This window comes from Scyliorhinus canicula, chromosome 26 (assembly GCF_902713615.1).
Source record: "Scyliorhinus canicula chromosome 26, sScyCan1.1, whole genome shotgun sequence".
Lineage (NCBI taxonomy): Eukaryota > Metazoa > Chordata > Chondrichthyes > Carcharhiniformes > Scyliorhinidae > Scyliorhinus > Scyliorhinus canicula.
In genome coordinates, this window is record NC_052171.1 from 21,453,934 (window position 1) to 21,526,022 (window position 72,089).

Below are 72,089 nucleotides of genomic sequence, written 5' to 3' on the forward strand. Positions count from 1 at the left end.
CCACCATCGGGAACATTCTTTCTGAATCTACCCTGTCTAATTCTTTTTTTTAAAATTTTTTTTCCAATTAAGGGGCAAATTAATGTGGCCAATTCACCGACCCTGCACATCTTTGGGTTATGGGGGTGAAACCCACGCAGACACGGGGAAGATATGCAAACTCCACGCGGACACTGACCTGGGGCTGGGTTCGAACCCTGGTCCTTGGCCCTGTGAGGTAGCAGTGCTAACCACTGCATCACCTTGCCGCCTGTTACAATATATCAGCTTCTCTGAGATCCCCTCTCACTCTTCAAAACTCCAATGAACATAATCCTAACAAATTTAGTCTCTCCTCATATGACAGTCCCAGGAATCAGTCTGGTAAACCTTCGCTGCTCTCCCTCCATAACAAGAACATCCTTCCTCAGATAGAGACACCCAAACTGCTCACAATACTCCAGGTGTGGCCTCACCAATACCCTATACAATTGCAGTAACACATCCCCATTCCTGTACTCAAATCCTCTCGCTGTGAAGGCCAACATACCATTTGCCTTCTTTACCACTTGCTGCACTTACTTTCAGTGACTGATGCACGAGGACACCAAGGTCTCGCTGAGTATCCACCTCTCTCAATTCACCCATTCAAATAATAATCTGCCTTCCTGTCTTTGCTAATGAAGCGGATTAGCTCACATTTATCCACATTATACTGCGTCTGCCATGCGTGTGCCCACTCACTCAGCCCTGTCCAAATCCCACTGAAGCATCTCTGCATCCTCCTCACAGCTCACCCTCCCACCCAACTATGTATCATCTGCAAATCTGGAGATAATACATTTAATTACCTCGTCCAAATCATTAATATATAATGTGAACAGTTGGGTCCTCGCACAGATCCATGTGGTACCCCACAAGTCACTGCCTGCCAATTGGGAAAAGACCCATTTATTCTAACCTTTTGCTTCCTGTCTGCTGACCAGTTTTCTGTTCATCTCAAGACACTATCGCAATCTCAATGCGCTTCAGCTTTACGTAGTAATCTGCTATGTGAGACCTTGTCGAAAGCCTTCTGAAAGTCTAAATAAACCACATCCACCGGTTCTCCCTGGTCAACACCACGAGTTGCATCTTCAAAGAATTCCAGTTGATTTGTCAAACATGATTTCCCAGTCGCAAATCCATGCTGGATTTGTCTGAATATACCACTGCTTTCCAAATGCTGTGCTATGAAATCCTTTATCATGGACTCTGGCAACTTCCCTACTACCTACGTTAGGCTCACTGGTCCATAGCTCCCCGTGTTCTGTCTACCTCCCTTTTTGAATGGCGGGGTTACATTCGCTACCCTCCAAACTGTGGGAACCATTCCAGAGTCTAAAGAATTTTGAAAATTGACCACGGTTAACTGTGTCCTGCCCCATTGGGAATAGAGTGAAGACTGACAACTTTGCTTTCTTTTAAAGGTTTTACAACCTCCTTTGCTGTATCTATTAGATTCTCAGCAGTTACAGTTTGAGAGAAAGACCATCCACGTTTTCAGAATGTTGCTCAGGGTAAATATTGGCCGGGACACAGGGGAGAGGTCAGTCATTCTTCATCTGTAGCTTCACACAGAGGAACAGCCAGTCGGACAGAGCGGCACTCCCTCCCCACTTCACCAGGAGTGTCACTCTGGATTCGGAAATGGGACTCGGACACACAACCTCCTGACCCAGAGGTGGGAGTTCCACCCACAGCTGGCTCCATGGGCTTCCGCTGGTCAGGGTTCACCGTGTGGGATGCAAAGGACTTCCAGGCCTGCTCTGCATGACATTCCTCATCTGCTGAACACACATAGACTCACAGAGTCTCACGGGAGGGAGAGTCACTGTCTTCACACACACACACACACGCACACGCACACGCACACGCGCAGATACAGAGACTGACACCCATAAACTGTCTGCTTCACACATCTGTGCACTGTGAAGTGGCATGCAAGGTCAAACTCCAGCTGTGGACTGACCTGTCTGAGAGACAGATGTGCAAACAGGAGTCTCTTTTTGGGAGGTGAGCATTTGTGGCAGCTATTGCACCCCCCCCCCCACCCCATTCACTCCCCCACCCCCCAGAGAAGGGGGCGGTTGTGGTGAACCACCCCCCCCTTCGACTAATGGTGGCAGTTTGCCTACACCGACAGACGGGCACCTTTCACGGGGCAGTTAAGAGTGACCCACACTGGCGTGGTCCTGAAGTCAAACACAGACCGAGGCGATTTATGGGCAGCAGATTCTCCTCCTGAATAGATTTGATAACCATCTGACTGCTTTACAATCACTTTTAATGGGTTTACCTGTTTGAAATTCTCAAACCACCCATTGTGACTTGACCTCACCTCCTCTGAATCATTGGTGGAGCAGAATGTACACGATGTTATTGAACAGTGTTCCGACTGGCCCCTGGAGGAGGTTAACTTCTTAACTCCTGCCACCCTCCCGAGCGGAGAAATTAACTTGCTCCCCTTATTAATTCAACGCCCCCCCCCCCCAATAAAAGCAAAAACATAACACACATCAGAATCGGAAGGTCAAGGGTCTAGATTGTCGGACAGACATATGAATCAGTCTTTGGCCTGTCTGTGAGCGTAGATGGTGGCATGTTGCGGCTGTAAAGTTAGGTGATTCTGGGAGAGCTGATCCTGGCAGTTAGTTTGCAGACACTGGGTTCTGCAGGTAGCTGAACAGACTGCCCAATCTCCTCTCGATGGAGGTGTCTGCCGAACTCTCTTCCAGCAATAGAGGGACACTGACTTTCATCTGTAACTTGCAGGAATGCCTGACTGCTAATTCTGGGTGGTTCTGTGCCACTCACACACCAGCACACACAGATCAGGTCTGCAGCTAGCCATTTCTCCCTGTGTTTCTGAAAGGGACGTCTTGTGCCCAAATCCATATCTTTCTTTGTCAGACCACCGACACACTCTGGGATCTGAATCGGGGTTTGGGTGCCTGCTGAGATATGACAATCTCTATAGTCAACCACAACCACAGGGCATGAACATTCAGTCTTTTCCTTCTTTCCCATCCTCACTTTCCAATCTCGGTTTGAAGAGGTCCCAGACATCCTTGCGATTAGGCTGTCCATGTTCACTTGGGACTCGTCAGCCAAGCATAATCCACACCAGAACCTTCCAGAAAGTCTATTCTTAGCCATCTTTGGCTCAATGTCTTTGTCTATATTTCTCTCAAGGAAGCATCCGCACATACGAACATATTAATTAGGATCGGGAGGAGGTCACTCAGCCCCTCGAGCCTGCTTCACCATTCATGTTTGATTGGAACCTACATTTGCATTTGGCTTTATTGTCATGTGTGCCTCGGTATAGTGAAAAGTATTGTTCTGCCTGCACCCCAGGCAGATCATTCCCGACATGAAAAACATAGGTGGTACGATAGATACACAATATAAATACACAGACATTGGGTGAAGGATAGGGAGTGTCAGTACAGAGGATGTGTGAAGATCAGTCCATGAGAGGGTCATTCAGGAGCCTGGTAACAGCGGAGAAGAAGCTGTTTTTGAATCTTTTAGAACATAGAACATAGAACAGTACAGCACAGAACAGGCCCTTCGGCCCTCAATATTGTGCCGAGCCATGATCACCCTACTCAAACCCACGTATCCACCCTATACCCATAACCCAACAACCCCCCCCCCCTCTAACCTTACTTTTATTAGGACACTACGGGCAATTTAGCATGGCCAATCCACCTAACCCGCACATCTTTGGACTGTGGGAGGAAACCGGAGCACCCGGAGGAAACCCACGCACACAGGGGGAGGACGTGCAGACTCCACACAGACAGTGACCCAGCCGGGAATCGAACCTGGGATCCTGGAGCTGTGAAGCATTTATGCTAACCACCATGCTACCATGCTGCCCCTTTTGGCGCGTGTTCTCAGACTTTTAACCTTAAATCCATATTCCTGCCGCCCCAAATAACTTTTCATCCCTCTTGTTGATCAAGAATCTCTCCAGCTCTGCCTTAAAACTATTCCCAGACTCTGCTTCCCTTTGAGGAAGAGAGTTCCCGAGACCCTCCACCCTCTGAGAGAAAGATTCTCCTCATCTCCGTCTGAAATGGGCCACCCCTTATTTTTAATCAGTGACCCTGGTTCTAGATTCTCCCACAAGAGGAAACATCCTCTCCACACCCACCCTGTCAACACCCCTCAGGATCTTAAAGGGTTTGATTAAGTTGCCTTTACTCTTCTAAACTTCAGTGGACACAAACCCAACCTGTCCAACCTTTCCTCATCAGGCAACCTGCCCATTCCAGGTGTTCGTCTGATAAACCTTCTCTGAACTGTTTCCAACACATTTACATTTGTTTGGATTTGTCTCTTGTCACGCGTACCGAGGTACAGTGAAAAGTATTTTTCTGCGAGCAGCTCAACAGATCATTAACACATGGGAAGAAAAGGGAATAAAAGAAAATACATAATAGGGCAACACAATATATACAATGTAACTACATAAGCATTGGCATTGGTTAAAGCATATAGGGGTGTAGTGTTAATGAGGTCAGTCCATAAGAGGGTCATTTAGGAGTCTGGTGACAGTGGGGAAGAAGCTGTTTTTGAGTCTGTTCGTGCGTGTTCTCAGACTTCTGTATCGCCTGCCCGATGGAAGAAGTTGGAAGAGTGAGTAAGCCGGGTGGGAGGGATCCTTGATTATGCTGCCCGCTTTCCCCCCCGGCAGCGGGAGGAGTAGATGGAATCAATGGATGGGAGGCAGGTTCGTGTGATGGACTGGGCGGTATTCACGACTCTCTGAAGTTCCTTGCGGTCCTGGGCAGAGCAGTTGCCATACCAGGCTGTGATGCAGCCCGATAGGATGCTCTCTATAGTGCATCTGTAAAAGTTGGCAAGGGTTAATGTGGACATGCCGAATTTCCTTAGTTTCCTGAGGAAGTATAGGCGCTGTTGTGCTTTCTTGATGATAGCGTCGACGTGAGTGGACCAGGACAGATTTTTGGAGATGTGCACCCCTAGGAATTTGAAACTGCTCACAATCTCCACCTCGGCCCCGTTGATGCTGACAGGGGTGTGTACAGTACTTTGCTTCCTGAAGTCAATGACCAGCTCTTTAGTTTTGCTGGCATTGAGGGAGAGATTGTTGTCGTTACACCACTCCGCTAGGTTCTCTATCTCCCTCCTGTATTCGGACTCGTCGTTATTCGAGATCCGGCCCACTATGGTTGTATCGTCAGCAAACTTGTAGATGGAGTTGGAACCAAGTTTTGCCACGCAGTCATGTGTGTACAGGGAGTAGAGTAGGGGGCTAAGTACACAGCCTTGCGGGGCCCCGGTATTGAGGACTATTGTGGAGGAGGTGTTGGTGTTCATTCTTACTGACTGTGGTCTATGGGTCAGAAAATCGAGGGTCCAGTTGCAGAGTGGGGAGCCAAGTCCTAGGTTTTGGAGCTTTGATATGAGCTTGGCTGGGATTATGGTGTTGAAGGCAGAGCTGTAGTCAATAAATAGGAGTCTGATGTAGGAGTCCTTGTTTTCAGGATGCTCCAGGGATGAGTGTAGGGCCAGGGAAATGGTGTCTGTGCCAGTCAGTAGTTTGGGGAAGTAAGCCACTCTTGGGACAAGAGGAAGGAGAGATTTAAACATTGAGCACAAACTATTGTATCAGCCCCGTGTCACACCTCCAGTCTGGGTGGAACATGAACAAGGGGACAGTGACATTGGACAGGACATCTTGTTAATGAGACACTGCACCTGACGTGTTTCTATTCAAATGAGGGAGGGCATCTGTACACACAGTTCATGTGATGTCTGTGCGTCTGTACCCATTACATACGCCGCAGGAAGACTTTTACACAGTACGCAACGGGTTTGGGAGCTAGCTTCCCAACTCCTGGGAAATGACTGCAGGCAAGAACCACTTTTATTTAACGACCAGCCCCTTGGAATGCAAAGACTGGGGCGCCAAGTCTTTCCACAGAGCACCAAGCTTTTATCACAGGCTGGTAATTACTTTCAAAATATGCACGATCATTTAGCAGCCTTCCGTTCCATCGACAAGATTGTTCTCGGTGATAAGGCCCCATTTTCACTTCCTCGCAGCAGCAAATGCCGACGGTGTTTCGTTTCGGGCCCAGCGCTCCCACACTTGACAGCTTTCTGTTCCGCACATGCTGGCTGGGTGACTATTCCGAGCGCACACGGTCAGCGAGTTGGTCATTTCACTCGGGACTGTGTCTGTCGAGCTGGATGCTGAATACTCAGAGAGAGGCAAGCGCCTGGAGCTCAACCACCTGACAAAATGAATGCCTCTACCCCGAGGGATCAAAATGCTTCACTGGACTGCCAACAGGTCCAATTGCTCGGTGATAACTAGCTCAAACACCCGGGGGGAGGGGGGGGCGATCTAGATCTATTAACTAGGGGGATAACTAGCTCTAACACTGAGGATAACTAACTCTAACAACCGGGGATAACTAGTTTGATGGCAGCATGAAGTGAAGCCAATATGTGCACAGAAAGATCCCACAAACAGCGATGTGATACTGACGGATTATTTGGATGACGTGTTGGATAATTATTGGCCAAGGGGGCACTGCTGCCACGTGATCCTGGAACCCTCCCATTGGGTGACGGATGCCGTTCTCATTTCACGTTCATTTTAATTGCAAACCCAGCGATTTGGCTTAATCCGCGCAGTTTAGCACGCGGGTAAGTAACTCCTCAGGCACTCTAACAGGCGCCAGATGTTGGCCTGTTTGCTATTTGCAGCTGCAAGATTCAAACTATTGGAAGGAAAAGTGTGAATGTCTGAAAAAGCAAGGTAATTGGCAGAGATTGGCAGTGAGACAGACCTGGTGCGATAATGGGAGAACAATTATTTCTTGAAAGGATGATGTCAGCTTGCCACTCTCAAAGGAAGATCACGCCCATATGTGCCAATCAGAATCCATGTTTAACGTTGGCATGGTGTGCTCGGAGTTTAACAGCAGCGTTTGGCGACATACACTCTCTCGGTGTGATTGTAGTCACCAGGCACATCACTGCGTCTGTTCTTGTGTCGCACATGGTTAGATTGGGCTTCAGATAGGGGGTCAAACCCCTCGGGCCATCACCCAGTTGAATGTCGGGACAGGCTGGAGGGGCTGAATGGCCTCCTACTGCCTTTTGGATGAGGGGCCTTGCCTGTCCCTTCAGATGCAGGAGGAAAAACAGGGAGCAGGGGCCTGGGCCCGGAGATGAAGTAATCGTTCATCTCCCTGCATCTGATCACCATCAGCTTGCTACTTGTGGGATCTTTCTCTGCACTAAGTTTCCTGCATGCCAAGAGCGACAGAACTGGCAGAGGACTCGACTGTGGGATGTCCTGAGGTTGTGTGAGAGACGTCTTTCTTTCTCGTAACCGACTAGCGGGACAGTCCCCGAGCGGCTGTGTGGCCCCCTTCTGTCTCGGTGACCTCTGCATTGGAGTGAGGTGGAGTGGGTACAGAATATCCCTCTGCATGGAGCAGGGCTTTCCCAAACTGTGAACCCGTACTGATGGATACAAAGACTCCCTCCGCCAGCGAACAGCCGGAGAGTTACAGCCCCTGTACAGAGGCACGGTGGAGGTCTGAGCTCGGAGCTGTCTCCGTGCTTGCTTCCACACACATCTCAGTCCGACACCGCACTGACCCCGAGGTGCGGGTCATGTATTCTCTTGCATCACTGCGTGGGCGTGTCCGGTCACTCAGTCCCACATTAACCCTCTCTGTGCCAGGGAACCTCATACCACACAGTTCAGCCCCTCTTGAATGTGCTGCTCGGTGAATCTGTGATTGATTCAGTCTCTCCCCCCCCCCCCCCCCCCCCCCCACCCCACCCAGTGCCATCATTTCACAGCTTCCCCTCGATCTGACCGAGGGCCACGTGAGCAGACCAGCGCCATCACCGGTTGGACCATCTCCTGGCCCCCAAACCCACCCTCTCGCCGCTCACCTTCCGACTTGCCCATTCTGTCCGATCAAAGGTTTATGCGAGACTGAGAGATTTAAACACTGACTATCCCGAAAAGCTGTAAGTTCCACCCCACATCAGGGGTACAATAGTTTGGGGCTTTGTGAACGAATAAAACTAATTCATTAACCCTACAAAATAAGATTTGAACGCATTCATAAAGTATAAGGTTACTGAATTAAACTATGCTAGCTTTAACTACAGAACTCTCAAATACACAACTCTTATGCCGAAACACCATCTGCCCCGAATCCCAGAAGTCACAAGATATATACACGACTGTTCTGTGGTTCCCTCTAGTGGTAGGAAGCATTATCATTAACTTGTTAACTCTTTCCACCCCAGTCAATATACATATCTTGCCTCCGGCTCGACAAATGGGCCTGTCCATTCGTCCGTTCCGCAGTTGGTCTTCAGCTACCCGGGCCCCAAGCGTCTGGAATCTTCCCTCTCATCCTCTCCTCCTCTCTCACTGCTCCTTTCAGTTTCTCCTTCAGACCTACCTCTTCGCCAAAGCCCCTGGTCACACGAATCCTTGCATCTTTTTCGTTGGCGTGTTGCTGGTTCCAACCTGACGTTGTCCCTGGGAGGTGGTTACCACATTATCAGTGCAAGTTGGATGTTTAGGATGATCCCTCGGTCTGTGAACTCGAGCCATGGCTCTTGGGACTAGTTAGTGAGCCTCTTCAATACCGGCCCAGTCCGGAACTGGGAGTCACTGTCCGTGTCTCTTTAATTCGCCGTGGGTGTGGCTCTGCTTCTGAGTCGAAACAAATCTGGTTTAACCTTTATCTGCGTGCCTCCTGGATTACAACAACAACAACACAAGACCCACAGAATTCACACATCCTTCTGGGGGAAGTGGAAGAGTAATTTTTTTTTAAATTTAGAGTACCAATTCACTTTTTCCAATTGAGGGGCAATTTAGCATTGGCCAATCCACCTACCCTGCACATCTTTGGGTTGTGGGGGCGAAACCCACGCAGACACGGGGAGAATGTGCAAACTCCACACGGACAGTGACCCAGAGCCGGGATCGAACCTGGGACCTCGGTGCCGTGCGGCAGCAATGCTAACCCACTGAGCCACCGTGCTACCCCCGAAGATGAAGAAGAATAAGAATCATGAAGCTGCTTGGGTTTTGAGGGTTAGGTTTCTGAGGTTGTCTGCGGATCCCATTGTTGCGGGCTAACATTCAGGACTTTTCCTGCTGCCTTTGTCTCTCTCCCACAGCAGGAAGTGAATGGACCCATCTTCTTTCAATCTAACACTGGACTGCATCCAACGTGAGACAATATCGTATCCAATAAGTTCTGTTGGACGAGGCAAACTTGGACAAGACGCACATTTCTCCCTTGTCCAATGGAAGGTATATTTACCCTATTTTCCAGGTGAGTAAAGGTACAAATGACTTCACAAACACACTCACAGCGTGTTCACACCAAGTAGGTTTTTAAAGTTACCAGAAGCTGAAACATCGCCTAGTGCATCGGCAAGACATGAGCCATCAGTCCTGACACCCTTCCCATCATGGCCAACTGACATCAACAGAATAGCTGCCGAGACTTAATACCCTCAGTTTCCCTTGTGTGTTTATTCATTTTGAACAGTACTCCACACCTTTTTAATCTCTCTTTAATATTATTTATTTTGTTCCAGTATTTAAGGGACCACACAATTTATTTATCCTCGACATTAACGCCACAGACACTTGCTTCACCGTTCACACTTTTTAATGCCCTATCTTTGATCATTGCCAAGTGTTGAGTGTGGTTATTCGCTGACGTGTCTGCTGTTTGTTTAAAGTGATGGTTTCACTGCAACGACCGACATTGAGGAGTCGCAGAAGCTGGGCACGTCAGGAAGAGTAAGAAATCATTGTTTCGCCTCCAGTTAAGTGAATGGAAAGAGTGGGTCTTACAGTTGCAATGCCCACTCTGTCACTAATGCACATTGCGAGCGCCTCTCCATATTAATTTGATAATGGTTCATGTGGAACATTGGCTGTAATTAAATTAATTGTCTGAGCTAACAGCATGGAATGAAGAATTTGGCCTTTAACTCTCCTCCCAGTATTGGAGGAACAATTACCCAAGGGGTGACGGTGAAGTGCGAGATAATTGGTCAAAATTGAACTTGTTCTGAAGGAGTGCTCACTCTTCGCCTGCTCTGTGACTCAAGCTGTGGCCTTCCTGTCTCTACGTTGTGCTGACTCAGAGCCTCAGCTTCTGTATACACACTGAACTGCAAATAGACTCAACTGATAGTTTTAACCTGTGAATGTCTGACAGCTTAATCATCTCCACCTATTGGAGGAGAAAAACAGAATGGGCAACATTCAGCTGAAACTGAGTCTTCTGGTCAGAGCTGAAGGCAAACGAGATTAGTTTATTGTTAAAAGGAGTGTGGTGATTCGTTCCTTAGATGAACCCACCATCATTTCTCTGGTAGCACAGGCAGAGAGCTTGTGAACGCAACCACAAATAGACTGTGACAAAACAGTGTTTTAGAGGGGAATATAGTCGAGAAGTTGTGCTGCAGTAGCACCATGGTTAGCACTGTTGCTTCACAGCGCCAGGATCCCAAGTTCGATTCCCGGCTTGGGTCGCCGTCTGTGCAGAGTCTGCACGTTCTCCCCGTGTCGGCGTGGGTTTCCTCCGGGTGCTCCGGTTTCCTCCCACAAGTCCTAAAAGATGTGCTGTTAGGTGAATTGGACATTCTGAATTCTCCCTCTGTGTACCCGAACAGGCGCCAGAATGTGGCGACTAGGGGCGTTTCACAGTAACTTCATTGCAGTGTTAATGTAAGCCTACTTGTGACACTAATAAAGATTATTATATTGGAAATATCTTTTAAATCCATCATCTTTTTATGGGCACCAGCCACAGATTTGGGTGGGTCATCTTGGCCCAGCATTCCTTGGATCATAAGGGTTCAAGCCTTGGCAGCGACTTGAATTAACTTCACTCCATTGTTGTTTCAGGTGCTGTCCTGAGGTTATAAACTTTGTCTGTCTGTTCTGGTGGATGTGAAAGACCTTTTGGAGTTTTCCCAGAGTAAAGGTCCTTCTTGCTTATTCCCTATCTATCCCCCTTTCTTTTATTTTTCAGTTACATTTTTGATCCATGGATGATTAATGGACATGTGTCTTTAAGGTCGCGTGTATCTTTAATTAAAGCAGAAGGAAGCAGTGGCCTGTGCCTGGAATTTAAACAGAAGGATCCAGAAGGCTGTGGTGATTGAGACGGGTGATTACAGACTGGCCGGCATCAGTAATGACTCGGTTTGATTGATTTGGCCGGTGACGAATGAATTGACCCAAAAGGGTTAGGCTCTGCCTAGCCATGGGTGGTAATTGGATCTTACCCCACTGAAAAGATTCAGAGACCTAAGGAGGCTTCGGTTTTGTTTTGACAACATGGAGGTAAGGTTCACTCGGTTAATCCCAGAGCTGAAGGGGTTGGATTATGAGGAGAGGTTGAGTAGACTGGGACTGTACTCGTTGGAATTTAGAAGGATGAGGGGGGATCTTACAGAAACATATAAAATTATGAAGGGAATAGATAGGATAGATGCGGGCAGGTTGTTTCCACTGGCGGGTGACAGCAGAACTAGGGGGCATAGCCTCAAAATAAGGGGAAGTAGATTTAGGACTGAGTTTAGGAGGAACTTCTTCACCCAAAGGGTTGTGAATCTATGGAATTCCTTGCCCAGTGAAGCAGTAGAGGCTCCTTCATTACATGTTTTTAAGGTAAAGATAGATAGTTTTTTGAAGAATAAAGGGATTAAGGGTTATGGTGTTCGGGCCTGAAAGTGGAGCTGAGTCCACAAAAGATCAGCCATGATCTCATTGAATGGCGGAGCAGGCTCGAGGGGCCAGATGGCCTACTCCTGCTCCTAGTTCTTATGTTCTTATGTAAGTGTTCCAGCTAAATCCTCCCCCAGAAAGATTCAGCTGAACCCTCTTCAGAAGGTCACTGTGAGGGCCCTCCCCTCGGCAAGTCTGAGTGTCATTCTCTGCAGGCCTGGAGTCAAACAGCGAGCTGGAAGGAAGGTGAAATACAGCGTCTCTCCAGGAAACCGCCTACTGCCATTGAGTACTGCACTCTCTTTCCAAGCTACAAGGGCCCTGAATGAATGACTCAACAAGGAAGACTGGCTGCAAACCAGAAACTTTCATCTGCAAGTGTGCCGTGAAGAGAGTGTACTAAAGATCCACCATTTGAAGTAAAGACTCTTTTATCTTTTGACCTTCATTCTTATTTCTTTACCCCTTTGCACCCCTCTGTGTTTGTCTGTCTTGTGTGGGGGTGGGGGGTGGGGATAGAGGGTAGGACAATAAAAGTGGGGGGTAGGTATTAACTTGTCGTGATCCGGTTGTATTTCCTGCAGATTTCATGATAGTTCTTGGTGTGAATAAACAGTAATTGTGTTTAAACTTACAAACGTGGTGATGGTGATTATTGGGCAGCCAACTTTATAAGAATTGTTGGTTAATTCACTTGTGTTGTGACTCAGGGATGAGTGGGACTGGAACTGACGGTGCGGATGAACGGCTTCCTCCTGCCCTGATGTCCACTCGAAGCTCAGCTCCCGTTGGGAGCTCAGAATCGTCGGATGTGAACTCTGAGCAAGGGCATGGAGTTGGCTGGCGAAGAAGAAAGTGTGTATAGGGTGGAGGCGTGGGCTGAAGCAGGGTGCTCTTTTCAAGGGCCAGTGCAGACTCGATGGGCCGAATGACCTCCTTCTGTACTGTTAATTCTAAGATTCCACCATCTGTTCCCATTGTGACTGAGTAACAAGGGCTCATTTCCATGACTGGATAGCTCCTCAATTGACAAGTATTAGAGCAACCTTACCTTTAACAGGCTTTCCGCGCTAACTGCATTTTCCCAAAATAAAACTGACTTTCAAAGATAAGTGCGTCCCTCTCACACAAGGAGCCTGCTCTCATCAGCTGTACAGTCTCTGAGCTCAAATATAAACACAGCACAAACAGCAGCAACATAATAGATGCACCGATAATTGAGCAAAAAAACAGACCGTGTGGAGGAGGAGATCAAGACTTGAAAGTTTCCAAAGGTCAAGTGCTTGTTGTTGGAGCTGACAGCTGGGGAGAGTGGCAAGTGATAGGCCCCAAGTGCCTGCTGGAGTTTTAGTGCAGCAGCTTCATACGGATTCAACGTGCGACTACCTCTGCCTTCCATACCACTTCAAGACAGAACCTTAATCTGGCATTGCCGCCAGACCTGGACACCCTTCGCTTTGACATATTAGATGCAAACAGACAAATAAGAAGTCGGATGAGGCCACTCAGTCCCTCCAACCTGCTCCACCTTTCAGCAAGGTCATTACTTGCTGTGCCTGTACAATTAGCCTTTTGTGATTCATGCACTCAGACACCCAGATCCCCCTACACCTCAGAGCTCAGCAATCTCTCACTGTTTAGATAATGAGTTTCTATTTTATTCTTCCTGACAAAATGGCCATTATCCTCCATTTGCCACATTTTTACCCACTCACTTAACCTGCCTGAATCCTCTTGCCTTTACGTCCTCTTCACAATTTACTTTCCTATCTTTGTATCGTCGGCAAATTCAGCAACCGTACGTTCAGTCTTCATCCAAATAATTTCTATAAATTGTAAAGAGTTGAGGCCCCAGCTCTGATTCCTGTGACACACCAATTAGTACATCCTCGCCAACGAGAAAAACACCTAATTACGCGAAATCTCTGTTTTCTGTTAACTAACCAATCTTCAATCCATGGCAGTATGTTACCTCCGACATCAGGAGCGACTATTTTCCACAGGAACCTTTGATGTGACACCTTATCAAATGCTTTCTTGGAAATGCCTCGGAGGGAGCGCTGTGGGCTTTTAAAAATGTATTTATTCTTTCCTTTCTTGCCCATCCCTAATTGCCCCTCGAGAAGGTGGTGGGTGAGCTGCCTACTTGACCCGCTGCAGTCCCCGAGGTGTAGGTACACCCACATTGCTATTAGGGAGGGAGTTCCTGGATGTTGCCCCAGCGACAGTGAAGGAACGGCCGATATATTTCCCAGTCAGGGTGGTGAGTGACTTGGAGAGCAATGGGTACCACAGTGCTGTGGGAAAGGAAAGTGTTCTCCCCACGCAGGGGCAGCAGGGTAGCATGGTGGTTAGCATAAATGCTTCACAGCTCCAGGGTCCCAGGTTCGATTCCCGGCTGGGTCACTGTCTGTGTGGAGTCTGCACGTCCTCCCCGTGTGTGCGTGGGTTTCCTCCGGGTGCTCTGGTTTCCTCCCACAGTCCAAAGATGTGCAGGTTAGGTGGATTGGCCATGCTAAATTGCCCGTAGTGTCCTAATAAAAGTAAGGTTAAGGGGGGTTTGTTCGGTTACGGGTATAGGGTGGATACGTGGGTTTGGGTAGGGTGATCATGGCTCGGCACAACATTTAGGGCCGAAGGGCCTGTTCTGTGCTGTACTGGTCTATGTTCTATGTTCAAACGCAGTTGATGCGGAGTCAGTTGTTCATTTAAAAGTTGAGGTTGATAGAATTTTGTTGCCAAGGGTGTTAAAAGTGTCTGGAATCAAGTGACGGGTCGGCCATGATCATCCTGAATGAATGGTAGTCCAGTCTTGAGGGGCTGAATGGCTTGTTTCTGTTCCGTTGTACCGATCTGAACCCTTCCCCAAGCTGGAAATCTTGCTCTATGTACACAGCAAGCTTTCACGAAGGGCTGGAGCTGATTTTCTTTTATTTAAATCACGCCTTCCACAGCGGGATGTGAAAATAGGAATGGCACTTGCATCAGGTTACAGATGGTGAAATACGTCGCAGCATGTTGTGATGTTTATTCCAGCAACTCTGGAGAAAACGGCCTGAGTAAGATTGAGAGCAGTTCTAACTATGTTGCCCTGTCTTGCCAAATTTGAAAAGAGAGATTTATACGTCTGAACAACAGGACGTCCCCTCAATACGTGACGGGGCGTCACTGTGAGTAACGCAAGGTGGTCAATCAAAAATGATAGAGAGCAGAGGGGGTGTGTGGGCATGGGGGGGGGTTAAGGTTCAATTTATTTGATTGATTACGCCACGTGTCAAATCTATTTTAGTGAAGTTTACGGTGTGTTTGGATCAGTTTATCGGTTGACGCAGTTGTGCAGACAGCGTTGCTTAAACAGAGTGGGTAGTTCCAAAAAGAGAGCACAACGAGACGTCCAAGGGGGCCATTACCCCTCCACGTCAAACCCCTCTGCTCGGGGTCCAGCAGCAGCGAGGAAGCGAAAACAAACAGCAGTTTGAGAACATTTGATTCGCTCCTCTGTCAACAGAAGGAATTTGATCCAACCTTGCACTTTTCTTCAATTACCCAGGAGTCAACAGTTCCCCATGCTTTTCCCACGGCAACGCCTCGGCCAATCAGAGCCAACTTGCCAACCAATCAGCAGCACCCATTTCTCCTGCGGTACAAATTGTTGTGGGAGTTTGAATTCTGGCGTTCTTCAATTTGTCCTGATCAGTCCCAGGTGGAAAACTTCGGCAGCAGGTCTCTCTTCTCAATATTTAATTTCCATTCCATTAAAACAAGCTCAAAATGCCATCCATCGGGATGCTGAAAAGACAGACCATTTATCTGTTTAAAATCTCTGTATAATAATAGCTGCAGAGGAGGGAGAGGGAGAGAGAGGGGAGAAGGAGAGAGAGAGAGAGAGAGAGAGAGAGGGGAGAGAGAGGGAGAGGGAGAGAGAGAGAGATGGAGAGAGTGAGAGGGATGAGAGGGAGAGAGGAGAGAGAGGGAGGGGAGAGGGGGGAAGAGAGGGCGAAGCGAGGGAGAGGAAGCTATGAGAGAGGAGGGGAGGAGGGAGCGAGAGAGGAGGAGGGGATAAGGAGAGAGAGAGAGAGGGGAGAAGAGGAGAGGAGAGAGGGAAAAATGAGGAGAGAGAGGAGAGACGAGGGATAGAGGGGGAGGGAGGGAGGAGGGAGAGAGAGAGAGAGAGAGATGGAGATGAGTGGGCGATGGAGAGGGAGAGAGCGGAGATGCGGGAGACGGAGAGAGGGCGGAGAGGGGAGAGAGGAGAGAGGGTAGAAGATCGAGGGAGAGACGAGAGAGAGAGGGAGAGAGGAGGAGAGGGGAGGGAGAGGAGAGAGAGAGGGAGAGGGGAGGGAGAGGGGAGAGAGAGGGGGGAGAGGGTGAGAGAGAGGAAGAGGAGGAAAGAGAGAGGGAGACGGAGAGAGAGGGAGAGAGAGAGATGAGAGGAGCAGATTGTAGGGATAGAGAGAGAGAGACAGGGAGAGAGAGGGAGAGAGAGAGAGGGAGACGGAGAGAGAGGGAGGAGAGAGAGAGAGAGACAGGGAGAGAGAGAGAGGGAGAGAGAGAGAGAGGGAGACGGGAGAGGAGGGGAGAGGGAGAGAGAGAGAGGAGAGAGAGGGAGGGAGAGACAGAGAGAGAGAGGGAAGAGGGAAAGAGAGAGGGAGTGAGGGGAAGGAGGGAGAGAAAGAGGGAGTGAGACAGAGAGAAAGAGAGAACGACAGAGGGAAAGGGAGAGAGAAAGGGAGAGAGAAAGGGAGAGCGAGGGGGGGAGGGAGAGGAGAGAGGGAGAGAGAAGAGAGGGGGAGAGGGAGAGAGAGAGGAAGAGGGAAATAGAGAGGGAGACGGAGAGAGAGGGAGAGGGAGAGAGAGACAGACAAGGAGAGAGAGAGGGGAGAGAGAGAGAGGGAGACGGATAGAGAGGGAGAGGGAGAGAGAGAAAGAGACAGGGAGAGAGAGAGAGAGAGAGAGGAAGAGGGAAAGAGAGAGGGAGAGAGAGGGAAAGAGGGAGAGAAAGAGGGAGTGAGACAGAGAGAAAGAGAGAACGACAGAGGGAAAGGGAGAGAGAAAGGGAGAGCGAGGGGGGGAGGGAGAGAGGAGAGAGGGAGAGAGAAGAGAGGGAGAGAGAGGGAAAGAGGGGAGAGAGGGGGAGAGAGAGGGACGGAAATGGAGAGAAGAGAGGGAGAGAGGGAGAGAGAAAGAGAGAGAGACAGAGAAGGAGAGGGGGAGAGAGAGAGAAAGAGAGAGAGGGAGTGGGGTGTGAGAGGAGGAGAGAGGGGGCGGGAGAGAGAGTGGGAGGGACAGAGAAAGAGAGAGGGAGAGGGAAAGAGAGAGGGAGCGAGACAGAGGGAAAGAGAGAGAGAGAGGGAAAGAGAGAGAAGGAGAGAAAGAGAGCGAGTAGGGAGAAATGTTTTCACCGGAGGCAGTATTTTCCCTTGAAAAGATAAGATGGAGGTGGCATGATGGGATCTTCAGATTAATAAAAGCTTTTACAGGGCAGACGTAGGGTAAATGTTTCCCCGTTGTGACGTACACCAGCAATGGTGCTCATTAATTAAAGATGGCCACTAACACATCCAACAGGGAATTGAGGAATACCCAGAGAGAGTGGTGAGAATGTGGAACATCACTCCCACAGCGAGAGGTTGAAGTGAACAGGGGAGATACATTTAAGGGGAAACTTGATACCGACACGAGGGAGAAAGAAACAGAAAGAGATGGAGATAGAGGGCGAGTTGAAGAAGGGGTGGGAGAAGGTTAGTGTGCGGGAGGATTAGTGTGCCAGCATCCAGCAGTTGGGCCAAAGGGCCTCTTTCTGGACCGTGAATGTGGTCTTCTCTCTCCTCTCTGACAAAGGTGCAAGGTTCTGAGTACAGTCTTGGGTTCCTGACGGCTGGAAGCTTCATTTGAGAAGAGCAAAGTGAATTGTCAGTGGAGCTCGCTCCTGCGATTTGGTTTTGATAAAGATGATTTGAGCGCAGCAGGGAACGTGTCCACCCAGGCCAGGAAAGCCTGCAGTAAACAACCAAACTGCTGCCATCCAATCAGGAGCTCTTATTACTCTTGGCTCTGTGTTCACTTCAGGAAGCCCCAGAGGTATTTGTTGGGACTGGTGCCTGGGAGGGAGGGATGGGTAGATGGATGGGTGGGTGGTAGGTGCCTAATTGCTACTGGTCCTGTCTTTGTAAACAGTCCCAATTGCTGTCGGAAATAGTGGAAAGCAGGGAGAGCAGGGAGCTTTTATCTGGGAGACTTTACAAACAGGCTTGCTGCACGGTCATTTACAAAGGGGAGTGTGAGTTCTACCACATTGCCGATCACAGTGTCTGATGGGGACTGAAATACTTTCTTCCCCCCACCAAGCCCCATTATTTAAAGTGGGCTGCACAGTGGTTAGCACTGCTGCCTCACAGCACCCAGGTCCCAGGTTCAATTCCAGCCTGGGGTCACTGTCTGCACAGAGTCTGCACATTCTCCCCGTGTCTGCGTGGGTTTCCTCCGGGTGCTCCGGTTTCCTCCCACAGTCCAAAGACGTGCAGGATAGGTGGATTGGCCATGCTAAATTGCCCTCAGTGTCCAAGAGGTTAGGAAGGGTTCCAGGGTTCCGGGGATAGGGTTGGGGCGTGGGCCTAGTTAGGGTGCTCTTTCAGAGGGTCAGTGCAGACCCGATGGGCCAAATAGCCTCCTTGTGCATTGAAGGGATTCTACGATTCTGTGATAACAAGATAACGTGCACAGAGAGAAGACTGTCATTCTGAATCCTGCTTCCATCCCCGCCCTCCTTAAATCCAGCACTTCAATCACTCCCTGTGGGAGCGAGTTCCACATTCTCCCCACACTTTGGATCCAGTGGCTGTCTGACCAGCATGCCCCCTCCCCAAGTGGCAGCACCTTCTCTGTGTCTGCCCTGCCGACTCGCTGTGTGATTTTGAAGAGCTCCTTCAAACGGCCTGGATCAAAGAGCGTCCCGCCCTGCCGAGCCCTCCCTTTGCGTGTGGGCAGGGGTCAGTTTGCGTGAGAAGGGGCATGGGGTGAGTGCCTAGAGCTTGCCGTGACAAGGTCTTTGTGCTGTGTGTGCGGGGTCGAGGAAGGAGTTGTGTTTCATCTCTTCCTCTTATCGCCACTTGTGCTAATCAGCCCGCTGATTACCCAGTCCTTGGAAAGAAAACAGGAAAGTAACATCTCCGAGAGAGCTTTACTTCCTGCCCGGAATTAATCATCAGGGGAGCCCTGAATGGGAAAAACTGTCAGGAATGTAGGTCAGGAATTTGATGAGCTTGCGTTTGGTATTACATTTCCAGTTGGCCATTCAGTGAACCGTGAACTCCCACTGCAGACCAATGATCTTCAATGTACCCTCCCTGGCCCACGTAACTTCCCACATCATCATCCCAACTAAGGGACAGTAATATCCCCACACACCTTTACACACACACATACACACAATTCCACTCTCTGCCTTTCGAACAGGGGTTTTAACCCTTTCAAACGAGTTGCCTCCATAGAACGAGAGAAACTTCAGTTCGGGAAGTTTTCCTGGAATGGGATATGTGCTATTCGTTCCACCTGCTACCCCAGACTTCTGCTCAAACATTTCTCCGGCGCTCACGTGGGGCTGGTTTAGCACAGTGGGCTAAACAGCTGGCTTGTCATGAAGAACAAGGCCAGCAGCGCGGGTTCAATTCCCGTACCGGCCTGCCCGAACAGGCGCCGGAATGTGGCGACTAGGGGCTTATCACAGTAACTTAATTGAAGACTTGTGACAATAAGCCATTATTATTATCATTACTGATAACCGCTCAGCCAACTGGACATTGAGCGATGACAGGGCCAACAGTTTAGGCTCCTTAACCAACCAGATTTAGGGATTGAGATCCTGTTAGACATTGGTGTATTATCTGTAGATATCTGTAAAGAGCGAGGAACTATCTGGGATCTTATCTGTGATTATCTGGGAACCAATGTGTGTTAAGGTGTTCCGGGGCCACGGCTACACACGAGAGTCATGTGAAGTCTAATGGAACCAGCTCGATCCTGTGGTTCTCTATAAAGCAGACAGCACGGCAGAATTAAACATCAAGACTTTCCGATCTGCCCAAGCTGATAGTGTGATAGCAAGCACACATTGCAAGAGTGAAACAACATGGACTCAAACAACATTGAGTCAAAGCAGCTTTAGCAAGAAAGCAGGGACCGAGGGCAAAAGGGTGTGGGAGAAGAAATCAGAAGGATTTGACTAAAATTTAAGAATGGCATTTTAAAAAGCTCTCCAAACGATTGACCATCTGCAATCAGACTGCCCCATGTTTCCCTCCTGGGAGAGAGAGGTTATGCGACTATAGAAATACAAATGTTTCTTACGTCAGGCACTGCCAGCTCTAACTCTTGTCAACGGGCAATGAATCCTCAAACGGGGGAATGTTCTCGATGTTCGAATCCACTTCTGCACAATTGTGCCATTTTCACCCACCTTTCCCTCACCCGCACTAAACTCACCGATGTCTCGTCTCACATAAAACAAAGGTGATTCGTCTTTCCCTTCTTCTCGATTTCCCCACCAGAGGAGATGGGTTCTCTCTCCATGGGCTCGATCGAATAACTTTGTCATTTGGAAACATCTCAGCTTCCCCCCCCCCCCCCCCAACGTTCAGGAGAATCCCAGTCATGTTGATACAACCTGTCGTCATACCTTTTAGTGACAGGATCATTCTCTATTCCCTCCGGGATTGGCTGGCCAAAGCTGAATTCAGTTACCCCAGAAAAGAATTGAATGCTCTCAACGTTCCCCAAACCATTCCAGTGTCAAATATCTTTCCACCAGTCACCTTGACGGGTAACTCTTCCTTTAATCAGATTTTTCTTGGAGGAGATCATCCCATTGAAATGAGGTCCCCAGAGTAAAATAATTAACCCCCGCCTCAAATTCCACCATCGACACGGCACAAGTCAGGAGTGTGATGGAATATTCTCCACTTGCCTGGATGAGCGCAGCTCCAACTACACTCAAGAAGCTCAACACCATCCAGGACAAAGCAGCCCCGCTTGATTGCTCCCCCTTCCACAAACATTCACTCCCTCCACCACCGACGCACAGTGGCAGCCGTGTGTACCATCCACAAGATGCACTGCAGCAACTCACCAAGGCTCCTTCAGCAGCACCTTCCAAACCCACGGCCTCTACCATCTAGAAGGACAAGGGCAGCAGATACCTGGGAACCCCACCACCTGGAGGTTCCCCTCCAAGTCACTCACCACCCCGACTGGGAAATATATCGGCCGTTCCTTCACTGTCGTAGGGAAACATCCTGGAGCTCCCTCCCTAACAGCACAGTGGGTGTACCTACACCATATGGACTGCAGCGGGTCAAGAAGGCAGCTCACCCACCACCTTCTCGAGGGGCAATTAGAGATGGGCAACAAATGCTGGTCTAACCAGCGACGCCCACATCCCGTGAGGAATGATTAAAATCTAAACTCCATTTCCACATGTTGAACAATTTCTCTTCCATTGTGTGTGCCATTTCCATCACTGAATTATTGAATTCTGATCATTCAACTAGATTAGAAAAAGCAAAGACATAAAGTATCTTCCTCAGAATGTCGGACAGGATTTCTCACAGGGAACTCAGTACTTTTGGGAGGTGGTCAGTGTTGAAGGATGGACAGCAGCCAATCGGTGCACGGCAATGCGGCCAGGATTAGACCATCAGCTTCATTGGTGCAGGTTGAGGGGTGATATTGGCAGGAGGCCGGTGGGGAGCTCTGCTGCCCTTCCCAATGCCATGGGAGGGTTTCCACCCACGTGAGAGGGCAGACGGGGCCATGTCTGAGCATTGGCACCTTCGACAGTGCGGCACTCCCTCTGTCCAGCACTGGGGACTGTCGACCTGGGTATTCGGTCGTGGACTGACATTTTTTTTTGTGTTTTTTTTAAATTTAGAGTACACTTTCCAATTCTTTCCAATTAAGGGGCAATTTAGAGTGGCCAATCCACCTTCCCTGCACATCTTTGGGTTGTGGGGGCAAAACCCACGCAGACACGGGGAGAATGTGCAAACTCCACCCGGACAGTGACCCAGGGCCGGGATCGAACCTGGGACCTCGGCGCCGTGAGGCAGCAGTGCTAACCACTGCGCCACCGTGCTGCCCTGTGGACTGACTTCTTGCCCTGACTTGGAATTCAGGGGGACGGGTGGGGGGGCTCCTCGATCACCCTGGATTCAACCGTTCCGACATCCCCGCCCCTACTTACAACCCCAGGCTCTTGGTCGCTTTTTATGAAGCATGTCCAAAGTGTTAATTAATTAATAATAATCTTTATTAGTGTCACAAGTAGGCTTACATTAACACTGCAATGAAGTTACTGTGAAAATCCCCTAGTCGCCACATTCCGGCGCCTGTTCGGGTACACAGAGGGAGAATTCAGAATGTCCAATTCACCTAACATCACGTCTTTTGGGACTTGTGGGAGGAAACCGGAGCACCCGGAGGAAACCCACGCAGACACGGGGAGAACAGACTCCGCACAGACACTGACCCAAGCCGGGATTCGAACCTGGGACCCTGGAGCTATGAAGCACCTTGTGCCGTGGAAGCCCCACGACAGCCTTGGGGCATTTCAAGGAAGGAGACAGGCCACAGATCCAAACAGGTGACTTTGTGCATCATCGGGGGCAGCATGTGCCAAGTGGCATTATCAGAGCCAAAAATAGATCAGCCGCCGGGGAACTCTGTCCGCACATAGATTTGCTGCTAAGGACGCTGCAGTCACCTCTCCACCCACCAGTTTCCACTCACTTGCACAGAAGTGTGGCAGTGTTCCCCTTAAACTGATTTACAGTTGTTTGTTTTACAGGTCACATGCACAGCCAGACTAGGGACTGGGCCATGTATACAGAACTCAAAACCAAATATATTAAGATTAGTGCGCTCTGTCTCACATCAAGTCTTACGCTAAATGCAATATTAACGCTGACTGGTAAATAATGGGAGGAGGTTAATGAGGCGTTAAACAGACCTGTTTCAGTCAACAATGAACCAGTTCAATGCTTGGTAACTGGCGATTCGGCAAACACAGCAGTCAAACATTTCCCAGTTTTGTTTCGGAATGACAATTCACACCACCGTGTCGGATATTGGAGCTGGGTTGGACTGACAGCAAGGGTTAGGCAAAAAAAAAGTCTGCTCACTCAGCAAACAGAGTCTACTTCGACGGCCGCCTGCAGAGCCCAGTTACAAAGAGCGTCTCGGCAAACAACAGCAGACGGACCTCCCGATAAAAGCAAAATACAGTCAGTGGAGGATAGTCATCGAAGACCAATTCTGCGTGTCAAATCGATCTGATTTAACACCAGCACTGGTTGATGGAGGAATTATCCAATCATCTTCATTATTGGCTGGAGATTCTGATGTCACCATGCATGGCCGTGGTATCATCGAAGGAGGCCATTCAGCCTGCTGTAACTGTGCTGCCCCCCTCATCCCGCAAGAAAAACTCACCCAATCCCACTCCTCTGCCTCTTCCCTGTAGCTCTGCGTTTTTAATTTTTCTCTTTGGCTGATGATCCAATTGCCTTTTCGATGCCTCAGTGGAAATTGCCTCCACCGCACTCTCAGGCAGAGAGTTCCACACCCAAACCACTCACTGCAGCAAAGCCATTTCAACTCAGGTTGACAATGCTCCATCTTCCGATCACCTGAAATCAGCGCACCCTTGTTGTCAATTTTTCAGCCGATGGCAATAGCATCTCCCTCTGCATACACGGTGTCCCTCTGGAGCCCAGGACTTTAGGGAACAGGAGGAGGCCATTCATCCCCTCAAGCCTCGCTCCGCCTGGCAATCATTCAAAGTTGGTCTGTCCCCCAAGTCCATTTTTCCACTTCCTGTCTCTGAAGACTGTTACATTCCATATGACAGGAAAGGAAGTACACAACTTTATTCTGCTGCCATTTCCGAAAATTGAATTTCTGCTGAGCCAGCCAAAGTAAAAAGGATGGCTGCTACAAGTCACATGACAGGGCTGGCCCATCGTCCCGGCAGGAGTTAAAAGAATAAAATAACGTGTTTCTCAGCCTGTGAAATCGCTCACCTCTCTGTGCACACTCCTTGCAGTCATGAAAACCAGGAGACTCACTCGTCAAAACTAGTTGTGCCTGCAGAGCCAGTAACAGACTCACCTCACGCCCAGGGCTGCCCAGGTCCATTATAAAATGGGAGCAAGGGCAGCATGTGGCACAGTGGTTAGCACTGGGACTGCGGCGCTGAGGACCCGGGTTCGAATCACTATGCGTGTACAGTTTGCACATTCTCTCCGTGTCTGCGTGGGTTTCACCCCCACAACCCAAAGATGTGCAGGGTAGTTGGATTGGCCACGCTAAATTGCCCCTTCATTGGAAAGAAAAATAATTGGGTACTCTAAAATTTATTTAAAATAAATAAGTAAAAGGGGAGCAAGGGCCGCCATTTGCATCTGGTTTGCGGAGTTAGTGGGTCTGCCCGGACAACGGCTTCCCAACACCAGACCCTCAATATGGATGGTAACTCTTTCAACAACTAATGACTGGGACATTATCAGTCCTGAAATCAAAGGCAGTTCCACGCACTGGATAAACATCCCTATTGGAAGGCATTTCGGAGGAAGAGGGTCACATGAATCGAGTGATTATTTTGAGAACTCTACATACCTGTGAGAACTGGGAATTCCCTCAGTTACATGTTTTAAAACGGGTAAGGACACCAGCCACCCCCCCACCACCACCACCCTCCCTCCCACCCCCCACCTCGGCTGAGTGAGTAGTTGTTTGCACCTCAGCTCCCCCAAGCCTCTCTCTGCTGGAAGATTTCCTACCATCACCTGAGGAACCACCGCAATCCCGTGTTCCTAATCCAGCAGCAATATCCACACCGAGTACAATAACTCCTGTCTTCAGACACTACGTTTGTTTGTTTGTGCGTGTGTGTGTGCATGTGTTTGTGTAAGAGTGCATGTGCCTGTTTGTGTGTGCATGTTTGCGTGTGCGTGTTTGTGTGTGTGTTTGAGTGTTCGCGTGTGTCTGTGTGAGTGTGTGTGTATGAGTGTGTGTTTGTGTGTGCGTGTTTGTGTGTGTGTTTGAGTGTTTGCCTGGGTGAGTGGATGAGTCTGTGTGCCTGTTTGTGTGTGTACGCGTTGTCAAGATATGCAGATATGCAGATACGATATACAGACAGGCACAGATAGGCAGCTAATGAACACAGAGAACAGGACATGACCAATGAGCAGGCAGGGCACTCAGGGGTGGTATCTCACTATAAAAGGCACGAGGCACTCACACTCCGTCTCTTTCCACTGATGAACATCGACAGAGTGAGTCAGGGTGTATGTACAGTATCACACCTCCAGCACGTGGCTAAGAGCTAGTCTGGTTCAGTCAGACAGAGTAACCACACTTGGGTTAGCAGAGAGTCGAACTCATAGAGAACTGTGCTAACTGTGCTACAGGTTCAATAAATCAGATTGAACTAACTTCAAGGTCTGAGATATCTTTTGGTCAAAGCTGCATCCAGTTGCAGCCTGTGTTATCCCAGAGTACATAACATGACATGCGTGTGTTTGAGTGTTCATGTGTGCCTGAATGAGTGTATTCCTATGTGTCTGTGTGAGTGTGCGCACATGTGCTTGGGGGTATGTGCGTGTAGGGCAGTGGGAGAGTGTGAACACTTGTCTTTCGCGTTTGCTGTGAGAACCCAACTCCTCTGCACTGTAAATTCTCTGTGATGCAGCATACTGAGTTATTGGTAAATTGGGTCACACAGAGCAAGGGTTTGGGGAAATGCACCACTGCCAGGTTTGAAAAGAATTTAACCCAGCGTGTGCTTGTGGACATTTGGAAGAAGATCAGTTTCCATGTCTCTCTCTCTCCTGTCTCTTTCCCAACAGAATCAATCCATGTCAGCTGTGAAATTCCACCTGCCCCCACCCCCCCCCCGTCCCCGCCACACACCCCCAGAGGTAGGTTTTCCTGCGCCGGAGGGAGAGAGCCGTTAGCCGCCAGAAAGATCTTCCAGTCTGGTCAAAGTCCATAGGCTTTCAGCTTGGCTCACCTTGAGTGGAAACTAAGCTCACCTCCTTTCCCTTTTGAGAAACAGAAAGCTCGAAAATAATCCTCCCAACAATGGCCCAGTGGTTTTCAGGAGGCCGAGACAAGACGATGAATGGAAATTGTGACTCCAAGTTTCTGATCTCAGCTGGACAGAGATCAGACAAATCTAACTGCACGGGCCCCGCAATTTCCCAGTAATCCGCTGACAAATATTTCCCAAAACACTTGCAGGATGGATTTGAGAGTTAAACCCTTCACTCTGAAAGTCCTTGAGCAACGACATGAAATAAACATTGTGCAGAAAGACGAAACAGATATCACCAGCGATAGTGTGACAACTGTCTAATCTCCGAACTGGACCTTACTCAAGACTGCTCTTGCAGTTTCAAACACAAAGATTAGATTGGAGAATTTTCCCAGGTATTCATTACTCTCTGCAAAGCTGCTGGCTATTGATAAAGGAGGTCTTCACTGCAGCTTTTACACAACAACCTCAGAACTCTATAATTTCTCACTGTTTATCATGGAATTTACAGTGCAGAAGGAGGCCATTCGGCCCATCGAGTCTGCACCGGCTCCTGGAAAGAGCACCCTACCCAAGGTCAACACCTCCACCCTATCCCCATAACCCAGTAACCCCAGCCAACACTAAGGGCAATTTAGCCTGGCCAATCCACCTAACCTGCACATCTTTGGACTGTGGGAGGAAACCGGAGCACCCGGAGGAAACCCACGCAGACACGGGGAGAATGTGCAGACTCTGCACAGACAGTGACCCAGCCGGGAATCGAACCTGGGACCCTGGAGCTGTGAAGCGATTGTGCTATCCACTATGCTACCGTGCTGCCCCTGATATGTTCATTCAGACACGAAGATCGCTCTGCACCAATTCAACTCGAAACCTTCTGTTCCAACCCCCACCACACCCACGGGAACGACCTGATGGCTGTCCCCGTGGGGCTGGTGGAGTGCGAGCTCCCCGGCTGAGGGCGGAGGCCCAACAGCAGGAATGAGCCGGCATCTCGGGATGGTTCTGGATGGGAACTGGGCTCAACACCCACATTGTCAACTGGGCCATTGTCATCAATCATCTCCCCATTGTGCAAAGTACTCATTTAATACCACTGCCAAACCCTCTCTTTCAGAAAGCGGGTTCCCCTGCTTGTCCCTTATGGGCCCCACTCTATCCTTCACTAATCTTTCATCATTGATATACTTGAAGAACATTTTGCAATTTCTTTTAGCACAGCCTGCAATCCTTTCCTCGTGCTTCCTCTTAGCCTTCCTTATTCCAGCCTTAGCCTCTCTCCTGCGTCTGAGTTACTCTTCCTGGTTCCTATTGTTGTATCCGACAAGTTGGAGGCCCAGGATGAGGTCTTGAGGAAACACTTTGCCCCTTAGAAGCAGGGAGCACGTCCCTGTGCCAGCCTTACCACCGCCAGTGCAGATCATCCAGAGATCTCCCCGCGGGCTTCGTGGGGTATGCATTTCCCTCGCGGGTGGGCGGAGTCTCGCCCAATAGAAGGCACTCGGTTCAAAAGCCGCAATTCAGACCCAGACTGGCATCTCCGCAGGTCCCTGGGGCTGTGGCGTAAGAGCTCGCCATGGTAGCAGCATGGTTCTCTGATAAAGGGAGTTCCTGGTGGAAGACTCGGCTTGGCAAAGTTATTACAGGATGCTCCAATTCTTCAGAATATAATTCCAGGTGTTACAGATGAGCCTGAATTTCAGGTTGGATTGATTTAGACGCATTGGGTGCTGATGTTTATGTCCAGATGCCAACTCACACCTAGTTCCGTCATCCGTTACCCCTGAGCCCGCTGACTCACGTTTTGGCAGTGCCACCAAGTAAAAATTCTTATCCTTCTTTCTCCACAGCTTCATGTCCGCTGCCTCTGAAACCTCCTCCAAGACCCCCCACCCCACCCCACCCTCCCCTGACGCCTCTGCACCCGACTAACTCTGGCCTCTTGCGCATCCTCGATGTCAATCGCTTCACCATGGACGGCTGAGCCTTCATCTGGTTGGGCCCTTACGGAGTTCCCGCAGCCTCTTGACTCTCTTCAGAAATTCCTCCGTGTGGTAGAGCGGCTTCCTTAAGGGGGCAGGCTGTGTGGTCCACGTGACCAGCTCGGGATCAATCGCGTGGGAGCGTGTGAGCCCCGACCAATAGGGAGAAAGCTGGGGGCCCTGAGGGGAGAGGGCAGGGCAGTGTGTACTCCAGAGTTGGGGAGTCAAGACCGTTCCAACGTTTCTCTGTGGCTGCATATAGTTGCCTTTGGCGACTGTTAATAAACCTGCTTTGTTGTTACTGGAAGTCTCCAGTGTCTGGTCCCGAGCCACCACATGCCTTGACCACACTCCTTGACCATGCCTTGACCATGGTACTTGACCATGCCTTGACCACACTCCTTGACCACGCCTTGACCACACTCCTTGACCACGCCTTGACCACACTCCTTGACCACGCCTTTACCACACTCCTTGACCACGCCTTTACCACACTCCTTGACCACGCCTTGACCACACTACTTGACCACGCCTTGACCACACTCCTTGACCACGCCTTGACCATGGTACCTGACCACGCCTTTACCACACTCCTTGACCACGCCTTGACCACACTCCTTGACCACGCCTTTACCACACTCCTTGACCACGCCTTGACCACACTCCTTGACCACGCCTTGACCATGGTACCTGACCACGCCTTGACCACACTCCTTTACCATGCCTTGACCACACTCCTTGACCACGCCTTGACCATGGTACCTGACCACGCCTTTACCACACTCCTTGACCACGCCTTGACCACACTCCTTGACCACACCTTGACCATGGTACTTGACCATGCCTTGACCACACTCCTTGACCACGCCTTTACCACACTCCTTGACCACGCCTTGACCACACTCCTTGACCACGCCTTGACCACACTCCTTGACCACGCCTTGACCATGGTACCTGACCACGCCTTGACCACACTCCTTGACCATGCCTTGACCACACTCCTTGACCACGCCTTGACCACACTCCTTGACCACGCCTTGACCATGGTACCTGACCACGCCTTGACCACACTCCTTGACCATGCCTTGACCACACTCCTTGACCACGCCTTGACCATGGTACCTGACCACGCCTTTACCACACTCCTTGTCCACGACTTGACCACACTCCTTGACCACGCCTTGACCATGGTACTTGACCATGCCTTGACCACACTTCTTGACCACGCCTTTACCACACTCCTTGACCACGCCTTGACCACACTCCTTGACCACGCCTTGACCACACTCCTTGACCACGCCTTGACCATGGTACCTGACCACGCCTTGACCACACTCCTTGACCATGCCTTGACCACACTCCTTGACCACGCCTTGACCACACTCCTTGACCACGCCTTGACCATGGTACCTGACCACGCCTTTACCACACTCCTTGACCACGACTTGACCACACTCCTTGACCACGCCTTGACCATGGTACTTGACCATGCCTTGACCACACTTCTTGACCACGCCTTTACCACACTCCTTGACCACGCCTTGACCACACTCCTTGACCACGCCTTGACCACACTCCTTGACCACGCCTTGACCATGGTACCTGACCACGCCTTGACCACACTCCTTGACCATGCCTTGACCACACTCCTTGACCACGCCTTGACCACACTCCTTGACCACGCCTTGACCATGGTACCTGACCACGCCTTGACCACACTCCTTGACCATGCCTTGACCACACTCCTTGACCACGCCTTGACCATGGTACCTGACCACGCCTTTACCACACTCCTTGACCACGCCTTGACCACACTCCTTGACCACGCCTTGACCATGGTACTTGACCATGCCTTGACCACACTTCTTGACCACGCCGTTACCATACTCCTTGACCACGCCTTGACCACACTCCTTGACCACGCCTTGACCACACTCCTTGACCATGCCTTGACCACACTCCTTGACCATGCCTTGACCACACTCCTTGACCATGCCTTGACCACACTCCTTGACCACGCCTTGACCACGGTACTTGACCACTGTACAGAATCACATGAAGCCTCTCAAAGGGAGGGTCACAGTCAATAATGGATCGACAAGTCAGCCGGTATTCAACGGTGTGGAGTTTCAGGATTAAACCCCTGTTCCCCAGATTATCTGCAGATTACTGGGTGGAACTGCAGAGGTTTCAATCTGTAACCACTGCAAATTATGCCAAAATAGATTATGCGAAAAAAAAAGAGGTTGCATCACAGATGTGCCTGCTGGGATTGAACTAAAATACCAGCTTGGCAAGAATACGTCAAAGTATTGGCAGCATCAGGGACAGTTTACAAAACTCAGCATCCTCACCCATTGGGAATGTAACTCTGGAATTTTCGGAGCTTCCAGCTTGAGGCAGTTGGCAGGCGAGGCTTCAGTGTGGGAGCGCTGGTGTCTAAAGTTACAGCCTCGCTCTGCACTGACCTTTGACATGTGGCTTCCAAACTTAATCCAATTGCCCAGAAGGAGACGGCTCGGCCCACTGCGTCTGCTTTGGCTCATTGGAAGGGTTTAATCGGTCCCGAAAATGTAACATTTCCATTCGCTGTTGAAAGTTCCCAGTGAAGTTGTCTCCAACAGACCTTCAGGGAATGCATTCCACTTCAAGAACAACTCATTGCGAAAGAGGCCTCGTCTTCGTCTCTCCTCCCCACCCCATTCCCCCCCCTCCCTTTACCTTTTTTGGACAGGATATGGGGGAGGGGTAATATTTGCACCCTTTCCAGATCTCTGGCACAACCACCAGAACCAAGAGGACTGGAGGATTGTGGTCAGAGCTTCCATTGTTTCACCTCAGCATCCCAGTTGAACCAGGTGAATTCACACCTTCGTGGGAGCAGTCCACCTTTTAATTGTCTTAGAATTAGAACAGCACAGCACAGAACAGGCCCTTCGGCCCTCAATGTTGTGCCGAGCAATGATCACCCTACCCAAGCCCACGTATCCACCCTATACCAGTAACCCAACAACCCCCATCAACATTACTTTTTAGGACACTACGGGCAATTTAGCATGGCCAATCCACCTAACACGCACATCTTTGGACTGTGGGAGGAAACTGGAGCACCCGGAGGAAACCCACGCACACACGGGGAGGACGTGCAGACTCCGCACAGACAGTGACCCAGCCGGGAATCGAACCTGGGACCCTGGAGCTGTGAAGCATTGATGCTAACCACCATGCTACCGTGCTGCCCTTTTAATTTCTCAATGACTTTCTCCACCACGGAGATCGGAGAAAACAGATGCCAAGTCCACCCCTCAGCCTTCGGGAGGCGATCTATTTATGATCCCTATCCAGCCCTGCCACATCGTTGGCTATTCTTCCAGTCTTCCCATCTCTCTTGTATCTTGGCTGCCAGCCTTTTCTCATTCTCTCGTTTTGCCCCACTAATTTTCCTGCCGAGCTGCCCTCTGCAAGTTGTGGATTCTGCTTGGTTTCCCCATTGTATTCTGAAGCTCCTGTATTACCCAGTGCATCTAGCTCACGGCATCTGATAGCTCAGGGGTGGGCAAACTTTTCCGTGCAAGGGCCGCATTCAGAAATTCACAATTCACAAAGGGCCGCATAGTATATTAAGTAAAATAATTACGTCACCCGGTTATGATTCTGGGCGCCTCATATAGGACATAGAACAGTACAGCACAGAACAGGCCCTTCGGCCCTCGACGTTGTGCCAAGCAATGATCACCCTACTCAAGTCAACGTATCCACCCTATACCAGTAAGTAACCCAACAGCCCCCCCACCCATTAACCTTTAAAAAAAAATTTAAAAAAAAAAAAAAAAAAATTTTTTTAAAAAAAAATTTTTTTTTTTTTTTTAATGACTTGGTGGGCCGCAGAAATACCTTTGGCGGGCCGCATGCGGCCCGCGGGCCGTAGTTTGCCCACCCCTGTGATAGCTGTACCCTCAAATTACACACCAGCTCTCTCTCACGATTGTAAAGCCACCGTCCTGGGATCATATTCAGCCCTCCAGTGTCAATGCCTTGTGAGGAGGGAGGGGGGATATGGGGGAAATACTGAATGCAGCTCAGAATTTACCACGTAAGTAACCTTCCAATTATTACCTGATTTCTGCTGACTTTGTGTTCAACACTGGAACAGATTTAACTGAAGTAGTTTGAAGTATCAGAGAGTAGATAACGAGGTTGTAAAATGTGTAAATTAAAAAAAAAAAATTTAGAGTACCCAATTATTTTTTTTCTCCAATTAAGGGGCAATTTAGCGTGACCAATTTACCTAGCCTCTACACCTTTGGGTTGTGGGGGTGAGACCCACGCAGACATGGGGAGAATGTGCAAACTCCACACGGGCAGTGACCCAGGGCCGGGATTCGAACCTAGGACCTCGGCACCACAGTCCCACTGCAAGAGGTTGTAAAATGTACTCGTCGCTGTGCCTGTCAAATATTTCCATCGAATCGGCCACACGTTGATTTTGTTCAGATTTCGATTATTTATTGATCGGTAATTATTTCATATCCCGTCCCAAACACAACAACATAATGTGGGGGGGGGGGGGGATTCTGTTTCTCTGATCTCTGAGAAACTAAATCCTTGTTTCCAGCAAGGAATGGACCAACAGGCTGTCTTGTCTGGAAATAGAAGGCTGAGGGGTGACTGAATAGAGGTATTGAAAATTGTGGAAGGTTTCGATAAAGTGGACAGAGAGAGAATTCTCCTGTGTGGGGAAAGAGTATAATTTGTGGTCATTCATGGAAAAGACAGTCAAGACAGGAGGGGGCTGGAGTGGATGAGAAACACTGGCATGGACTAGTTGGGCCGAATGGCCTGTATCTGTTCTGTCTGTCCTCTGTACTCCTGTAATCCAGTGCGCTTTTACATCACCTAAACTAACAAATTGTCCCCACGACCAAGAGTTGCCCACTCTTGCTGACTCTCCGACATTACCTCCTAATTGGTTAACCTCCTAACTACAGAATGCTTCTCTTTGTTACGTTACTGAATGGGTCTTTATCCCACCTCATCCCGACTCAATGTCTTTTCTGGGATTTCTAATCGCCTTGTGGAGCAGCACCTGTTTGGGTTCTGAAATACAGTTTACCTGTTACGTCTGACCGCTCGCAGCCAGGCGAGTGTGCCGTGAGGCAGACTTACTGTTGGCTGCCATTTCTGATCGGTTCAATAAAGCTTCTCACTGAGAGAGACACTGGTGAATCTACAAAGAAATTCGGCAGCATTGCCAGGAAAAACTCTCTCAACCTGGGGAGGAAGAAGCATCAAATCAAAAGCTTGAACCCCTGAAAGACTTTAACTGAAAACTGTCACAATACAAAGAGAACAAAGAACAAAGAAAATTACAGCACAGGAACAGGCCCTTCGGCCCTCCCAGCCTGCGCTGATCCAGATCCTTTATCTAAACCTGTCTCCTATTTTCCAATTTCTACTTCCCTCTGTTCCCCGCCCGTTCATATACCTGTCTGTGGATGCCTCTTAAATGATGCTATCGTGCCCACCTCTACCACCTCCGCTGGTAAAGCGTTCCAGGCACCCACCACCCTCTGCGTAAAAATCTTTCCACGCACATCTCCCTTAAACTTTCCCCCTCTCACCTTGAAATCGTGACCCCTTGTAACTGACACCCCCACTTTTGGGAAAAGCTTGTTGCTATCCACCCTGTCCATACCTCTCATAATTTTGGAGGCCACAATCAGGTCCTCCCTCAACCTCCGTCTTTCCAACGAAAACAATCCTAATCTACTCAACCTTTCTTCATATCTAGCACCCTCCATACCAGGCAACATCCTGGTGAACCTCCTCTGCACCCTCTCCAAAGCATCCACATCCTTCTGGTAATGTGGCGACCAGAACTGCACGCAGTATTCCAAATGTGGCCGAACCAAAGTCCTATACAACTGTAACATGACCTGCCAACTCTTGTACTCAATACCCCGTCCGATGAAGGCAAGCATGCTGTATGCCTTCTTGATCACTCTATCAACCTGCGTTGCCACCTTCAGGGTACAATGGACCTGAACTCCCAGATTTCTCTGTACATCAATTTCCCCCAAGACCCTTCCATTGACCATATAGTCCGCTCTTGAATTTGAGCTTCCAAAATGCATCACCTCGCATTTGCCTGGATTGAACTCCATCTGCCATTTCTCTGCCCAACTCTCCAATCTATCTATATTTTGTTGTATTCTCTGACAGTCCTCCTCGCTATCTGCAACTCCGCCAATCTTAGTATCATCTGCAAACTTGCTAATCAGACCACCTATACCTTCCTCCAGGTCATTTATGTAGATCACAAACAGCAGTGGTCCGAGCACGGATCCCTGTGGAACACCACTAGTCACCCTTCTCCATTTTGAGACACTCCCTTCCACCACTACTCTCTGTCTCCTGTTGCCCAGCCAGTTCTTTATCCATCTAGCTAGTACACCCCATACGACTTCACTTTTTCCATCAACCTGCCATGGGAAACCTTATCAAATGCCTTACTAAAGTCCATGTATATGACATCTACAGCCCTTCCCTCATCAATTAACTTTGTCACTTCCTCAAAGAATTCTATTAGGTTTGTAAGACATGACCTTCCCTGCACAAAACCATGCTGCCTTTCACTGATAAGTCTATTTTCTTCCAGATGTGAATAGATCCTATCCCTCAGTATCTTCTCCAACAGTTTGCCTACCACTGACTTCAAGCTCACAGGTCTATAATTCCCTGGATTATCCCTGCTACCCTTCTTAAACAAAGGGACAACATTAGCAATTCTTCAGTCCTCCGGGACCTCACCCGTGCTCAAGGATACTGCAAAGATATCTGTTAAGGCCCCAGCTATTTCAACCCTCACTTCCCTCAGCAACCTGGGATAGATCCCATCCGGTCCTGGGGACTTGTCCACCTTAATGTCTTTTAGAATACCCAAAACTTCCCCCTTCCATATGACAACTCGACCTAGAGTATTTAAACATCCATCCCTAGCCTCAACATCCGTCTTGTCCCTCTCCTTTGTGAATACCGATGCAAAGTACTCATTAAGAATCTCACCCATTTCCTCTGAGTCCACGCATAAATTCCCTCTTTTGTCTTTGAGTGGGCCAATCCTTTCTCTAGTTACCCTCTTGCTCCTTACATACGAATAAAAGGCTTTGGGATTTTCCTTAACCCTGTTAGCCAAAGATATTTCATGACCCCTTTTAGCCCTCTTTATTGCGCGTTTGAGATTCGTCCTACTTTCCCGATATTCCTCCAAAGCTTTATCAGTTTTGAGTTGCCTCGATCCTATGTATGCTTCCTTTTTCATCTTAGCTAGTCTCACAATTTCACCCGTTATCCATGGTTCCCTAATCTTGCTATTTCTATCTTTCATTTTCACAGGAACATGTCTGTCCTGCACTCTAATCAACCTTTCCTTAAAAGACTCCCACATTTCAAATGTGGATTTACCCTTAAACAGCTGCCCCCAATCCACATTCCCTAGCTCCTGCTGAATTTTGTTATACTCGGCCTTTCCCCAATTTAGCACTCTTCCTTTAGGACCACTCTTGTCCTTGTCCATGAGTATTCTAAAACTTACGGAATTGTGATCGCTATTCCCAAAGTAATCACCGACTGAAACATCAACCACCTGGCCGGGATCATTCCCCAATACCAGGTCCAGTATGGCCCCTTCCCGAGTTGGACTATTTACATACTGCTCTAAAAAACTCTCCTGGATGCTCCTTACAAACTCTGCTCCATCTACGCCTCCAACACTACACGAATCCCATTCAATGTTGGGGAAGTTAAAATCTCCCATCACAACCACCCAATTGCTCCTACATATTTCTATAGTCTGTCTGCATATTTGTACCTCTACTACATCGGAGATCTTTTACCTTTTATACTTGATCATTATTTTTTCTTCCCTCTCTCCCACCCTTTCCTTCTATATTGCGTGTATGTATGTATGTCTGTGTGGAGTCTGCACGTCCTCCCCGTGTGTGCGTGGGTTTCCTCCGGGTGCTCCGGTTTCCTCCCACAGTCCAAAGATGTGCGGGTTAGGTGGATTGGCCATGCTAAATTGCCCGTAGTGTCCTTAAAAAGTAAGGTTAAAGGGGGGGGTGTTGGGTTACGGGTATAGGGTGGATACGTGGGTTTGAGTAGGGTGATCATTGCTCGGCACAACATCGAGGGCCGAAGGGCCTGTTCTGTGCTGTACTGTTCTATGTTCTATGTTCTATGTGTGTGTGTCTGTGGAGCGTGTTGGGAAGGGAGGTTGGGTCAGGGGTATTAAGTCACCCGTTACATTTTTTCTTAGTTAAATAATAAAAGGTTATTTGTGTTGAAGTTACAGACCAGGGGCGGGATTCTCCGACCCCCCCCCCGCTGGGTCGGAGAATTGCCGGGGGCCGGCGTCAATCCCGCCCCCGCCGTGTCCCGAAGTCTCTGGCACCGGAGATTCGGCGGGGATGGGAATCGTGCCGCGCCGGTTGGCTGCCCCCCCCCCCCTCCCCCGGCGATTCTCCGGCCCGCGATGGGCCGAAGTCCAGCCGCTGTCATGCCAGTCCCGCCGGCGTGGATCAAACCACCTACCTGACCGGCGGGAGCAGGCAGCACGGGCGGGCTCCGGGGTCCTGGGGGGGAGGGGGGGGGGGGATCTGGCCCCGGGGGGTGCCCCCACGGTGGCCTGGCCCGCGGTCGGGGCCCACCGATCGGCAGGCGGGCCTGTGCCGTGGGGGCACTCTTTTCCTTCCGCCTTCGCCATAGTCTTCACCATGGCGGGGGCGGAAGAGACCCCCTCCCCTGTGCATGCGCGGGGATGACGTCAGCAGCCGCTGACGCTCCGGCGCATGCGCAGACTTCCGCCGACCGGCGAAGTCCCTTCGGCCCCGGCTGGCGTGGCGCCAAAGGCCTTTCCTGCCAGCCAGCGGGGCGCCAACCACTCCGGCGCGAGACTAGCCCCTCAATGTTAGGGCTTGGTCCCCAAAGGTGCAGAGGCCCGATGCCGGAGTGGTTGGCGCCACTCCATCCCGCCGGGACCCCCCGCCCCACCGGGTCGGGGAGAATCCCGCCCCTGATGACTGCAGTTTATTGGGCTCAGCGAAGATCCTCGAGTATTAGAACATAGAACATAGAACAGTACAGCACAGAACAGGCCCTTCGGCCCTCGATGTTGTGCCGAGCAACGATCACCCTACTCAAACCCACGTATCCACCCTATACCCGTAACCCAACAACACCCCCATTAACCTTACACTACGGGCAATTTAGCATGGCCAATCCACCTAACCTGCACATCTTTGGACTGTGGGAGGAAACCGGAGCACCCGGAGGAAACCCACGCACACACAGGGGGAGGATGTGCAGACTCCACACAGACAGTGACCCAGCCGGGAATCGAACCTGGGACCCTGGAGCTGTGAAGCATTGATGCTAACCACCATGCTACCGTGAGGCCCATTGTAACAGAACATCTAATTTCCCTTGTGTTGCGACTCAGGATCCAGTGGGGCTGGTACTGACCAGGCGCTAACCCAACGCAGTCACCCGAGGCCGGTATCAGACCCGTGTCCCTGGCACTGTGAGGCAGCAGTGCTAGCCATCGTGTCGCACCCTTCAACATGAGGCGGCTGTTTTACCAGCGAGGTTGCCGGGGAGAAATGGTGCTGACGTGTGAATTGGAAACTTCTTGTCACTGAAAACTGCAGTGCCTTTTGGAAAGATGTGCTTGTTGAGAATTGGTTATGGAGGCTAATGAGATCTGGTGATAAGAGGTGTTTACACAGAGACTGTGATCATTAGCGACATGAACAACTCCAGTTTCCACTTCACTTGGATACAGTAGCCATGGACAATAGGAGCAAATGAAATCTAACAAGCTGAATCGAAGCGATGGAAAATACGGGCCACGTCCTGTGCAGCACAGGCCAGCTTCAAAGCAACGTGTCAACAGATGTCACTCATACCACTGTTATCTCTCAATCACATTTCCAGGTGAATGCTCTTGGGACGCAGGTTCAAACCCCACCACGGCAGGAGGTGCAATTTAAATTCAATGGACCAATCTGGAATATAAAGTTAGTCCCAGAAATCGGCACCCACGAGCCGATCGTCCATTGTTGCAAAAACCCATTTCGTGAAGGAAATCTGCCGACCTTACCCGGTCTGACCTACACGTGACTCCAGACCCAAACAGCGATGTGGTTGACTCTTACCTGTCCCTCTCTGAAATGGCCCAGCCAGCGATGCCCACACCTTTCAGCAGTTCTGACAGAGAGTGCTGCAGTGTCCAATGCGATATTAAACCAAGCCTCTGATAGGTGGATGGACATGTTCTACCACAGCTGCTGAAGCTCCAGCCTGAGGGCCAGCTACATAAACGTTCAACGTATTTATTTACAGAGATAGACATTCCAAACACGTAGCTCTGAACTCAGCAATTCCCACTGTCTGTGTCATATTAACTCCCAGGTTGTTTTCTTCAGAGTAGATGAGGCTGGGGAGGGGGGGGAGACCTGATCGAGGTGCAGGAGATGATGAGAGGCCTGGACAGGGTGGATAGGAAGCAGCTGTTTCCCCTCAGCTGAAGGCTCAATAACGAGGAGGGATAATTTTGAGTTGAGGGGCGGGAGGTTTAGAGGGGATTGGAGGAAATATCGTTTCACTCAGGGGATTGGTGGGAATGTGGAATGGGAGGGTGGTGGGAATGGGGAATGGGGAATGGGAGGGTGGTGGGAATGGGGAATGGGGAATGGGAGGGTGGTGGGAATGGGAGGGTGGTGGGAATGGGAATGGGTGGGAATTAAAACGTAAGTGGACGAGCCCCGAAATGTCACAACATTCAAGGCCAGGGGTTAAGTGCTCAGAAGTGGGATTAATGCTGGTTTAGTGGAGTCTCAACGATATAGATTCGATGGGCCAAAGGGCCACTTCTGTCCTGTCTGACTCTGTAACAGACACAGCTTCAAAGAACATAGAACATACAGTGCAGGAGGCCATTTGGCCCATCGAGTCTGCACCGACACACTTAAGCCCTCACTTCCACCCTATCCCCGTAACCCAACCTAACCTTTTTGGACACTAAGGGCAATTTAGCATGGCCAATCCACCTAACCTGTACGTCTTTGGACTGTGGGAGGAAACCGGAGCACCCGGAGGAAACCCACGCAGACACGGGGAGGACGTGCAGACTCCACACAGACAGTGACCCAAGCCGGGAATCGAACCTGGGACCCTGGCGCTGTGAAGCCACAGTGCTAATCACTTGTGCTCCCGTGCTGCACAAAAGAAGAACAGGGGAAGGTGAGGAGCACTTTCTTCCCTCAAATCTGTGGCTGCCCAGTCTTGAATATATTTAAGGCACAGTTGAGGAGATTTTTGCATTTGAGATGGAGTGAAGGAAGGACGTGTAATTGAGGTAGTGCGGCTATGATATTGGTGAATGAGGGGCAGGTTTGATGGGCCCATTCCTCCTTCTCTATCGAAGCCAACCAAGCATCATGCAATCAGATCATCCACTCCTGGTCACGTTGCCGCTTGCGGTGAGATTTGGGAGCACAAGCCAGTTTACACACCTCCGACATTTCCGACAGGGAACGCTCTCCGGAGACCCTGAGGTCCGGTGTGAATTCTATCAGAGGCTGCGGGCAACTTGGAGGGGGATGGTGACATGACACGTGAAAACGGTTGGGCTTGACTGGGTTCACAATCAGATCCCCCCCCCCCCCCCCCCCCCCCCCCCCCCCCAGGCCGCCATGTTGGGGGGCGAGGGAGTGAATAAATCGAGAGCAATCCCCAGGTGGGAGAATGTGTGGTGCAGGGATTACATAAAGAGGTCCTGCCCGGTCCGTGAATGAATGCGAGCACTGGTTATTTCCAGAACAGACTGACAGACGTCACAATAGAGGTGCTGATGAACGGTTGCTATTCCCGGCGCTGCCCCTTGGGGCTATTGCAGATGGAACCTGACGTAGCTCAACAATGGACACTGATGAGCAGATGACAAGTTCGAGTCAGCTGGCTCACGGAACGAAGCAGCAATGGTCACGCTCGACGCACAGAGAAGGAAAACAAACATCAGAGAGACTAAAAAAGGACGTTTCGCTCATCGCCAAGTCTTTAATGAGCCATCAGATTTGTCCTCCTTTGCTTCCAGCCACGCTTTGTGGTGACGGCGGAGGCTTATTGGGAGGTGGACGACACAGGACTGATGTGGAACAGCTTGACCTCTGACCTGGCTAAGCGGTTAGGGCAGCCATTTTGAATGGTGAGTGGGTGGCTTTGATGGCTGTCTTCACAACCTTGCTCAGCCACTGGGCAGTCATTGGAAAACCGCCTCTCAAGCTGCACCTCTTTCCCAGATGTGAAATAAAATCGAGACGTTTCACCTTGCTCTCAAAACACAGCTCCTGACAAGCACCAAATGTGGGTTGGGGTGGGGGGGTCATTGGTCAGCGCTGGATAACTGAAAAAACCCACAAAAGCCAACCATTCCATTGCAAATAAAGTCAATGTTCAGTCTACTCTGTTAGACAGGAGCGCAAAATTGTGGCTGACAATCCGTGTGCAGCACTGAGGGAGTGCTGCGTCGCCAGAGACTGGGAATCAATACAGTGCAGAAGGAAGCCATTCGGCCCATTGATTCTGCACTGAGCCTCTGAAAAGGTACCCTAGCTAGGGTCAGGCCCCCACCCTATCCTCTTAACCCGGTAATCCCACCTAACCTAAGGGGCAATTAGTCACTGCACCCAACCTGCACATCTTTGGACTGTGGGAGGAAACCGGAGCACCCGGAGGAAACCCACGCAGACACGGGGAGAAAGTGCAGATTCCACACAGACAGTCACTCAAGGCCAGAATTGAACCCAGGACCCTGGGACTGTGAGGCAGCAGTGCTAACCACTATGCCACCGTGCCGCCCTGATGCTGTCTCTCAGATGAGATGTTTGTCTGAGCTCCGCCCCCATTGTTTGCCCTTCAGAAAGATGAAAAGGATCCCGTATTCGCCAGAAGAACAAGGTTCAGGTTCTTCCGGGTGTCCTGTGAAAACATTTATCGCTCGTTCAAAAGTGACCAAGCAAACTCATCACCTTGCGGTGTGTGTGGGATCCTGCTGTGCACACAATGGCTGTCAGGCTTCCCGCGCTACAACAATAACTAAATGGACCAGGTCTGGCACTCTCTGACATCGTGAAAGGGCAGTGGTCCTTTTTATTCAACCGAGAAAAGATTGGATTTTGGAACTCAGCCGAACATTTGCAAAGGTGCCGACGACGCCAAACGTGGAGATCTGGCCGACGATGAGGGTGCGGCTGACTGACTGACTACAGAGATAGACGGGCCAAACGGTCAGCCAAGCGGCAGAGACAGTTTAACACAGAGAAGTATTCTGACGGAAGGGAAAGGGAGAGGAAATGGGTCAGCTCTCTCTCGGTTCCTTTATTGGCCAACTTTGAATAGAGCTTACTCATGAGTGTCCTCAGGCCCTCTGCCTCCTTAGCGGGGGAGCTCGTACTGGCCGAGATGCCCGGGGAGATGGATTGCTCCCACCCTGTGGGTTAGAACAGGCATCGAGGACAGAAGCAGCGATGTTATGTTGAACCTTTATAAATCTCTGACTGGGTCACAACTACGTCTGTTCAGCACTTTGGAAAGGGTCTGAAAACGCTCAGAAGAGTTCAGAGGAGATTTGTCAGGATGGTTCCGGGGTGGGGAGGGGCGGAGGGGATTTCAACGCCAAGGTTTGGGTTGGAGAAGCTGAGGTTGTTATTGAGGGGAGATTTGATAGAGGCGGACAAGGTGATGGCAGCTTTAGATAAGCTGGACAGAGAGAAAGTGTTCACCAATAGATGGTGATACTACCCCCAGGAGGACTCCGATTTCAGGCTGAGGGTGAGAGAGGCAATGTGAGGAGGATGTTTTTTTTAACCCCGTGACGATGGTGGATGATCAGAACTGAATGAGGACTTGGGGAAGTTGACGTGTGAAGGTAGGGTGGGAGGGAGAGCGGGACTCTGGTCTGCTCCACAGACACTCGATGGGCTGAATGGCCTTGCAAGCTGGCGTGACCCCTGATGGAACCATCAATTCACCAGACACGTGTTTCCGATGTGAATCTAGGCTTTAATCGACTTACTTCAGAGCCAGCCTGTTACCTGTCGATGAACTCGTAACGAACTCGTAGTGAACTCAGGCTGAGTCTGGACACGGGTATTTATACAGCTGCACTGGGGGAGGAGTCGTGGGCGGAGCCAAGGGTGGAGCCCAGTACAAGTTCCTGAGTGCTCCCAGCGCTACTCCCCCTAGTGGTAGGATAGCGCTACTGCGCTTACAAAGACAGTGTGAATTAACATATATACATCTATATTACATTCACCACAACCTTGACTTGCCCCGACAATGGTTTCACTCGACCGTGAAGTCAAGTTAGTGGAAAACAGTCTGACAACACCAGGTTAATGTCCCACAGGTTTGTTTCACCTGAGCAGTGCTCTGAAAGCTAGTGATTCGAAACAAACCTGTTGGACTTTAACCAGGTGTTGTCAGACTTCTTACTGTGCTCACCCCAGTCCAACGCCGGCATCTCCACATCAGCATTAGTGGAAGAGATTGCTTCATTTGCAGCCATTTGCAATACCAACCATCTGTGCAGAAAGTGCTGGAGTTCAAGCGAGTTCAAACGCTAACAGGGCCCTGCAGAGCTTAACTTTCCTCTCAACAGTTACCATAGAGGGAAATGCGCTCAGCAGTGTGTGAGTATTATTCTCCATTCATCATCATTATCCTCCTGCTTTCAAAGCAGAGAAGTAATTATTCCAGAAACGTGACTTTTCAGCTTGGAGACAGATACCAGAGGACTCTCATTTCCATTTCCACCCCCCCCCCCCCCCCCCCCCCCCCCCCCCCCCCTCGATTTTGATTCCATCTTTTGCACAAACATCTCTCCGTGAGTGATGGAGAAATGTGCTGGTGAGATGAGAGGCTGCGGAGGGAAATCAGAGCCTCGGGGAGACCCTGGGAGGGAGTGAAGCGGGATAAAGGTCACAGCTCTCTTTCCCTCACTCTCAGGGCGTCAATGTGGCTTCGGTCCAGCCGATGGGGCTTGACAGGCCGTCTCTTTCCAGCCTCCTCGGTATAATTTAAGCTGCTCTGTCATGGGGAGAATGTATCTCCTTGCTCCACATGGGATTCCGAAGGCTGCAGTAATTCTAAGGCCTGGTGCCAGGTTTCTCCGGCAGCTGGAGAACTGCTCAGTCCGGCCCACAGTTCACAGGCAAACAGGCAGGCCATCCACGCCAGCAGCTCTGCCCAGCTCCGTCTTCACACTCCACACAAACCTCCTTCTCACACGGGCTTCACCTCTCGCTGACGCTGCACCTACTTCTCCTCTGTGGGGTGTGGGTATCGCTGGGAGGGACAGCACTGCCCATCCCGAACTACCCCTGAATCCAGGGTCTCGCTCCGCCATTTCAGCAAAGAGTTAGCCACTACGCAGTGTGGGTCTGGAGTCACATGTAGGTGACCTTCGCCACACTCCCAGGCAGAGCGTTCCCGGCCTCCACCACACTCCCAGGCAGAGGGTTCCCGGCCCCCACCACACTCCCAGACAGAGCGTTCCCGGCCTCCACCACACTCCCAGATAGAGCGTTCCCGGCCTTCACCACACTCCCAGGCAGAGCATTCCCGGCCCCCACAACACTCCCAGACAGCGTTCCCGGCCCCCACCACACTCCCAGACAGAGCGTTCCCGGCCCCCACCACACTCCCAGACAGAGTGTTCCCGGCCCCCACCACACTCCCAGACAGAGCGTTCCAGACCTCCACCACACTCCCAGACAGAGCGTTCCCGGCCCCCACCACACTCCCAGACAGAGCGTTCCCGACCTCCACCACACTCCCAGACAGAGCATTCCTGGCCCCCACCACACTCCCAGACAGAGCGTTCCCGGCCTCCACCACACTCCCAGACAGAGCATTCCCGGCCTCCACCACACTCCCAGACAGAGTGTTCCCGGCCCCCACCACACTCCCAGACAGAGCGTTCCCGGCCCCCACCACACTCCCAGACAGAGCGTTCCCGGCTTCACCACACTCCCAGACAGAGCGTTCCCGGCCCCCACCACACTCCCAGACAGAGCGTTCCCGGCCTCCACCACACTCCCAGACAGAGCGTTCCCGACCTTCACCACACTCCCAGACAGAGCGTTCCCAGCCCCCACCACACTCCCAGACAGAGCGTTCCCGGCCTCCACCACACTCCCAGGCAGAGCATTCCCGGCCTCCACCACTCCCAGACAGAGCGTTCCCGGCCTTCACCACACTCCCAGACAGAGCGTTCCCGGCCTTCACCACACTCGCAGACAGAGCGTTCCCTGCCTTCACCACACTCCCAGACAGAGCGTTCCCGGCCCCCACCACACTCCCAGACAGAGCGTTCCCGGCGTTCACCACACTCCCAGGCAGAGCGTTCCCGGCCTCCACCACACTCCCAGACAGAGCGTTCCCGGCCTCCACCACGCTCCCAGGCAGAGCATTCCCGGCCCCCACCACACTCCCAGACAGAGCGTTCCCGGCCTCCACCACACTCCCAGGCAGAGCGTTCCCGGCCTTCACCACACTCCCAGACAGAGCGTTCCCGGCCTCCACCACACTGCCAGGCAGAGCGTTCCCGGCCCCCACCACACTCCCAGACAGAGCATTCCCGGCCCCCACCACACTCCCAGACAGAGCGTTCCCGGCCTCCACCACACTGCCAGGCAGAGCGTTCCCGGCCCCCACCACACTCCCAGACAGAGCGTTCCCGGCCCCCACCACACTCCCAGACAGAGTGTTCCCGTCCCCCACCACACTCCCAGGCAGCGTTCCCGGCCTCCACCACATTCCCAGACAGAGCGTTCCCGGCCTCCACCACACTCCCAGGCACAGCGTTCCCGGCCTTCACCACACTCCCAGACAGAGCGTTCCCGGCCTCCATCACACTCCCAGGCAGAGCGTTCCCGGCCTTCACCACACTCCCAGGCAGAGCATTCCCGGCCCCCACCACACTCCCAGACAGAGCGTTCCCGGCCTCCATCACGCTCCCAGGCAGAGCATTCCCGGCCCCCACCACACTCCCAGACAGAGCGTTCCCGGCCTCCACCACACTCCCAGGCAGAGCGTTCCCGACCTCCACCACACTCCCAGACAGAGTGTTCCCGGCCCCCACCACACTCCCAGACAGAGCGTTCCCTGCCTTCACCACACTCCCAGACAGAGCGTTCCCGGCCCCCACCACACTCCCAGACAGAGCGTTCCCGGCGTTCACCACACTCCCAGGCAGAGCGTTCCCGGCCTCCACCACACTCCCAGACAGAGCGTTCCCGGCCTCCACCACGCTCCCAGGCAGAGCATTCCCGGCCCCCACCACACTCCCAGACAGAGCGTTCCCGGCCTCCACCACACTCCCAGGCAGAGCGTTCCCGGCCTTCACCACACTCCCAGACAGAGCGTTCCCGGATTCCACCACACTGCCAGGCAGAGCGTTCCCGGCCCCCACCACACTCCCAGACAGAGCGTTCCCGGCCCCCACCACACTCCCAGACAGAGCGTTCCCGGCCTCCACCACACTGCCAGGCAGAGCGTTCCCAGCCCCCACCACACTCCCCGACAGAGCGTTCCCGGCCTTCACCACACTCCCAGACAGAGCGTTCCCGGCCTCCACCACACTCCCAGGCAGAGCGTTCCCGGTCTCCACCACACTCCCAGACAGAGCGTTCCCGGCTTCCACCACACTCCCAGACAGAGTGTTCCCGGCCTTCACCACACTCCCAGACAGAGCGTTCCCGGCCTTCACCACACTCCCAGATAGAGCGTTCCCGGCCTCCACCACACTCCCAGGCAGAGCGTTCCCGGCCCCACCACACTCCCAGGCAGAGCGTTCCCGGCCCCCACCACACTCCCAGACAGAGCGTTCCCGACCTCCACCACACTCCCAGACAGAGCGTTCCCGGTCTCCACCAAACTCCCAGACAGAGCGTTCCCGGCTTCCACCACACTCCCAGACAGAGCGTTCCCGGCCTTCACCACACTCCCAGGCAGAGCGTTCCCGGCCTTCACCGCACTCCCAGACAGAGCGTTCCCGGCCCCCACCACACTCCCAGACAGAGCGTTCCCGGCCTTCACCACACTCCCAACCACACTCCCAGACAGAGTGTTCCCGGCCTCCACCACACTCCCAACCACACTCCCAGACAGAGTGTTCCCGGCCTCCACCACACTCCCAGACAGAGCGTTCCCGGCCCCCACCACACTCCCAGACAGAGCGTTCCCGGCCCCCACCACACTCCCAGACAGAGCGTTCCCGGCCCCCACCACACTCCCAGACACAGCGTTCCCGGCCCCCACCACACTCCCAGACACAGCGTTCCCGGCCCCCACCACACTCCCAGACAGAGCGTTCCCGGCCCCCACCACACGTGCGCAAAAACATTTTTCCTGGCGTCGCTTTTGCCTCTTTTCGGGATCATTTTAAATGTTTGCCATCCTTTCCTGATCCTTTCAGGAGTGGGAACAGTTTCTCCCTCTGCTCTGTCCGTACCCCTCGTCATTCTGAACACCGCGATCAAACCTCCTCTCAACCCTCTCCTCCCTGCGGAAAACAGTCCCAACCGCTCCAATCTATCCTCATAACGGAACTCCCTCATGCCTGGAAGCATTCTCGGGAATGCTTCCTGCCTTCTCTCCAGTGCCTTCACCCCGTTCCTGAACTACGTTGCCCGAAACGTGACACAATATTCCCAACTCCAGGGAGGGAGTTTTCGATCCGCGCCATTGTCAAGTGGGGAATAAACCCCTTGAACCCACTCCAACCCTTCTACAAATCCTGTTGCATCGATGCGATTGGTCATTGAACGCTCTGCTGAGGAAAATAGGTCCTTTGTTGCCACTCAGTCTCCGCTTCCTCATAATGTTACACACCTCAATTCAATCACAGCTTACTCTGTCCCAACGGAAGCAATCCCGGCCTCTCCCATCTTTCCTTATTACTCAGGTTTTCCATTCCCAGCAAAGCCCTCCGTCAATCTCCCCTGTCCCCTCTCCAGTGCCGTCACATCCCTCCTGTAATGTGGTGACCACACCGGTCCCCTGTATCCTCGTGTGGTTCAACTCGTGTTTTATACATAAGAACATAAGAACTAGGAGCAGGAGTCGGCCATCTGGCCCCTCGAGCCTGCTCCGCCATTCAATTAGATCATGGCTGATCTTTTGTGGACTCAGCTCCACTTTCCGGCCCGAACACCATAACCCTTAATCCCTTTATTCTTCAAAAAACTATCTATCTTTACCTTAAAAACATGTAATGAAGGAGCCTCAACTGCTTCACTGGGCAAGGAATTCCATAGATTCACAACCCTTTGGGTGAAGAAGTTCCTCCTAAACTCAGTCCTAAATCTACTTCCCCTTATTTTGAGGCTATGCCCCCTAGTTCTGCTTTCACCCGCCAGTGGAAACAACCTGCCCGCATCTATCCTATCTATTCCCTTCATAATTTTAAATGTTTCTATAAGATCCCCCCTCATCCTTCTAAATTCCACGAGTACAGTCCCAGTCTTCTCAACCTCTCCTCATAATCCAACCCCTTCAGCTCTGGGATTAACCTAGTGAATCTCCTCTGCACACCCTCCAGCGCCAGTACGTCCTTTCTCAAGTAAGGAGAGCAAAACTGAACACAATACTCCAGGTGTGGCCGCACTAACACCTTATACAATTGCAACATAACCTCCCTAGTCTTAAACTCCATCCCTCTAGCAATGAAGGACAAAATTCCATTTGCCTTCTTAATTTGCCTAAATATGCCGCCATTGTTGTGTGGGCAAACCTGGGTGGGGATCTCACTTGAACTGCCCGTCTACCTTCCCCGGTTTTCACTAAGGCAATGGAGGAAGTGCCTCCTCTTCCTGGAGTGAAATCTTGGGACCAGATCCCCACGGTCCCGCTCGAAGGTGGACAGGGCCTTGGGCGCAACATCGCACGGGTGCTATTTCCTGCAATGTTTTTCTCTCTTTCTCTCTCTCTCGAAGAGAGACGTGGAAAGATGCCGCAATTGTGACCAGCGTTACACTGCGGAGGATGCAAGCTCTCGGCTGCGAACAACTATTGTGTCAGAACCAAGCTGTCGAAACGTTTCCAGGCTTGAGATAAAGAATAATTGCCAGTTGTTGTGTGTGTGAACGAGGTGGAATCAGCAGTATTAGATGCAATATATTGTGAGTTCCTGATTTACAAATTGTCAGACGCGCTCCGATTCCCTTCCTGAGCATTTAAAAAAAAGAACTCACTCGCAAGATGTGTGTCGTTGAGAAGTCCATCGTCCAACTGTCCTTGAGAAGGTGGTGGTGGTCAGCAGTTACCTTCACTCTGCACTGAGAGAGGCTTTGCTGGGCCATTTGGGCGGGTAGTTCAGGGTCGATGGCCCTTCCTGGCAGTGGGATCTTCCTCTCCTGCCCCAGTGACTAGGCGTTTGAACGGCTCGCCGCATCTGCCACGGCTTCGTACAGACGAGCCTTTCAGTGACCGTGTCCAGGGCAGGGTGCTGGAAAAGTCACCAACGGTAGCGTGGTTCCTGTGGAAGCTCAGACACCACCATCTTCTGTCCAGCCAGGCAGGTTTGCATCCGAAGCTGAGCCGTTTGGCAGTGGCTGAACACTCTGCCCTCTCTGCCCCATGCCAGGGACTGGCGCAGAAACCCCTGGGCTGAGACATCAGGGCAGTAATGGTGGGATCGGACTGGGCTGAGGCCCCGTCTGCCCTCTCAGGTGGACACCAAAGATCCCGTGACACTCTCTCAAAGAGGGCAGGGCAGTTCTCCCTCTTGTACTATGCCCTGAAGCAATAGCAGCGTGGTATCACTGGAGGGGAAGTGTGCCATGAGATCCAGTCTCAGTCTCACTTTTTGCTTCTGAGCACAGCGCACGCACACAGCTCTGCTGCCAATCTCTTCAAACGTTCTGCCCTCTAGTCTAAATACGTGAACCCACAACAGGCTCATCCAATCCTTGAAGAGTGAGTGGTGTCTTTATATATCAGTTTAACACACAGGACATTTCCCAGGTCTTGGCGAGAACATTGATCCCACAATCAACATCAGAAAGCCAGATGACCCGATCATTGCCAGGTGGCTTCTCGTCTGTGTGCAAAATGCATTTGCTACATCACGACGGTGACCGTGTGAATGGTGCTATATGAATGCAAATTCTTTGTTTGAACAATGTGTGTTTATAGAACAAAGTGGAACAGTCCCATACAGAAGGGAGGAGCCAAGTCAGCTTCGATTTGCCATCTTGCGTATCATTCCAAAAGGCCTTGTGTCCTTTTAGAACCTGAGAATCACGACAGTGCAGAAGGAGGCCATTCGGCCCATCGAGTCTGAACCTCTGAAAGAGCATCCTACAGAGGCCCACTCTCCCATAACCACACCTAACCTGCACAATCCCCGTACTCTTCAGGGACAAATTAGCATGGCCCCTTTGCAACACTTTCCTGGGTGTATTTAACTCCACCCTGTGTCTGAACATGTCTGTGTGTCACACGCACCAGCACATGGTGTAAGAGACTTGAGAGGGTGATCAATTGACAGCAGCGTTTGCTCATGGGAGTGATGAGGAAGAGACCATTCAGAACAGGCCCACCACATCCATGCTGGCTCGCTGCCCATTCCCTCCACACTATCCACCTCCCCGCCCAGGTTTGCGAGTTTATTTCCCTCAAGAGCTCACCCAATTCCCTTTTGAAATGGTTTACTGCCTCCGCTTGACAAACTTGATCCCCTCATCGCCCAACGCACATCTCCCAATGCCCGAGTCTATGCACCAGCAGCCTATGGGTCATGTACGAATACTGTCCCGGGGCACACTGTCATTGCAAAGCCAGGTATTCTGAAAGACAGGAGCTGGTGACACCCTCCATTCCCCACTTTCCCATTGCTACTTTACTACGAACATCCAACACAAGCCACTGCCTGACCTGCGTCCGCAGCCAATCACCACAACTGGTCTGTCCATTCTCACTGGACAGCAGGAGCCACCATTCCAAAGTGCTTCATTGTCTTTGAAGTGGAGAAGATTTTAGTTTAGACGGGCAGAATGGTCGGCGCAGGCTCGGAGGGCCGAAGGGCCTGTTCCTGTGCTGTACCTTTCTTTGTTCTTTGGTAATCTGGGCAATTCTATCCCCCAATCATGACAACATAAAACAAATTACTCATCGTCAGGTGACTGTTTGTGGGATCTTGCTGTGCACTGACTGGCTGTCGTGGTTCCCGACATGGCAACAGTGACTGCTCTTCAAACATGTCTCGTTAGCTGTAGCCTGCTTTGTGACATTCTGACGCACTGACAACCGACTTAAGATGGTCAGTCAGACTCACAGTGTGATGCATTTACACGTACTGGAAGCTACATGTATTAATACACAGGGCCCTGTTTTACGCAGACAGAGAGAACATGTGCACACATTGCGCCTGTTTCAGCTCAAACAAACTAAGTGACAGCCATTTGCTGGCCACACCAATCAGTTAAGTTGCTTGATTTAAATTTCAAATAATGCTTGACAGTTAACCGTCAGCCACCATTAACTGGTGCATTCTCCGTGGCAACATTTCTACCAATCAGAGTCCACTTGCCAACCAATCTCAACACCCTCTTCTCACACAGTATGAATTTGTTGTTTTCCCTGACAGAGGTATTCACACGTTGTCTTGCTGAGTGCAAAGTGAAAAGCTTCAACAAAACGCCTTTAATCAGTTATACATTCCGAGGAGGTGAAAGATGCTCTGGAAATGCAAAGACCTTCTTTCCTTTCCCCAATGACAACATCAAACAGACTTCAGCAATGGCGGCATGTTGCACAGTGGTTAGCACTGTGGCTTCACAGCTCCAGGAACCCGGGTTCGATTCCCCACTGGGTCACTGTCTGTGTGGAGTCTGCACGTTCTCCCCGTGTGTGCGTGGGTTTCCTCCGGGTGCTCCGGTTTCCTCCCACAGTCCAAAGATGTGCGGGTTAGGTGGATTGGCCGTGCTAAATTGTCCCTTAGTGTCCAAAAAGGTTAGTTGGGGTTATTGAGTTACAGGTGTAGGGTGGAAGTGAGGGCTTAGGTAGGACACTCTTTCCAAGGGTCAGTGCAGACTCGATGGGCCGAATGGCACTGTAAATTCTATGATTCGTTGATTCTATGGATGCAATGCGGCACCCATTTTGGCTGAGGTGATCGGCAAGAGTGTTTTTGCGATCTGCATCGTGCTGAGGAGGCGAGGTTGAAAATGGATCAATCCACTTAAATTAATCCTGCCTCACATCGTGATGGATTCTGGAAACCAGATCACCAATCACAGTCTCCCTCAGAGTGCATTGTCACGTGCTGAACGACAGTTCCAGCTGGAAAGGGAATCACTTTCTTGCTGGAGTGAACCCATCGTGCACTGTGATGGAAAGATGCTCGGCCCAGCAAAGGTTAATGTGGGACTGGAGTTTGTCACCGTCTGCGGTATGATGTATAGAGTCACATGGGAACAGACTGTGAGAGAATAGTCTCGGAACAGAACGCTGCATGTAGGCAGACGGCCTGCACGGAACTCGCGCTGTGTACGCCCATGCCTTGGACCCATGAATACTTCAGGATTACCAATAAATTATTCATGCTTAAATATACGAGTGTGGAGAGCTCCTCGTAGAGTCACCTCCACAGCAATGAGACATCATGTGACAACATAGAACATAGAACAGTACAGCACAGAACAGGCCCTTCGGCCCTCGATGTTGTGCCGAGCCACGATCACCCTACTCAAACCCACGTATCCACCCTATACCCGTAACCCAACAACCCCCCCTTAACCTTACTTTTTAGGACACTACGGGCAATTTAGCACGGCCAATCCACCTAACCCGCACATCTTTGGACTGTGGGAGGAAACCGGAGCACCCGGAGGAAACCCACGCACACAGGGGGAGGACGTGCAGACTCCACAAAGACAGTGACCCAGCCGGGAATCGAACCTGGGACCCTGGAGCTGTGAAGCATTGATGCTAACCACCATGCTACCCTGCTGCCCCTCCCATGCTACCCTGCTGCCCCACTGTGCACATTTTCAGAAGCGGGAGAAGACAAGCAGATGAAACGTCAAACAGCCATCGATAAATGTACAGGAAGGTACGTTTGAGTGGCTGTACATTCGAACCAAGCCAGTATTTAATGAGAGGATCATGTGATGTTGGTCAGCACATGTTGCCAAACATGGCATTCTCTGCAGATGGCCGGGGTATGTAGGTTGCTTTCAACAGAGTGGGGGTAGTGGGGTGACCTCTTGTCAGGTCAGTGATTTCTTCAATTACTCTCTGCGTTCAAATATTTTCCTTAAATCCAAAACACACACACAGGGTTCTCATGGAACGCCAGGCGTAGCGGGCTCTGGCTGAGTGTTTCGTAATGGCCAAGGGAAACGTCATTGAGTCAATTCCTTCTCTGCCTCAAACCAAACTTCCTGACAGCTTGGCTCCCCCTTGGAGCCCTCAGCAAATTGAATTTCAAAGTCATGTCAAGTCTGAAGACAGCAAGTTCTGGATTCGAACCTCTGTACGTGCAAGTGGTAATGGTTGACATGTGGTAATGTTGTCATGTGGTAATGGTTGACATATGCTGGGGAGGCAGGGGGTTTGGCTATACGTGTACGAGGCAAGGATCCTTCATTGGAAACTCATCTAGCAGTGGCTAGCGCGAGGAGACAGTGGGACAGCTGACGTAAAACTCTCCCCACCAGGGTCGGTGTAGAGGAGAATCTGAAAGGGGGAGAGAGGGAGAGATGCGGAGAGGTTTAGAGAGGGAATTCCAGAGATTAGGGTCCCCACACAGCCAAGGGCAAGGCCACCAATGGTGGAGCGTTTAAAATGGGCGGTGCGCAAGAGAGGGTCAGAGAAACGCTGAGATTTCGGAGGGTAGTGGGGCTGGAGGGGGTTACAGAGATGGGGAGAAGGTTCCAGAGATGGAGAAGGAGTTATGAAGATGGGGAGTGGCTAAAATGCAAAGCGTGAAGTTGTATTTACTCTGACAGTGCGGCACTCCCTCAGTACTGACCCTCTGACAGTGCGGGGCTCCCTCAGTACTGACCCTCTGACAGTGCGGCACTCCCTCAGTACTGACCCTCTGACAGTGCGGCACTCTCTCAGTACTGACCCTCTGACAGTGCGGCACTCCCTCAGTACTGACCCTCTGACAGTGCAGCACTCCCTCAGTACTGACCCTCTGACAGTGCGGCACTCCCTCAGTACTGACGCTCTGACAGTGCGGCACTCCCTCAGTACTGACCCTCTGACAGTGCGGCACTCCCTCAGTACTGACCCTCTGACAGTGCAGCACTCCCTCAGTACTGACCCTCTGACAGTGCGGCACTCCCTCAGTACTGTCCCTCTGACAGTGCAGCACTCCCTCAGCACTGACCCTGTGACAGTGCAGCACTCCCTCAGTACTGACCCTCTGACAGTGCGGCACTCCCTCAGTACTGACCCTCTGACAGTGCGGCACTCCCTCAGTACTGACCCTCTGACAGTGCGGCGCTCCCTCAGTACTGACCCTCTGACAGTGCGGCACTCCCTCAGTACTGACCCTCTGACAGTGCAGCACTCCCTCAGTACTGACCCTCTGACAGTGCGGCACTCCCTCAGTACTGTCCCTCTGACAGTGCAGCACTCCCTCAGCACTGACCCTGTGACAGTGCAGCACTCCCTCAGTACTGACCCTCTGACAGTGCGGCACTCCCTCAGTACTGACCCTGTGACAGTGCGGCACTCCCTCAGTACTGACCCTCTGACAGTGCAGCACTCCCTCAGTATTGACCCTCTGACAGTACGGCACTCCCTCAGTACTGACCCTCTGACAGTCCGACACTCCCTCAGTACTGTCCCTCTGACAGTGCGGCACTCCCTCAGTACTGACCCTCTGACAGTGTGGCACTCCCTCAGTACTGACCTTCTGACAGTGCGGCACTCCCTCAGTACTGACCATCTGACAGTGCGGCACTCCCTCAGTACTGACCCTCTGACAGTGCAGCACTCCCTCAGTACTGACCCTCTGACAGTGCGGCACTCCCTCAGTACTGACCCTCTGACAGTGCGGCACTCCCTGAGTACTGACCCTCTGACAGTGCGCACTCCCTCAGTACTGACCCTCTGACAGTGCGGCACTCCCTCAGTACTGACCCTCTGACAGTGCAGCACTGCCTCAGTACTGACCCTCTTACAGTGCGGCACTCCCTCAGTACTGACCCCCTGACAGTGCGGCACTCCCTCAGTACTGACCCTCTGACAGTGCGGCACTCCCTCAGTACTGACCCTCTGACAGTGCAGCACTCCCTCAGTACTGACCCTCTGACAGTGCAGCACTCCCTCAGTACTGACCCTCTGACAGTGCAGCATTCCCTCAGTACTGACTCTCTGACAGTGCGGCACTCCCTCAGTACTGTCTCTCTGACAGTGCAGCGCTCCCTCAGTACTGACCCTCTGACAGTGCAGCACTCCCTCAGTACTGACCCTCTGACAGTGCAGCACTCCCTCAGTACTGACCCTCTGACAGTGCGGCACTCCCTCAGTACTGACCCTCTGACAGTGCGGCACTCCCTCAGTACTGACCCTCTGACAGTGCAACACTCTCTCAGTACGGACATAAGAACTAGGAGCAGGAGTAGGCCATCTGGCCCCTCGAGCCTGCTCCGCCATTCAATTAGATCATGGCTGATCTTTTGTGGACTCAGCTCCACTTTCCGGCCCGAACACCATAACCCTTAATCCCTTTATTCTTCAAAAAACTATCTATCTTTATCTTAAAAACGTTTAATGAATGTGCCTCAGCTGCTTCACTGGGCAGGGAATTCCATAGATTCACAACCCTTTGGGTGAAGAAGTTCCTCCGAAACTCAGTCCTAAATCTACTTCCCCTTATTTTGAGGCTATGCCCCCTAGTTCTGCTTTCACCCGCCAGTGGAAACAACCTGCCCGCATCTATCCTATCTATTCCCTTCATAATTTTATATGTTTCTGTAAGATCCCCCCTCATCCTTCTAAATTCCAACGAGTACAGTCCCAATCTACTCAACCTCTCCTCGTAATCCAACCCCTTCAGCTCTGGGATTAACCTAGTGAATCTCCTCTGCACACCCTACAGTGCCAGTATGTCCTTTCTCAGGTAAGGAGACCAAAACTGAACACAATACTCCAGGTGTGGCCTCACTAACACCTTATACAATTGCAGCATAACCTCCCTAGTCTTAAACTCCATCCCTCGAGCAATGAAGGACAAAATTCCATTTGCCTTCTTAATCACCTGTTGCATCTGTAAACCAACTTTTTGCGACTCATGTACTAGCACACCCAGGTCTCTCTGCACAGCGGCATGCTATAATATTTTATCATTTAAATAATAATCCCGTTTGCTGTTATTCCTACCAAAATGGATAACCTCACATTTGTCAACATTGTATTCCATCTGCCAGACCCTAGCCCATTCACTTAACCTATCCAAATCCCTCTGCAGACTTCCAGTATCCTCTGCACTTTTTGCTGTACCACTCATCTTAGTGCCATCTGCAAACTTGCACACATTACACTTGGTCCCCAACTCCAAATCATCTATGTAAATTGCGAACAAATGTGGGCCCAACACGGATCCCTGAGGGACACCACTAGCTACTGATTGCCAACCAGAGAAACACCCATTAATCCCCACTCTTTGCTTTCAATTAATTAACCAATCCTCTATCCATGCTACTACTTTACCCTTCTGACCCTCTGACAGTGCAGCACTCCCTCAGTAGTGATCCTCTGACAGTGCAACACTTCCTCAGTACTGACCCTCTGACAGTGCAGCACTCCCTCAGTACTGACCCTCTGACAGTGCAGCACTTCCTCAGTACTGACCCTCTGACAGTGCGGCACACCCTCAGTACTGACCCTCTGACAGTGCAGCACTCCCTCAGCACTGACCCTCTGACAGTGCGGCACGCCCTCAGTACTGACCCTCTGACAGTGCAGCACTCCCTCAGTACTGACCCTCTGACAGTGCAGCACTCCTTCAGTACTGACCCTCTGACAGTGCGGCACTCCCTCAGTACTGACCCTCTGACAGTGCGGCACTCCCTCAGTACTGACCCTCTGACAGTGCAGCACTCCCTCAGTACTGACCCTCTGACAGTGCAGCACTTCCTCAGTACTGACCCTCTGACAGTGCGGCACTCCCTCAGTACTGACCCTCGGACAGTGCGGCACTCCCTCAGCACTGACCCTCTGACAGTGCGTCATTCCCTCAGTACTGACCCTCTGACAGTGCAGCACTCCCTCAGCACTGACCCTCTGACAGTGCGGCACGCCCTCAGTACTGACCCTCTGACAGTGCAGCACTCCCTCAGTACTGACCCTCTGACAGTGCAGCACTCCTTCAGTACTGACCCTCTGACAGTGCGGCACTCCCTCAGAACTGACCCTCTGACCGTGCGGCACTCCCTCAGTACTGACCCTCTGACAGTGCAGCACTCCCTCAGTACTGACCCTCTGACTGTGCAGCACTCCCTCAGTACTGACTTTCTGACAGTGCAGCATTCCCTCAGTACTGACCCTCTGACAGTGCGGCACTCCCTCAGTACTGTCCCTCTGACAGTGCAGCGCTCCCTCAGTACTGACCCTCTGACAGTGCAGCACTCCCTCAGTACTGACCCTCTGACAGTGCGGCACTCTCCCTCAGTACTGACCCTCTGACAGTGCAGCACTCCCTCAGTACTGACCCTCTGACAGTGCGGCACTCCCTCAGTACTGACCCTCTGACAGTGCGGCACTCCCTCAGTACTGACTCTCTGACAGTGCAGCACTCCCTCAGCACTGACCCTCTGACAGTGCAACACTCTCTCAGTACGGACATAAGAACTGGGAGCAGGAGTAGGCCATCTGGCCCCTCGAGCCTGCTCCGCCATTCAATTAGATTATGGCTGATCTTTTGTGGACTCAGCTCCACTTTCCGGCCCGAACACCATAACCCTTAATCCCTTTATTCTTCAAAAAACTATCTATCTTTATCTTAAAAACGTTTAATGAAGGTGCCTCAGCTGCTTCACTGGGCAGGGAATTCCATAGATTCACAACCCTTTGGGTGAAGAAGTTCCTCCGAAACTCAGTCCTAAATCTACTTCCCCTTATTTTGAGGCTATGCCCCCTAGTTCTGCTTTCACCCGCCAGTGGAAACAACCTGCCCGCATCTAACCTATCTATTCCCTTCATAATTTTATATGTTTCTATAAGATCCCCCCTCATCCTTCTAAATTCCAACGAGTACAGTCCCAATCTACTCAACCTCTCCTCGTAATCCAACCCCTTCAGCTCTGGGATTAACCTTGTGAATCTCCTCTGCACACCCTCCAGTGCCAGTACATCCTTTCTCAGGAAGGAGACCAAAACTGAACACAATACTCCAGGTGTGGCCTCACTAACACCTTATACAATTGCAGCATAACCTCCCTAGTCTTAAACTCCATCCCTCGAGCAATGAAGGACAAAATTCCATTTGCCTTCTTAATCACCTGTTGCATCTGTAAACCAACTTTTTGCGACTCATGTACTAGCACACCCAGGTCTCTCTGCACAGCGGCATGCTTTAATATTTTATCATTTAAATAATAATCCCGTTTGCTGTTATTCCTACCAAAATGGATAACCTCACATTTGTCAACATTGTATTCCATCTGCCAGACCCTAGCCCATTCACTTAACCTATCCAAATCCCTCTGCAGACTTCCAGTATCCTCTGCACTTTTTGCTGTACCACTCATCTTAGTGTCATCTGCAAACTTGCACACATTACACTTGGTCCCCAACTCCAAATCATCTATGTAAATTGCGAACAAATGTGGGCCCAACACGGATCCCTGAGGGACACCACTAGCTACTGATTGCCAACCAGAGAAACACCCATTAATCCCCACTCTTTGCTTTCAATTAATTAACCAATCCTCTATCCATGCTACTAATTTACCCTTCTGACCCTCTGACAGTGCAGCACTCCCTCAGTAGTGATCCTCTGACAGTGCAACACTTCCTCAGTACTGACCCTCTGACAGTGCAGCACTCCCTCAGTACTGACCCTCTGACAGTGCGGCACTCCCTCAGTACTGACCCTCTGACAGTGCGGCACTCCCTCAGTACTGACCCTCTGACAGTGCAGCACTCCCTCAGTACTGGCCCTCTGACAGTGCAGCATTCCCTCAGTACTGACCCTCTGACAGTGCAGCACTCCCTCAGTACTGACCCTCTGACAGTGCGGCACTCCCTCAGTACTGACCCTCTGACAGTGCGGCCCTCCCTCAGTACTGACCCTCTGACAGTACGGCACTCCCTCAGTACTGACCCCCCCCCCCCCCCCCCCCCCCCCCCCCCCCCCCCACCTCCTTCCCTGGATATCTCCACTGCTGCCACCACCTCCTGACTTGGATTGGATTTGTTTACTGCCACGCCTACCGAGGTACAGTGAAAAGTATTTTTCTGCGAACAGCTCAACAGATCATTAAGTACATGGGAAGAAAAGGAGATAGAAGAACATTCTGAGCTGTGTCCTTCTGCATCGGACTCGAGGTGAGGGATTCGGTTGGCATTCAGCCAGCAGACACACCCTGGCATCTGCTGGACACTTGCTACAGGATCTGGGCCAGTTCCAGTGTCGGGCCTGTTTGACCCTGGGTCTGACTCTACATCCCTGCCTCACTCAGGAGTTTTATTGCATTCGCTGCTCCCAATGTGGTCTCCTCTGTATCGGAGAGACCAAACGCAGACTGGGTGATCGCTTTGCTGAGCATCTTCGGTCTGTGCGCATTCAGGGTCCTGACCTTCCTGTTGCTTGCCATTTTAACAAAAGACCCTGCTCCCATGCCCACACGTCTGTTCTTGGCCTGCTGCAATGTTCCAGTGAAGCGCAACACAAACTGGAGGAACAACATCCATCTTCCGGTTAGGCACGCTACAGCCTTCCGGCCTGAACATCGAATTCAACAACTTCAAATGATCAGCCCCACCTCGACCCATTTGTTTTCATTTCATTTTAACTGTCTTTTACCATTTCTTTCTTTCCTGCACCTTTCTCCTCTTTGCTTCCCCCTTCCCCCTCCCCCCACACCTACAGTTCATCCTCTGATGTTAGTTTCATAGAACAGTACAGCACAGAACAGGCCGTTCGGCCCTCGATGTTGTGCCGAGCAATGATCACCCTACTCAAACCCACGTATCCACCCTATACCCGTAACCCAACAACCCCCCCTTAACCTTACTTTTTAGGACACTACGGGCAATTTAGCACGGCCAATCCACCTGACTCGCACATCTTTGGACTGTGGGAGGAAACCGGAGCACCCGGAGGAAACCCACGCACACACGGGGAGGACGTGCAGACTCCACACAGACAGTGACCCAGCCGGGAATCGAACCTGGGACCCTGGAGCTGTGAAGCATTTATGCTAACCACCATGCTACCTTGCTGCCCTCTGTTTCCCTGCTGTTTGACCTTTCACATCTTTTGTTCTCTCTGGGGACTGCCATTAGCACTCTTTCCCCTTGGTAACTGTGGCCATTAGCACTCTTTCCCCTTGGTATCTGTGGCCATTAACACTCTTTCCTCTTGGTATCTGTGGCCATTAGCACCCAGTTTCCCTGGGTATCTGTGGCTATGACTGATCTTTCATTCTCACTCCACAGTATAAATATTTCCCACTCTCTCTGTCTGTTAGCTTTGACAAAAGAGTCATCGGACTCGAAATGTTCGCTGTTTTCTCTCCCCACAGATGCTGCCAGACTTGCTGAGATTTTCCAGCATTTTCCCTTTCGTTTCACTCAGGAGTGACTGGTGTGGATGAAACATCATCCATGTCGGACATGAGCACCTCCATTGTGTTAACCCTTTCCACCACCCTGCACACTGACCAATTGTGTGTTCTGGGTACCTCGGCCAAGCATCGGCTGGGAAATGCAGCTCCCTCAATCAGGGGCTGGTTTAGCACACTGGGCTAAATCGCTGGCTTTTAAAGCAGGCCAGCAGCACGGTTCGATTCCCCTACCAGCCTCCCCGAACAGGGGCCGGAATGTGGCGACTAGGGGCTTCTCACAGTAACTTCATTGAAGCCTACCCGTGACAATAAGCGATTTTCATTTCATTTTTATCCGTTTAAGATAACACTTGTGAGACTGAGAGACTTTGGTAGTTTACCAGAGTTGGGGGAGCTGATGATGGGACAGGATGTCAGAAGGTTACAGCCCTGATGGGAGGTCACGGAGCCAGCTTCTCTGGCCTTCCCGTGGCATGTTTCCTGGCAGCGGGAGGCAAGTCCCCTTTGGCCGCTGCCAAGGGGATTGCCCGTTGCAGCCACCCCAGGCCGCTGGGAAATCCCGTGGCGGGAGGACGTGGCTGGAGCGGCTGGAGGATCTCGCCCGCCAACTCTGATTCTGTCTCCACACACACCATGGGGTCTACTGGGTATTCCCGGCGCTCCCTAGCTTTTATTTCAGATCCTCAAGCGCCTGCGAGATCTTGCTCGGGTTGGGAAAAGGTTGAAAAGAAAAGGTTCCATTCAGAACGAGGGAAGAATTTGCCGCATTCCTTGCGGTGCCCGCCACAACCTCAGCAGCCAGTGAAGTGTTTTTTTTTGGTTGATGAAGAAATGTTTGGGCACCGGGGAGAACGGGCCTTGCTCTGGAGGCCTTGGCCGTTCAACTTGGAGGGCAGAGGAGGCCCAGGTTTCAGTTTGCAAGCGGCGCCCGCAAATGCGCGGCACCCCTTCAGCGCCGTCGGCCTGCGTCAGGAGCTCACCTCATGACTCAGCAGGGCGCACACTGACGCACAGCTCGCAGTGTGGGCGGAGCCAGACTGACCCCTGGGACGGAAGCGGCCTGTTGGGATGGAAATATGGCTGGAATGTTCACTGCCATCGCCTCCAATTAGCATCAACCTTATTTGGTTTTTTTGGTTTGAGCTGCAGAATAATTTCGCAGATGTTTACTTAAGGAGGATAATCGCCTCGTTTATTTTCAAGGAGACTAGGACTTCCTGGTCAATTAAGGGGAACGGGGCCATGGTGTGTGAAAGATGTGGGAGAGGATACTGTGAGAATCCACCAGTGAAATCCGCCGCCTTGCTCCCTCTCTGCTTTCGCAGTCAGATATCCTTCAGGGGGAAACACGGCAAAGTACAACCAGAATGCAAATACTGCCCAGAAAGCAACGGTCGACATTTCAGAGCTGAACAAACATCCCAGAGCTTTTCCCCCTGGGTCCGATATGTGGCCAGGTGCCATTTTCAAACTGGACCCTGGGAGCACATCTTGTCCACCGCGGCTTTTAATGGATGCGGCGATCACCACAATGTCGTTGTCCGCGCAACAAAGGGGTTTCCCAAACTGACGCTCCTGGGCCGGGTGTGATTCTTATTGATTCTGTTGCTGGGGCTGGGCCAGTATTTATTGCCCATCCCGAATTCTCCTGGAACTGAGGGCGAAATTCTCCCAAAACGGGAGAAATCGTCAAACTGCCGTAAAACCCGGGCGGGTTTTACGGCATCGCGCCCCTTCCCGACGGGGGACCGATTCTGGTCCCCGTCGGGGCTAGCAGCCCGACGTCGGAGGCTCCGACAAGTCGGGCTTAACGAAAATCGTTAAGCCCGCTTGCCGGAGTTAGCGCCGGCTGACGCGTCATATGACGTCAGCCGCGCATGCGCAGGTGGGAAGACTCCACCCGCGCATGCGCGGGTGACGTCATCGCGTTTTTGCGCGAAACCCGCGCATGCGCGGGCCGGGTTGCCCCTCAGCCGCCCCGCGTATTGATACTGCGGGGCGGCGGAAGGACAAATAGTGCGCGGGCATCGGGCCCGCTGCCCGCGATCGGTGCCCACCGATCGCGGGCCCATGGCACCCTTGGCACGGCCGTGGTACTGCCGTGCCAATCGGTGCCATGGTTATTTTTTGCGAGTTTGTCACGACGTTTTTACGAACGGCAGGACCAGGTGTGTTTGCCGTTCGTAAAAAGGTCGTAAAGGGCTGGGGCTTCGGCCCTTCTAACAGCTGTGAATCACTGCCGGCCGTAAAAAAACGGCGGCAGCGATTCGTGTCGGGATTTCGGCGGGGGGGGGGGGGGGGGAGAATAGCGGGAGGGCGTCAAAAAAGTCGGGAAGGCCCTCCCGCTATTCTCCCACCCGTCGTGGGGGGGGGGAGAATTTCGCCCTGAGTGTCTCGCCCGGCCACTTCAGTTCAGAATCGTCGCTGTGTGGGTCTGGGGTCACACGTAGGCCAGACCGGGTAAGGACGGCAGATTTCCCTCCCTAACGGGGACATTAGTGAAGCAGACGGCTTTTGATGAACCATCAATTGGACGCGAGACACGATGAAGATCCAAACTGTGGCTTTAATCAGCTAGTTGTTAGCCCGGTGGTCGACGACAGAGAAAGGCCGACCGCCGGGAAACCTGGGTACTTATACCCCGCCTCGGAGGCGGGGTCTACTTGCCTCTCGACCAATTGGCGAGCAGTCACATGACTAGTCCCAGCCAATCAGACGAGAGGCACATGACCAGCCAGAGCCAATGGGAAACCAATGCTCTGCACCAATGGCAGTGCTCCCACTCATACAACCACAGCTTTGTCCCAGAATCGATGATAGTTTCATGGTCACCGTGAGTGAGGCTGGCTTTACATTCCAGGTTTATTCATTGAGTTTAAATTAATTCTGCCGACGGCAGTGCTGGGATGCAAACCGGTCCCTCCGGTCCATTATCCCCGAGCTGCTGGATCACAGGCACATTGGAACTGGGTCACCAGCTTCTCCCAAAACCCTTCACCCTCAAAAGTCAAGGGAATCCAACTACAACAACTACAACTTGCTGATATCAAGCGCCTGTAATGCCACGGAGCTTTGCAATTGGGCCTCACAGGGAGCATGCTCCAACAGAAGGTGACACAGAGTCACCTGAGATGTTAGGGTGAAAGCTTGGTCAATGGGATAAACTGAAAGTGTGTGAGTGCGTGAGAGAGAGAAAGAGAGAGAGGGAGAGAGAGAAAGAGAGGGAGAGAGAGAAAGAGAGAGAGGGAGAGAGAGAAAGAGAGGGAGGGAGCGAGAGAAAGAGACGGAGGGAGCGAGAGAAAGAGTACTGACCCTCAGTACTCAGTACTGACCGTCTGACAGTGCAGCATTCCCTCAGTACTGACCCTCTGACAGTGCAGCACTCCCTCAGTACTGACCCTCTGACAGTGCAGCATTCCCTCAGTACTGACCCTCTGACAGTGCAGCACTCCCTCAGTACTGACCCTCTGACAGTGCGGAACTCCCTCAGTACTGACCCTCTGACAGTGCGGAACTCCCTCAGTACTGACCCTCTGACATTGCGGCACGTCCTCAGTACTGACCCTCTGACAGTGCGGCACTCCCTCAGTACTGACCCTCTGACAATGCAGCACTCCCTCAGTACTGACCCTCTGACAGTGCAGCACTCCCTCAGTACTGACCCTCTGACAGTGCGGCACTCCCTCAGTACTGACCCTCTGACAGTGCGGCACTCCCTCAGTACTGACCCTCTGACAGTGCGGCACTCCCTCAGTACTGACCCTCTGACAGTGCAGCACTCCCTCAGTACTGACCCTCTGACAGTGCGGCACTCCCTCAGTACTGACCCTCTGACAGTCCGGCACTCCCTCAGTACTGACCCTCTGACAGTGCGGCACTCCCTCAGTACTGACCCTTTGACAGTGCAGCACTCCCTCAGTACTGACCCTCTGACAGTGCAGCACTCCCTCAGTTCTGACCCTCTGACAGTGCAGCACTCCCTCAGTACTGACCCTCTGACAGTGCGGCACTCCCTCAGTACTGACCCTCTGACAGTGCGGCACTCCCTCAGTACTGACCCTCTGACAGTGCGGCACTCCCTCAGTACTGACCCTCTGACAGTGCGGCCCTCCCTCAGTACTGACCCTCTGACAGTGCGGCACTCCCTCAGTACTGACCCTCTGACAGTGCGGCTCCCTCAGTACTGACCCTCTGACAGTGCAGCACTCCCTCAGGACTGACCCTCTGACAGTGCAGCACTCCCTCAGTACTGACCCTCTGACAGTGCAGCACTCCCTCAGTACTGTCCCTCTGACAGTGCGGGGCTCCCTCAGTACTGACCCTCTGACAGTGCGGCTCTCCCTCAGTACTGACCCTCTGACAGTGCGGAGCTCCCTCAATGTCTGACCAGAGCGCGGATTTGCGCTCTAAAGTCTGCCGGCAGCGCAATGTGATCCCAAAACCTTCCGACTCCAGAGTGACACCCACAGAGTCACAGAAGATTGGGTGGAATCGGTTACGACCGAGGGAAAGAATTCATGAGAAACCTTATGACTGTCTATTAAACTGGTCACCTGCCAGATTAAACGAAACGACATACCAATTGTGTGTTACCACACTTAATAATGCTGTATTTCTGGATTCATTCTACACACACACTCACATAATCACGGTGCCAACAGTCAAAGCTGAAACCAAACATAATAACAACAAACTCAATGAAGCAACACAAGGGTGAATGAAGATTATTCACTCTGTACTGAGGCAGTGCCGCACTGTCAGAGGGTCAGTACTGAGGGAGTGCCGCACTGTCAGAGGGTCAGTACTGAGGGAGTGCGGCACTGTCAGAGGGTCAGTACTGAGGGAGTGCCGCACTGTCAGAGGGTCAGTACTGAGGGAGTGCCGCACTGTCAGAGGGTCAGTACTGAGGGAGCGCCGCACTGTCAGAGGGTCAGTACTGAGGGAGTGCCGCACTGTCAGAGGGTCAGTACTGAGGGAGTGCGGCACTGTCAGAGGGTCAGTACTGAGGGAGTGCCGCACTGTCAGAGGGTCAGTACTGAGGGAGTGCCGCACTGTCAGAGGGTCAGTACTGAGGGAGCGCCGCACTGTCAGAGGGTCAGTACTGAGGGAGTGCCGCACTGTCAGAGGGTCAGTACTGAGGGAGTGCCGCACTGTCAGAGGGTCAGTACTGAGGGAGGGCAGCACTGTCAGAGGGTCAGTACTGAGGGAGTGCCACACTGTCAGAGGGTCAGTACTGAGGGAGTGCCGCACTGTCAGAGGGTCAGTACTGAGGGAGTGCCGCACTGTCAGAGGGTCAGTACTGAGGGAGTGCTGCACTGTCAGAGGGTCAGTACTGAGGGAGTGCCGCACTGTCAGAGGGTCAGTACTGAGGGAGTGCCGCACTGTCAGAGGGTCAGTACTGAGGGAGTGCCGCACTGTCAGAGGGTCAGTACTGAGGGAGTGCCGCACTGTCAGAGGGTCAGTACTGAGGGAGTGCCGCACTGTCAGAGGGTCAGTACTGAGGGAGTGCCGCACTGTCAGAGGGTCAGTACTGAGAGAGTGCCGCACTGTCAGAGGGTCAGTACTGAGGGAGTGCCGCACTGTCAGAGGGTCAATACTGAGAGAGTACTGCACTGTCAGAGGGTCAGTACTGAGGGAGTGCTGCACTGTCAGAGGGTCAGTACTGAGGGAGTGCCGCACTGTCAGAGGGTCAGTACTGAGGGAGAGCCGCACTGTCAGAGGGTCAGTACTGAGGGAGTGCCGCACTGTCAGAGGGTCAGTACTGAGGGAGTGCCTGCACTGTCAGAGGGTCAGTACTGAGGGAGTGCCGCACTGTCAGAGAGTCAGTACTGAGGGAGTGCCGCACTGTCAGAGGGTCAGTACTGAGGGAATGCTGCACTGTCAGAGGGTCAGTACTGAGGGAGGGCAGCACTGTCAGAGGGTCAGTACTGAGGGAGTGCTGCACTGTCAGAGGGTCAGTACTGAGGGAGTGCCGCACTGTCAGAGGGTCAGTACTGAGGGAGTGCCGCACTGTCAGAGGGTCAGTACTGAGGGAGTGCCGCACTGTCAGAGGGTCAGTACTGAGGGAGTGCTGCACTGTCAGAGGGTCAGTACTGAGGGAGTGTCGCACTGTCAGAGGGTCAGTACTGAGGGAGTGCCGTACTGTCAGGGGGTCAGTGCTGAGGGAGTGCCGCACTGTCAGAGGGTCAGTACTGAGGGAGTGCTGCACTGTCAGAGGGTCAGTACTGAGGGAGTGCTGCACTGTCAGAGGGTCAGTACTGAGGGAGTGCCGCACTGTCAGAGGGTCAGTACTGAGGGAGTGCTGCACTGTCAGAGGGTCAGTACTGAGGGAGTGCTGCACTGTCAGAGGGTCAGTACTGAGGGAGTGCAGCACTGTCAGAGGGTCTGTACTGAGGGAGTGCTGCACTGTCAGAGGGTCAGTACTGAGGGAGTGCCGCACTATCAGAAGGTCAGTACTGAGGGAGTGCTGCACTGTCAGAGGGTCAGTACTGAGGGAGTGCCGCACTGTCAGAGGGTCAGTACTGAGGGAGTGCTGCACTGTCAGAGGGTCAGTACTGAGGGAGTGCCGCACTGTCAGAGGGTCAGTACTGAGGGAGTGCCGCACTGTCAGAGGGTCAGTACTGAGGGAGTGCTGCACTGTCAGAGGGTCAGTACTGAGGGAGCGCCGCACTGTCAGAGGGTCAGTACTGAGGGAGTGCCGCACTGTCAGAGGGTCAGTACTGAGGGAGTGCTGCACTGTCAGATGTGTCATTGTTTTGGATGAGATGTCAAAGAGAGGGAAGCTCGTCTTTCTCCAGGCGCGTCAATAATCAAAGGTGTTATGGACCAGGGTTTAGAGAACCCCAAAGTGTATCATGAAGTTCACCTGACCCACAACTTTTAATAGATTGTGGTATGGGGAGCACACGGCCCACTCTCCAGGTGTAGTACAGCAGAAATGGAAAAGTTTTTTTTATAGCAAAACAATGTTTATTCTATGAACTCAAGTGAACCTTTTAAAACATACAGTGAACATCTTAGCAACCATCAATTCAAATACAACCCCCAAAGAATACAACACTCAGTAATCCTTAATAACTTCCCAAACAGCATCCAGAAACAAAAGAAACACCTTTTAACAGAAGCACATCAGGTTTACATTCAGTACTGAGAACATTTATAATTCAGAAATCACCAAATGATCGAGAGATAGTCTTTTCATGGCAGAGAGATCGACAGCACACCTGCTCTGCCTGGCTGAAGCTCCAACATCGAAAACAAAACTAAAACCCACCCTGCAGCAAACAGCCTAAAACGAAAGTAAGAAGCTGACAGACAGCCCAGCTGCACCCACACTCTGACATCACTGATAAACACTCATTTCTTAAAGGTACATTTCTTAAACACCCGTTTCTTTAATGTACTCTCACTTGACAAAGGTATCTTGTCCTCTCACTATTCTGCAGAAGAGCTGGGTAGTTTCTTAATATGCTGACCAATTATTAACTCAATCAACATTACATTTGCTGATGATTATGGGATGTTGTTGGGTAAATTGTCTGCTAAATTGCAAGATAAAGTGTGTTGTGAGCTGTTAGTCGCACATTGGGTGGTTTGTCGAAATCTTAATCTTCGTTAGCAGGCTGTGTCTTCATTGAATCTAGGAACTATGTATGAAGTCAGCAAAGGGTTGAGTCAATGTGCTTTCTCCATGCTTGCTGCCACACACGTCTCTGTCCAAGAATATACTGACTGGGCTTGGCTGTGGGTCATGTGCTGCATGATATCACTGTGTGGGTGGGACTGAAGGCAGGGCTGCGTTAACCCTCTGTGCGCCAGAACCTTTTGCTACTGGGATTCCATCATCAACTGTGAAGTGTTCTGGAACATGCTGAAGTTGTGTGGGAGGCTATAGAAATGTACCTCTCTTTCTCATCCTGAGGGATGGATTGAAATGGAGATGGTTCGGAGCTCTACGTGGGTTTTTTGCAGCCTGCTGTCACTACGGGAGATCTCGCAACAGGGACACGATCAGTGTCAAATTCTGGTGTGCATTAGCATGAGACACTGCAATCTGTCTGCATCGCAGTGTTTGTGATCCCTCAGAGACACTGTGACACAATCATTTCACCACCATCCCTGACAATCTGACACACTAACCAGCTCCTACAAGCCCTATCTCACCAGGCCACACTTACTGCGTGAAGCTGGGGAACAGGTATTGCCGCTGTGAATTCGGCCCCTATCTCTGTCACCTTCTCCAGCCCCGCAACCCTCCGAGATGTCAGCCTACCTCCAACTCCTGCTGCTTCAGCATCGATGACTCCCAGCGCTCCAGCACCTGGAGGCCGAGCCTTCTGCTTCCCGAGCCCGGAGCTCTGGAATTCCCTTCCTAAACCTCTCCCGCCTCTCTCCCTCTATCTGCTCCTCTCCGACATGTGTCATCATTCTGGGTGATCTGGGAATCTCTGTTCTTCAAATCCCTCAATTCCTCTGCCCCATTTCCACTCTCGTAACTACTACGATCAGGAGATCCGCTGTTATGGTGGGTCACACACGTCTCTCTTCTGCCGTCCTCACACATCCAGTGCAACCCGTCTGCAACACTCTGTGATGTCCATAATCTAACCCCACCTCGGTCGCCCTCTCTTCCTGCCGCCTTCACTTTGTCCGTGAAGAGATCTCTGTGATGACTGGAAGGTTCAAGGGTTAAAAGCCTGGGGTTAAAGTGTGTTCGACCGCAGTGGTCATGATAAAAAAAAACATCCCGATTAGCGAGGCCTGGGTGCTTTTAGGAATCAGACGGTGAAATTGTCCCAAAGAATATGTTTTTCAGTCGGGGCTAATGTACTGTGGTTTGACTGGGGACAGTCTCCCTGGAGAATTACTTTGTTTTGCAGCTCGGGGAGATGCTGTCATTTCTGGGTGGAGCTACGGGTTTCTGAGAGTTTCGGAGGAAGCTTTGGAGACGAGTTGAAGTCCGATCCGGCCATCCTTGTTTTGACCACAAGTAAACGCAGGTTTCTCTCACAGCCGGATAGTTCGAAACAGAGGAATAATATTTAAAGCAAGAGCAGTCTTGTCTGAGGACAAGGACTAGGACGGAAACAACCCAGTTGAGGCAGCTTATTGAAGATATTCAGCCAGAATCTGAAGCGGTTGTAACAGAAGACAAAATTCTGTTCTACAAAGCAAGTGTTAGTCTGTGCCAAACTGATTTTGATGCTGGATTGAGAGCTGTATGTTTCTTTTCCTGTTTCACGGGAAATTGAGTAGTAGTGTTTAAGGAGTAATTGTAAGCTGTTCTTTTTGGGTGTGAAGTTAAACAGTTGAATATTGTATTCATAGTTAAGTTTTGTTTAAAAAAGAGTAAGTCCGCACTTCTTCAATCACTCCTGGAGTGAATCATTCTTTCCGCACAGGTTTAAAATAAACTAAAATATTGGGGTTTCGAGCAGGGTCCTTGTCACTGAGTTTGGTCTGGGATTGAAATACAGCTCTGACAAATGGCCCAACTAGTCACGCTCTCTTTCTGGAAGTGACTTAATTTTGAGAGTGCATCTTTGCTTTTTGCATGACTCGAATCCTGACCCCTCGCTTCTCTCTCTCTGACATGTCTTTGTTAACCACACCGTTTGTCCCCGTCCCGGGTTCATTCGGCCGCTGCACCCTCCTGCATCGACCAAACCTCCCCCCCCCCCCCGGCTTGGCGTTGCTGGAAAATTCTGAAACTGCTCTCCCAAGTCCGCAGTTCCTGGAAGTGGTGAGGGAACAGTCGTCCCAGCTCCCATCACTTCCCACAGTCAGTACGGTGACTGGGCGAGACAGAGGCTGCGGATCTGTACCAGCCCCGATCGGAACAGATCGGAACAGCATAGTGGGGGGAGGGGGGGGGGGGGGGGGGGGGGGGAATGCACAGCACACTGCCTGGTAAAATTAGCAGCAGATCTAAAATTGTCGCCACAATAAATAAAACATCCCTCACAGGGAAAACTGACATCATTCCTGTGGGTCCTGTGGGTTTCATTGTGAAAACAAAGTAAAATGCCAACAGGAAAAGCTGGTTCAACATCAGAGAGCGGTGATGCTTTTCCCAATGCACTGAATGTTCTTGGCTCTGTCTCTGTGGATCTCAGGGCCAGCATGAGTCAGCTGGGCTAATGTCACAGTTCTCAGGTGCTGTCTCTTTGTGGGGATACACGCCGAGCATTCTGGGTTGCCTGGCCTTCCAATTGGGCCATTTGCTCGCCAATGCTGTCAGCCTCTCTCGGCAAGAACCTATCTCCTTTATTCAGCTTGGGGTCGCCAGTCCCCTCCTCCCACTCTGGGTAATATCCCACTGGGATGGATTTGGGAGATTACCCTCTGCTCCCACTCTGGGTAATATCCCACTGGGATCGATCGGAGATTACCCTCTGCTCCCACTCTGGGGAATATCCCACTGGGATCGATCGGAGATTACCCTCTGCTCCCACTGGGATCGATCGGAGATTACCCTCTGCTCCCACTCTGGGTAATATCCCACTGGGATCGATCGGAGATTACCCTCTGCTCCCACTGGGATCGATCGGAGATTACCCTCTGCTCCCACTGGGGAATATCCCACTGGGATCGATGGGAGATTACTCTCTGCTCCCAATCTGGGGAATATCCCACTGGGATCGATCGGAGATTACCCTCTGCTCCCACTCTGGGTAATATCCCACTGGGATCGATCGGAGATTACCCTCTGCTCCCACTCTGGGTAATATCCCACTGGATCGATCGGAGATTACCCTCTGCTCCCACTCTGGGTAATATCCCACTGGGATCGATCGGAGATTACCCTCTGCTCCCACGGGAATATCCCACTGGGATCGATCGGAGATTACCCTCTGCTCCCTCTCTGGGTAATATCCCACTGGATTCGATGGGAGATTACCCTCTGCTCCCACTGGGGAATATCCCACTGGGATCGATCGGAGATTACCCTCTGCTCCCACTGGGGAATATCCCAGTGGGATCGATCGGAGATTACCCTCTGCTCCCACTCTGGGGAATATCCCACTGGGATCGATGGGAGATTACCCTCTGCTCCCACTGGGGAATATCCCACTGGGATCAATCGGAGATTACCCTCTGCTCCCAATCTGGGGAATATCCCACTGGGATCGATCGGAGATTACCCTCTGCTCCCACTGGGTAATATCACACTGGGATCGATCGGAGATTACCCTCTGCTCCCACTCTGGGGAAAATCCCACTGGGATCGATCGGAGATTACCCTCTGCTCCCACTCTGGGTAATATCCCACTGGGATCGATTGGAGATTACCCTCTGCTCCCACTGGGGAATATCCCACTGGGATCGATCGGAGATTACCCTCTGCTCCCTCTCTGGGAAATATTCCACTGGGATCGATCGGAGATTACCCTCTGCTCCCTCTCTGGGTAATATCCCACTGGGATCGATGGGAGATTACCCTCTGCTCCCACTCTGGGTAATATCCCACTGGGATCGATCGGAGATTACCCTCTCCTCCCACTCTGGGGAATATCCCATTGGGATCGATCGGAGATTACCCTCTGCTCCCACTGGGGAATATCCCACTGGGATCGATCGGAGATTACCCTCTGCTCCCACTGGGGAATATCCCAGTGGGATCGATCGGAGATTACCCTCTGCTCCCACTCTGGGTAATATCCCACTGGGATCGATCGGAGATTACCCTCTGCTCCCACTCTGGGGAATATCCCACTGGGATCGATCGGAGATTACCCTCTGCTCCCTCTCTGGGGAATATCCCACTGGGATCGATCGGAGATTACCCTCTGTTCCCACTGGGGAATATCCCACTGGGATCGATGGGAGATTACCCTCTGTTCCCACTGGGGAATATCCCACTGGGATCGATCGGAGATTACCCTCTGCTCCCACTGGGGAATATCCCACTGGGATCGATCGGAGATTACCCTCTGCTCCCACTCTGGGTAATATCCCACTGGGATTGATCGGAGATTACCCTCTGCTCCCACTCTGGGTAATATCCCACTGGGATTGACTCAGGAGATTACCCTCTGCTCCCACTCTGGGTAATATCCCACTGGGATTGATCGGAGATTACCCTCTGCTCCCACTCTGGGTGAAGGTTCAGGAATGTTAGTTTGATGATTACACGCTCTCTCTCCATCTTTCCCTTTAATCAATTGCAGCCGCTAATGAGTTTTGCAGAGGGATAATTCTGTTTCCCTTTGAAGCTCTTTGAAGTGTTCCGCTGTCAGTGTATGTTGTGTGTTTGCGTGCCTGAGCAGCAGGATCTGATTCCTCCTCCCTCTGCTTCCAGCAGGCTCAGTATGGAATCAATGTGCCAAACCTGCGGGACT